Genomic DNA, 72,089 nt, shown 5'->3' on the forward strand with positions numbered 1-72,089 from the left:
TGTAGTTCCTATTGGGTTTTTGAATGCGGTATGGTAGGCCCATGGAATCATTAAGCCTCATAGACCAATCATTCCTTTTGATACCAACTATCTTCTGAAGTATTGATTTGATCTCTCTATATGAGAGTTCGAATTGCCACTAGTCTGTGGGTGATAAGGGGAGGTGACTCGATGAGTCACTCCATAATTATGAAGGATTTTCCCGAAATTTCCTTCCATAAAATGAGTTCTGCCGTCAGTAATTAAAATTCTAGGAACCCCAAACCTAGGAAAAATTATATCTTTTATCATTTTAATAGATGTTGCCGCATCTACATGAGCAGTTGGGATCTCTTCAACCCATTTAGTAACATAATCAATCGCGACTAAAATATGAGTGTATCCGTTTGAAGGAGGAAATCGTCCCATAAATCCATACCCCAAACATCAAAAGTTTCAAGTATAATATTGTAATTCATAGCCATTTCATGCCTTCTCCCTATGTTACTCATGCGTTGACAAGCATCACAATTCTTCACAAGTTCATTAGCATCTTTAAATAAAGTTACTCATGTTGTAATTTTCTTATTCCGCTTTGTAATGGATGGTGTAATTTGTTATCAGTTCGGTTATGTGTTCACGACGCACTTATCATGGGATCGTGAACTGTATACATAACAGGGAATTTCGGACAGCTAGTCCGGGGTCCCCACAGAGCTAGTATCAGAGCTATCCTGACTGTAGGAGACCTTAGTTAGCATGGACGTTAGTTAGGAAAAACAAGTACTTGGGAAAAACTATTTATGAAACAAATTGTTTCTTTAATCGGAAGTATAGCTTCTACTCCTCTTATTTATTCAAAGCTTCTAAATTCTTATCTCTCCGCTTTATAAAAAGGTTTGAAAATTCTTGTTCTATTGTCTCATCCACTTCAAACCTACATATTGGACGATGTCCCTGATACATCCCAAACGTATCTATAATTTCTTATGTTCCATGCTACTTTTATGATGATACTCACATGTTGTATACACATTATATGTCATATTTATGCATTTTCCGGCACTAACCTATTGACGAGATGCCAAAGAGCCAGTTGCTGTTTTCTGCTGTTTTTGGTTTCAGAAATCCTAGTAAGGAAATATTCTCGGAATTGGACGAAATCAACGCCCAGGGGCTGATGCGTGTAGTTGACACGTCCGTTGGGAACCCCAAGAGGAAGGTGTGATGCGCACAGTAGCAAGTTTCCCTCAGTAAGAAACCAAGGTTTAATCGAACCAGTAGGAGTCAAGAAGCACATTGAAGGTTGATGGCGGCGGAGTGTAGTGCGGCGCAACACCAGGGATTCCGGCGCCAACGTGGAACCCGCACAACACAATCACGGAACTTTGCCCCAACGTAACAGCGAGGTTGTCAATCTCACCGGCTTGCTCGTAAACAAAGGATTAGATGTATAGTGTGGATGATGATGGTTGTTTGCAAAGAACAAGTAAAGAACAATTGCAGTAGATTGTATTTCAGATGTAAAGAATAGGACCGGGGTCCACAGATCACTAGCGGTGTCTCTCCCATAAGATAGCAGATGTTGGGTGAACAAATTACAGTTGGGCAATTGACAAATAAAGAAGGCATAACAATGCACCTACATATATCATGATGAGTACTATGAGGAGAAGACAACCATCTAGCTACTGCTATGGACCCATAGTCCAGGGGTGGACTACTCACACATCGATCCGGAGGCGATCATGGCGATGAAGAGACCTCCGGGAGATGATTCCCCTCTCCGGCAGGGTGCCGGAGGCGATCTCCTGAATCCCCCGAGTTGGGATTGGCGGCGGCGGCGTCTCTGGAAGGTTTTCCGTATCGTGGCTCTCGGTACTGGGGGTTTCGCGACGAAGGCTTTAAGTAGGCGGAAGGGCGGAGTCGGAGGCCTGACAGGGGGGCACACAGTAGGGCGGCGCGGGCCCCCCCTTGGCCGCGCCGCCTTATTGTGTCGGCCCCCCGTGGCCCCACTTCGTCTCTCCCTCGGACTTCTGGAAGCTTCGTGGAAAAATAGGCCTCTGGGCGTTGATTTCGTCCAATTCCGAGAATATTTCCTTACTAGGATTTCTGAAACCAAAAACAGCAGAAAACAGCAATCGGCTCTTCGGCATCTCGTCAATAGGTTAGTGCCTGGAAAATGCGTAATAATGACATATAATGTGTATAAAACATGTGAGTATCATCATAAAAGTAGCATGGAACATAAGAAATTATAGATACGTTTGGGATGTATCAAGCATCCCCAAGCTTAGTTCCTACTCGCCCTCGAGTAGGTAAACGATAACAAAGATAATTTCGAAGTGACATGCTATCATAATCTTGATCATACTATTGTAAGCATATGAGATGAATGCAGCGATTCGAAGCAATGATGAAGATAATGAGTAAACAAATGAATCATATAGCAAAGACTTTTCATGAATAATACTTTCAAGACAAGCATCAATAATACTTGCATAAGAGTTACTCATAGAGCAATAAATTCAAAGTAAAGGTATTGAAGCAACACAAAGGAAGATTAAGTTTCAGCGGTTGCTTTCAACTTCAACATATTTATCTCATGGATAATTGTCAACACAAAGCAATATAACAAGTGCAATAAGTAAACATGTAAGAATCAATGCACACAGTTGACACAAGTGTTTGCTTCTAAGATAGAAAGAATAGGCAAATGACTCAACAATAAAGTAGAAGATAGGCCCTTCGCAGAGGGAAGCATTGATTACTATATTTGTGCTAGAGCTTTTCATTTTGAAAACAAGAAACAATTTTGTCAACGGTAGTAATAAAGCATATGTGTTATGTATAAGATATCTTATAAGTTGCAACCCTCATGCATAGTATACTAATAGTGCTCGCACCTTGTCCTAATTAGCTTGGATTATATTAACACTGATTATCATTGCATAGCATATGTTTCAACCAAGTGTCACAAAGGGGTACCTCTATGCCGCCTGTACAAAGGTCTAAGGAGAAAGCTCGCATTGGATTTCTCGCTTTTGATTATTCTCAACTTAGACATCCATACCGGGACAACATAGACAACAGATAATGGACTCCTCTTTAATGCATAAGCATTCAACACCATTTAATATTCTCATAAGAGATTGAGGATTGATTGTCCAAACTGAAACTTCCACCATGAATCATGGCTTTAGTTAGCGGCCCAATGTTCTTCTCTAATAGTATGCATACTCAAACCATTTGATTGTGAAAACCGCCCTTACTTCAGACAAGACGAACATGCATAGCAACTCACATGATATTCAACAAAGGTAAAAGTTGATGGCGTCCCCAGAAATATGGTTACCGCTCAACAAGAAACTTATTAAGAAATAAGACACATAAGTACATATTCTTCACCACAATAGTTTTTAAGGCTACTTTTCCCATGAGCTATATATTGCAAAGATAAAGGATAGAAATTTTAAAGGTAGCACTCAAGTAATTTACTTTGGAATGGCGGAGAAATACCATGTAGTAGGTAGGTATGGTGGACACAAATGGCATGGTTATTGGCTCAAGGATTTGGATGCACGAGAAGAATTCCTCTCAATACAAGGCTAGGCTAGCAAGGTTGTTTGAAGCAAACTCAAGTATAAAGGTGCAGCAAGACTTACATATGAACATATTGTAAGCATTATAAGACTTTATATTGTCTCCTTGTTGTTCAAACACCTCAACCAGAAAATATCTAGACTCTAGAGACCAATCATGCAGACCAAATTTTAACAAGCTCTATGTAGTTCTTCATTAATGGGTACAAGGTACATGATGCAAGAGCTTAAACATGATTTATATGAGCACAACAATTGCCAAGTATCACATTATTCAAGACATTAAACCATTTACCACATGCGGCATTTTCCGTTTCCAACCATATAACAATGAATGAAGTAATTCAAATTTCGCAATGAACATTAAAGATAAAGCTAAGAACATATGTGTTCATACGAAACAGCGGAGCGTGTCTCTCTCCCACACAAGCATGATGGATCATATTTTATTCAAACAAAAACAAAAACAAACAGACGCTCCAAGTAAAGTACATAAGATGTGACCGATAAAAATATAGTTTCAAGAGAAGAAACCTGATAAGTTGTCGATGAAGAAGGGGATGCCTTGGGCATCCCCAAGCTTAGACGCTTGAGTCTTTTTAAAATATGCAGGGATGAACCACGGGGGCATCCCCAAGCTTTGACTTTTCACTCTTCTTGATCATATTGTATCATCCTCCTCTCTTGACCCTTGAAAACTTCCTCCACACCAAACTCAAAACAAACTCATTAGAGGGTTAGTGCATAATCAAAAATTCACATGTTTAGAGGTGACACAATCATTCTTAACACTTCTGGACATTTCTCAAAGCTACTGGAAGGTAATGGAACAAAGAAATCCATCCAACACGACGAAAGAGGCAATGCGAAATAAAAGGCAGAATCTGTCAAAACAGAACAGTCCGTAAAGACGAATTTTAAAGAGGCACCAGACTTGCTCAGATGAAAATTCCCAAATTGACTGAAAGTTGCGTACATATCTGGGGATCACTCACGTAAATTGGCAGATTTTTCTGAGTTACCTACAGAGAACACTGCCCAAATTCGTGACAGACAGAAATCTGTTTCTGTGCAGTAATCCAAATCTAGTATCAACCTTACTATCAAAGACTTTACTTGGCACAACAATGCAATAAAATAAAGATAAGGAGAGTTTGCTACAGTAGTAACAACTTCCAAGACACAAATATAAAACAAAAGTACTGTAGTAAAATAAACACATGGGTTATCTCCCAAGAAGTTCTTTCTTTATAGCCATTAAGATGGGCTCAGGAGTTTTAATGATGCACTCGCAAGAAATAAGAGTTGAAGCAAAAGAGAGCATCAAGAAGCAAATTCAAAACAAATTTAAGCCTAACATGCTTCCTATGCATAGGAATCTTGTAAATAAACAAATTCATGAAGCATGATGCAACAAGCATAGAAAGATAAAACAAGTGTAACTTCAAAAATTTCAGTATATAGAGAGGTATTTTAGTAACATGAAAACTTCTACAACCATATTTTCCTCTCTCATAATAACTTTCAGTAGCATCATGAATAAATTCAACAATATAACTATCACATAAAGCATTCTTATCATGAGTCTCATGCATAATATTATTACTACTCCCAACATAAGCATAGTCATTCTTATTAATTGTAGTAGGAGCAAATTCAACAAAGTGGCTATCATCAAATATAGGAGGAATATTGTAATCATAATCAAATTTATCCTCCATAGTAGGCGGCACAAAAAGACCACTATCATTATAATCATCATATATGGAGGCATATCATAATCAACATAAACTTTCTCCTTAATACCCGGAGGGCTAAAGAGATCATTTTCATCAAAACCGACCTCCCCAAGCTTAGAATTTTCTATATCATTATCAAATGGTGTTCAAAGCGTTCATACTAATATTACTACTAGCATGCCAATAAGATTCCATAGGTTTTTTTAATTTTCGCATTAAACCATTCATGTCTTGCCTCAGGAAATAGTACAAAAAGCTCACAGATGTTTTCCATTATGCCTTACTAGTGTTTAACAAGAAACAAAAAGATGCAATTGCAGGATCTAAAGGAAATAGCTTCGAGCACACACACAACGGCAACGAGAAAAGTACTTAGTTACCCGGGACCGGAGTATGAGTGCATTTTACCTTTCCTCCCCGGCAACGGCGCCTGGAAAAGTGCTTGATGTCTACGGGTGCTTCTATTCTTGTAGACAGTGTTGGGCCTCCAAGAGCGAGAGGTTTGTAGAACAGCGAGCAAGTTTCCCTTAAGTGGATCACCCAAGGTTTATCGAACTCGGGGAGGAAGAGGTCAAAGATATCCCTCTCAAGCAACCCCGCAATCACGATACAAGAAGTCTCTTGTGTCCCCAACACACCTAATACACTTGTCGGATGTATAGGTGCACTAGTTCGGCGAAGAGATAGTGAAATACAAGTGGTATGAGTGAATATGAGCAGTAGTAACGGCGCCGTGAAAAGTGCTTGCCGGCGTGCGATTGATGGTAGTAATATTGCAGGAAGTAAAGATGCAGTAAAACAGTAAACAAGCGATGATTGCAGTATTTGGAAACAAGGCCTAGGGATCATACTTTCACTAGTGGACGCTCTCAACATTGATCACATAAATAAATAATTTCTCTTCCTTTGTGCTACATATACTCTTGTTTGATAATGAACACCATTCGTTGTGTAGGGCTACAAGAGCACCTCAATGCCGGAGTTAACAAGCTCCACAACATTCGACATTCATATTTAAGTAACCTTTAGAGCATAATAGATCTTTGCAATTTAAACCGAGTACTAACATAGCATACACACTGTCACCTTTACACTATGAAGGGGGAATAAATCACATCAATACTATCATAGTAATAATTAACTCCATAACCTACAAGAGATTATGATCATAGCCTATGCCAAGTACTACACGATGCACACACTGTCACCATTACACCGTGAAGGAGGAATAGACTACTTTAATAACATCACAAGAGTAGCACATAGAGTAATAGTGATACAAAGCTCATATGAATCTCAATCATGTAAGGCAGCTCATGAGATCATTGTATTGAAGTACATAGGAGAGAGATCAACCACATAGCTACCGGTACAGCCCTTAGCCTCGATGGAGAACTACTCCCTCCTCATGGGAGACAGCAGCATTGATGAAGATGGCGGTGGTGTCGATGGAGATGCCTTCCGGGGGCACTTCCCCGTCCCGGCGGCGTGCCGGAATAGAGACTTCTGTCCCCCAGGTCTTGGCTTCGCGATGGCGGCGGCTCTGGAAGGTTTCTCGTACCGTGGCTTTTCTGTCTCGAAGATTTAGGTCAGGGACCTTTATATAGGCGAAGAGGCGGAGTCGGAGGGGGTACGGAGCCGCCACACAATAGGGCGGCGCGGCCCACACCCTGGCCGCGCCAGCCTGGTGTGTGGGGCCCCCAGGGCTCCCCTCTGGTGGCTCTCGGGTGTTCTGGAAGCTTCGTCCAATTCTAAGACTCTGGGCGTTGATTTCGTCCAATTCCGAGAATATTTCCTTACTAGGATTTCTGAAACCAAAAACAGCAGAAAACAGGAACTGGCACTTCGGCATCTCGTCAATAGGTTAGTTCCGTAAAACACATAAAATCATCATAAAGTGTGAACAAAACATGTAGGTATCATCATAAAAGTAGCATGAAACATAAGAAATTATAGATACGTTTGAGACGTATCACAAGTTTTTCGAGAAGTTAGCCTGGTTAACAGTTGTTTTCAACCGTAGGAAAAACTAACCCAGACCTCTATCTTCGATAACTACTTTCAAGATCAACTGAAGCCTCTTTACTACGCCAAGAAAGCAGAAGCCCCTACCTTCAAGATTTTTTAGCCTTAATCCTATAATGCATCAAATGTTTCTTAAACTCCATGAAGTTGAGGATGATGAAAAGAAAGACTTTATCCTAGGAACTTTGCCTAGAATAATTTAAATATGTTGTTATAGAAGCTAGTAAAGTTTCTGATCGGTTTTAAATACTAGGATCGTGCGTAGATATTATTGGTACATTTGAAAAACTAGACAAAACCAAAAATAGGAGAGAAAGTAAAATACCAATACCTTTCACACTCGTAGCAATGCATGAAGCTTGGGAAAAGAATTTTTATTGGATTGTTCCTGAAAATCCATTCGATGAAAGTAGTGAACCTAAAAGTGCTCGATAAAGGGTCTTCTCAAACTTATATTGATAAAATACAAATCCTTGTTGAAAAGACTTCTCGCATTGATCTTGATGCTTCTTGATGCTCGCTCTTTTTCTGCGCCTAGCTGAAAGGCGTCAAAGAAAAGCACTCTTGGGAGATAAACCATGTTTAATTTCTGTAATTTTTCTTTTTGTTGAGTCTTGGAAGTTATTACCTCTCTAATAACCTCTCCTTATCATTTTTATTTCGTTTTTGTTCCAATAATAGCCTCTAATAGGACGAAAGTAAGATTTGGGGAAGTTGCTGTCCTGAAAACAGCTGTATTGTCACCATAAAAATTCATATAAATAGCCAGAGCGTAATTTTGAGCTGCAATTTTTTATGCATATGCCACATGTTATTATTTTAACTTTCATTAGTTGACCACTTTTCGAGATGAGCAACAGAATATTTTCGGAAAAATTAATCTTTACCCGTTGTTCTGTTTTGACATATTTCTGCACTATTTGCATTTGCCTCTTAAATCTCTTTCTTTTTTAGTTCTTTTGATCAAAGAGCTTTTTGAAAGGTTTCTACAGTAGCTAATGCTTTAATAGGTGTTTGATATATGTTAGAACTGGACCCAAGTGGATTTGTTTATGTTGATTGTACTAATGCTGCTAGTAAAGAATTGTGTGAAGTTTTGTATGAAGGAAGTTTTCAAGTGTAGGGAGAGAAGAATGATGTGATGAGATGAAGAATGGACAAAAGCTCAAGCTTGGGGATGCCCCTACACCGCAAGAAATATTCATGACGTACAAGCGTCAAATCTTGGGATGCCCAAGGCATCCCCTCTTCATCAACAAAACAACAGGTCATCTTTCTATGCGCTATATTTTTATTGCTTCATACGCTATGTGTTGTTCTTGGAGCGTCTTTATTTTTATTTCTATAACACATGGAAAGGATTGGAGTTCATAATACCTACCATGTTCTTCGATGCAGGGATTTCCAGATTGTTCTTCATTTTAACCTCCATAGACTTGTCCATCATATTTCTTGACCTATCAATCATTGAGCTACGTCTTGTTGGCCGCACTGAGCCCCACTTCATATTCTACTTCTTAACTGCCTCTGTTAGAACACCATCCACTTCTGCCACCCCATCTCTCTTGAGCATGCTATCAAAAGATGGGAGAATGTCCTCAGGTAGGTTGACATCAAGATGTTCCATCTCATCCTCTTGCAAAAAGGCACCAGCTTCCAACGTTGTTTTTGCATTCCCCTCACCATCCCACTTAAATTGTCCATTAGATCCAATAGCACATTTTTTTAGTAGGAGATTGTACACCTTCTCTCCTGAAAGCGCAACTTCTTCATCATGAGGCCCCTTTTGGACTATTCTATGCTAGGCTCCAGGCAAACCACTTCCGCTTCCAAGAGAACTGGTAGAACTATTGTTAATATATGTGAATCTCCCCTCCGAATCATATCTTTCACTATCACCTGAACTGAGACACCCATCACCAGTACCATTATTTCCATTTTGCTATTCCTCAACAGCTCGTACCACTATATTTCTAGAGACTACAACAACACTATCCATTTCCATAGTGAACTGCAGCTGGAAGAGGTTGCCATGGAAATTGAACAACCTACCTTTAAGAATTTTGGATGGATCCCTGCACAAAATTCTAGATCTCGCAGGCTCATCACAGGCTCATCACAGTTTCTGAAAATACTAGACCAATCTATCTCCCTTAGTTGCCCACACACGGAAACAACTTGGTAAATTACATTCCATTCACAACAAGGAGAGAGCAAGCCTCTGATTTGCAACCACGCTTCCTTGAAAGTTCCTGCTGGTTCAGGGTCGTCATTCCACTGACTGAACTTGACAGTCACACCCTGATGGCTGCAACTACACATATCAATTGTAGCTAGTTTTGAAATAAGAGTATCAAACCACGAGGAGCTACTAGTAAAGGTCTTAATGTCCCTTGTTCCTACTAATCTAAGTTTACTTAAAAGATGTCTTAAATCCCAAATGAGGTGTTAGTTTTGAATGAGTTTTGTGGTTTGGTTTACGAAACAAATAACTGAAATAGAAAAGCATGGTTACGATGGATTAACTTTGAACTTCAATACGGATAAAATGTTCTCGGGGTTTGTTGGTTCCACCACTAGCATTAATTAAGAACACAAACTAGATTATCTATATCTTTGTTCTCGTTGTATGTGGGAATGGCTCGATGATGAGATGCGCATTTAATAACGCATCCTTGAATAACCACCGCAATGACCTTCGACAAACCACCAATTGATCCATCACAACTAAGGGACCCCATGGTTATTTGTGAAATCCTAGTGAGTCCTTTCTTATCCCCTCCTTCCATACAATAGTGCACCGCTCACGGTATGTAACTTCACGCCGTATACACTATCATACTTCCGAAGGTTGACCTAAGGAAAATATTACATGGTCGACTTCATGTAATATCACGAGATAAAACTAACACACAATCATAGTACAAAGCTATAAATCATCTCCATTCATATTGAAATATTGCTAGGGTTTCTCCATCTTCCCCAAGAATGAGGTAAACTACTCACACATGGATACAATCAAGACCATCATCATAATCTTGTGAATGGAATAAGGATAGCGATGTGAATTGAAGTAAAAAAATCCACAATAACAATGGAGATTACAACCGAATGAGATAAAAGGGATGGAGATGGTGATGGTGCGGCGGTTGATGATGAAGGGGTTGATGCCTTGTCCTCCTATTATCCTGGTAGCAACTCTGATGATGCCTCCTCTTGTTCCTCCTTGAGATCTCTTCTGGGATGGTGTTCTGGTGTTTTTGTTCGCTCGGGTATTGGATCTCAGATCCGTCTGAGGGAGGCGAGAGTATTTGATGAAGCGATCCTCCTAACACGTTGTACGTGCAGTCCCCCGTACTGATGTCCGCCAAACTCCCTGGAATTTCTCCTCGCGTTCTCCTTTGACCCAGGTGTGTGGTTCAGTGCTAAAATGATTTTTATCATGCCAAAATACCATAAAATGATAGTTTTTATTGATATTACATCATTGCTTTCTTATTCTGAGATCCTGCTGACAAACAGAAAAGGTGCACGGGAGCGCAGTAAAATTCCAAAATCATATTGCTATGCAGGGTGATTTTTATGAAATGAAGGATTAAAAACTGTAACGCCCCACTTTTGCAACCTTGTTTATTTGTTCATGTTGCAAAAATTAGGGGGAACAAAAACTTTTTTTTAGACTAATTAAGATGAATTGCCTTGATCTGTTTGTTATGATGAATTGCCTTGATCTGTTTGTTATGATGAATTGCCTTGATCTGTTGGTAGATGAATTGTCTTGATTTGCTTGTTGAGTTTTGTCTTGAGCTACCTCATAGAACAACACCCCTAGTGGTTAAACAAGCAACTCACCAAATAAAACACATGTGTGACTTAGAAAAAATTGTTTTCCTTGTTACTACATCAAACTCTTCTTCTGATGGCAACATGAGTGTGCCATCTTGATTTTCTCTTTGTAGTACAAGATAGCTCAATCACCCTTAATTCAAAACTCGGGATCGTCTACCCCTTGTTACATCCTTCTCTTATACCCACTCATCCTTGTTGGTTTTGAGGACATGTCGACCATCTGTGTTGACAGGCTTTGAATGTCCAGATTTTGGCAGTTGATCTCTAAGCACCCACAACTGTTTTTGATGACCTCACTGCATGGATCTCATATATGCAACACCCTCTTCAACCTCCACGTCATGCATGTTTCAGCCAATCCTTGCAACTCATATATTCAACTTGATCTGGTATCCTATCCCATGTTCCAGCACCAGATCACTTCTTCCTCTTTTACCTCTTGTTTTTGTTTTCATCCAAGTTTATCTTCACAAAACCAAGAGTGGGAATGATGGGTACATTTTGTAGCCATCATCTACCCTTGAGAACACTCCTCCCTAAAATAGTTTTCCTCCTCAAAAACCCTATTGTTTTCCTTCTCTGGTTTTGATCACAAAACTACTTCTAGTTTTATTAAAGCTTCTCAAAATATTTCTTCAAAGAAAACAAGGAACTGAAATGGGTTTTGTTTTTCATCCCATCCCTACCAAGTACTGATTTCTAAAACATTACTTTCTATTTTGTTTTCTTCTTAACAAAAGGCTTGTTTATGGTACTTATACCATTTCTTGTTTTCCCTCTTGCTTATTTTTACATTTTAGAAAAACTCAACTTTACCTGAGAAAGCAAGTAGAATATTTTGAACTCCTATGTTCCAACTAGTTTTCTCTCAACCTTTTCAAATTCCATTTCCACTTGGGTTCTTCCCCAATTGTCTCAAGACAATTGAGGTGTGCCCTATACCTTTCAATTGAACTCTATTTCAAATGACAACTCTTGCACATCTTATGCACATCTCTGATCTACCACATTGTATCCCCTCCATCCTTCAATTCTTGATCAAATGGATGATCGTTTTATACTCCCAAATCATTCCCAACACTCAACTTGGCCGACATGCATGAAATGGCATTGCACTTTGCTTGTCCTCTTGGAATATCAAGAAGTAGCCGGCCATGCCAAGCTCTTGGCATGCATGAGCTGAAATTTCTTCATCCTCACTTTCTTCCTCCACAAGCCTTGCCTCCCAACTACCCAATCACTAAATGGGCAGCCACCCATCTTAGCCAATCAACAAAAGGAGGCAGCCACCATCCTCCCTCTATTTAAGGAGCTTGGCCGGCCACCACCTCCACCTTTGGCTTCATTTTTCACTCCCCACTCACTCCTCCACCTTATCTACACCCTCATAACTCTCTCCTACCTCTCCCCCACGAAAATGCTCCTCCTCCTAGCTCCATGGCCGGCCATGGCCATGAAAACCAGCCAAGATGCAGCTCCCCTCCTCCCTCAAGCTTATCCTCACCATGAGAGCATCCCTCTCACTCTCTTCTTCCCTAACCTTTGATGAATCCAGCTCTCTTTCTCTTCTCCCCTCTCACAAGATTGGATCTTGATGCAGGTGCATGTTGAGCTAAGCATGGAGAAGCTTGAGCTATCCTCAGATCTGAAGTTCTTGAGCAAAGTTCGTCCAAATCCCTGCAGTAATTTCTGCTATCTTGTTGTTTCAGATTCTGGTACGAACTTGTAAAATCCACCAAATCTCGTGTGCAGACCCAAATCGAGTGATTCAAAGTTTCGCAGATAGATATTGAAAAGATCTACAACTTAGCATTTGTCTCATCCTCAAATTCGTTACAGATTTTCCTTGGTAAATAAAGTTCTGTAAACATGCAGATTCACTGTTTGTTAGATTTGTTCCGTTTTACAAAACCTTTTTGAGCAAACTCAACTGTGGGTGAAAGCCCTCTTCAATACCTTTATTTTGGCGGTGGTTTCACTTCGATTGACCTCCTGAAACTGAAATGGTTCACAGATCAAGATCTGATCAGATCTGGATTTGTCGAATTAAACCAGGAGCTTGGAAACGAATGTTTGAGTGAAACAAGTTGGGTAAGAACCAGCTTTTCAATACCATTCAGACACAACTGACCTCATATTTTTATGATTGATGTACGATTTGTGGTGAATTAAACTTGTTCTGTGTGTTCTGCGGACATGGTCGTTAGCTTTTAAATCACCAAATATCCATCTGTGATCCAAATTGAGTGATTCCAATTCGGTAGGACTACTGGATGTTTTCTTAATCATCTCAAACAAGTTTCAAGCATTTATCTGTTTTGTAAATCCAGAGGTAAAGCAAATGGTATAGACATGCAGTAATCTTGTCAATCCATTTGTGGGAGTTTCAGAAACAATTTGAACCCAAATCCAGTTGTGTGTGCATCTCTGTTTTAGTATCTTTCAAATACCAGTGATCTCATATTTTTAGGATTTTTCTACGATTTATGGCTTACAGATCTTGTTTTCTGTACAGTCAGATTCAAAGAAATTCCTAAAATTTTAGGTTTAATATTTTTGGGTGATTCCAATTGGGTTAGTCTTGTATTAGTACTGGCCATCTAGGAAAAATATTATTAGTCTCTGTTCATACATATTTGTTGCTGTTAGTAATGTATTTGTGTGACATGCATTGTTGAAGCAAAACTTGTTGGTTTATTTAAAACCCTTGACCAACTCTTTTTATTAGAAATGGGCAACCTTTGTTTTATGCTTGCAAAACAAAACCTCTGCAACTTAACATTAGCTCTTTTGTTTTGCTTAAGTCTCCAAATGATGTGGTATTTGGGTTACTTCCTATTTTGGATGTTGTGTTATGTGAGCAAACTAAGTTAGGAAAATTGTTTTCTACTTTTGCAAAAATGTTTGAAAATGTTTTGTGAATGTATTTGATGTCAAACTAATGCTCTTGTCCTCTTTATGATTTTTTCTACCAGGGGATGTCTGGTTTATACCATGGTGATAATCGAGAGAGGCAATTGCTAAGTTGTGATACTCTCATACCTTTACTAGGTAAATAACATGGGTTCTCTTTAAGTTGTTTGTGGTATCTATAAGTCCTTTGTATGGTAGCTCTTTACTGAATGGTTAAATTATGATTGTTGTATGTTTGTTTTTTTGGTGCAATGTGATTGATTGTGTTCTTTTTTTTTATTTTCCGGCGATAGATGCGAACAATTCCGGAGAAGAAGAAGAAGTGGAATCGGACGAGGATTTTATTTATGTTGTTGGGATTCTTATATTGATGGAGTTGAAGAAGTCCGGGGACAAATAAGCCAAGGCAAGCCATCTTTTGATCTCTCGATTCGGTGTCTAGTTGGATGTCATTTGTTGATGTCCAAAGCACCTTGGTTCTATGTGTGTTGTTCTCCTTATTATTGTCATCTATGTATGGTTGCTAGTGGAGTACTCCCTAGTGGTGATACTCCACTATTGTCTGGTGATATTGGGATGCATGGCATCATGGTCATGCTATTCCACTTGGTTACTGTGTATGCTCAACTTGAGCATGTCTCACCTCGAGATAATGACTTACACCACACCCACCCCCTTTGTAGTATAGAGGTATCAATGTCATGATCTTGGTGTATTCTCAACTTGAGAGGAGTATGCCGTGTATCATCTTGGAGAATATGTTGGATAGTGATACTCCACTATCTAAGTTGTGTAGTTAGCACCACAAATCTGAGAGTATATTCCTCCTTGTGTTGTCATAAATACATGCTTACCTTAAGAAAGTATGATCCACTCCACTACCCCTTTATACCTCATCTATGGCGTGATGACTCTCATCTCGGCCGAAGTGCAATACTAGTTCAACTCATGAAACTATAGGTTGGGAACCCCTCAAGGTTTACCTTGTTGTAAAAGTTTTGAGAAAACCTTGGGTGAGTCGACCTTACCCGAGTGTATGGTTTATGAAAGGAAAGGATCTTGGAAAATATGGTTGGAAAGAGGAATGTGTATGTGTAAAGTGGGTTTTTCAGAAAAACGACACACGTTTCTTTGTATTCGCCCGGAACAACTAAACCGCGCAACCACGCTACCCCAACATGGGCACGGGGCTTAGCCCTAGTTTGTTAAAGCTGGCATGGGACACCTTCACAACTCTCTAGGAGGGTCACGATGACCTCTGACGCCGGGTTGCGCTCTGGAGGAGGCAATACACTGTCTAGACCGATAGCCGGATGATTACTGAGGGTCTTCCGTCGTGGCGCCGGAGATACGCTCAAAAAGGAGGTATGCTGCCGGGGTGCCGGGAAGGGGTAAGCCCGTAGGGAAGGACTCATGTCAGTGGAGACAAGCGAAAGGTTATGTCCGGGTATCCGTCGTGGCATATATTATTATGCGGGGATGATGCCCACACGATAGGTATCCGGATAGTTGTGGGGAAAGTGTGCAAACTCTGCAGAGTCAAATCTATTCGAATAGCCGCGTTCGCGGTCATGGACGGTTGGGATGGCCGTTACCGAGCTGTGTCGAGTTTTGTTTTAGAAATGCTTTACCAAGAAAGTGAGAAGGTGTTTGATGTACCGGAAGGGTACATGAAAGTGTTGACCATGTGAAGATGGTCGGAAAGGAAATAAAAAGGGCTACTCCCATCCTAGTGTTTTATGTTGAAGAACTCTTTTGAAGTATCTTCTTTAACAAAGATATAGAGATGTCATAGGACTTCCCTAGTATCCCCATCACCTGAGATGGCGGTATGCTAACTCTTCTTCAATAAAGATATAGAGGTGTCATAGTACCACTTTAGTGTCTCCATCAATTGCGATGTCGACATGCTATATCCACAAGAGAAACTGATTCTCTTTCACATGCTATATCCACAAGAGAAACTGATTCTCTTTCACATGCTATATCCACAAGAGAAACTATTCTTCCTCTCTTGTCTCTTTTAGTTAGCTCTGTTAGCATCTTTCTTGATGGTTTGTGAGTACAATTCCAAATGTACTCACGGCTTTGTCCCTGGCTATTTACTTGGCCAGACTTGAAGGAACTCGACAAACGAAGAAGGAGTTGGCGACGTCTATGCGAGCTAGGAACGTCTTCCCAGTCAGTTGCATGTAGGGTTATGGCAGATGACTTGGGTACTGCGCTTCTGAAGTGATGATGCTACTCTGATGTTAGTTAGGCCCTTCGAGTCTATTATGTAAGCATTGATCATGTGACCATGTTGTAATTTTCTTATTCCGCTTTGTAATGGATGGTGTAATTTGTTATCAGTTCGGTTATGTGTTCACGACGCACTGATCATGGGATCGTGAACTGTATACATAACAGGGAATTTCGGACAGCTAGTCCGGGGTCCCCACAAAAACACTCTAAAAATGCACTCATCAACTTCCCCAAGATAGACTCTTGCTCGTCCCTGACCAAGATAGGAGCTTAATGGACAGAGTCATCATTGTTCTTGAAGCGTGATTCGTTAAAAAATTGAGGCATTTTAAGAACAATGATTATAACATCATATGTAAAACTAATAAATGAAATCCATCATACTATTTTCATATTCGAATGACTTACAGGTATCCACACCTTCTATGTCCAATAGATTACATGAAGATTGTTTTCTTCACATATCATAAGATCATAAAGCTTAGCTTTTTCTTTGAGAGTTAGGAGTAATTCTTTTTTCCTTTTGTTTGTTTTCCCCTTTAAGATAGCTGGGTAGCACATAATTTTTCACATTCATTTTCTCTTTCTCAAAATTTCCATTCTCATAGAGTTAAACCAATGATTATGATATGCTTTTATAGATGATTCTCTCCGTGTATTCTATCAAAACTTATTGGTGTGGAGGACCTTAAGCATTACCATGATTCAAGTACGATAATACTCATCCTAATCTATACATCTAACATAATAATCATAATTCAACAATTCTTAAAATATAATAACATCTCATAGTTCATTGGATAACAATCCTTCGCTCTCCAAAGGAGTTACATAATATTGATGCAAAATTATATTTTGAAAGTAAGCTAAAATGCATGATAGAAAATAAATATGCATGACTTTCATAATAAATTTACAAGGCTTTGGATGATTGATGGCGTGTATTTCACACGTTCGTTGGGGAACCCCAAGAGGAAGGTATGATGCGCACAGCAGCAAGTTTTCCCTCAGAAAGAAACCAAGGTTTATCGAACCAGGAGGAGCCAAGAAGCACGTTGAAGGTTGATGGCGGCGGGATGTAGTGCGGCGCAACACCGGGGATTCCGGCGCCAACGTGGAACCTGCACAACACAACCAAAGTACTTTGCCCCAACGAAACAGTGAGGTTGTCAATCTCACCGGCTTGCTGTAACAAAGGATTAACCGAATTGTGTGGAAGATGATTGTTTGCAGAGAAAACAGTAAAAAACAAGTATTGCAGCAAATTTGTATTTCAGTATTGAAGAATGGACCGGGGTCCACAGTTCACTAGAGGTGTCTCTCCCATAAGATAAAATCATGTTGGGTGAACAAATTACAGTCGGGCAATTGACAAATAGAGAGGGCATAACAATGCACATACATGGCATGATAAGTATAGTGAGATTTAATTGGGCATTACGACAAAGTACATAGACCGCCATCCAACTGCATCTATGCCTAAAAAGTCCACCTTCGAGGTTATCATCCGAACCCCATCCAGTATTAAGTTGCAAAGCAACGGACAATTGCATTAAGTATGGTGCGTAATGTAATCAACAACTACATCCTCGGACATAGCGCCAATGTTTTATCCCTAGTGGCAACAAGACACAGCACAACCTTAGAACTTTTTGTCACCGTCCCGGTGTCAATGCAGGCATGAACCCACTATCGAGCATAAATACTCCCTCTTGGAGTTAAAAGCAAAAACTTGGCCAGAGCTTCTACTAGTAACGGAGAGCATGCAAGATCATAAACAACACATATGTAATAACTTGATAATTAACATAACATGGTATTCTCTATCCATCGGATCCCGACAAACACAACATAGAGTATTACAGATAGATGATCTTGATCAGGTTAGGCAGCTCACAAGATCCAACAATGAAGCACAATGAGGAGAAGACAACCATCTAGCTACTGCTATGGACCCATAGTCCAGGGGTGAACTACTCACTCATCACTCCGGAGGCGACCATGGCGGTGTAGAGTCCTCCGGGAGATGAATCCCATCTCCGGCAGGGTGCCGGAGGAGATCTCCGGAATCCCCCGAGATGGGATCGGCGGCAGCGGCGTCTCGGTAAGGTTTTCCGTATCGTGGTTTTTCGCCTCGGGGGTTTCGCGACGGAGGCTCTAAGTAGGCGGAAGGGCGAGTCGGGGGCCGACGAGGGGCCCACACCACGGGCGGCGCGGGCCCCCTTGGCCGCGCCGCCATGTGGTTTGGCCACCTCGTGGCCCCACTTCGTATGCTCTTCGGTCTTCCGGAAGGTTCGTGGCGAAATAGGCCCCTGGGTCTTCGTTTCGTCCAATTCCGAGAATATTTTGTTACTAGGATTTCTGAAACCAAAAACAGCAGAAAACAGAATCGGCACTTCGTCATCTTGTTAATAGGTTAGTTCCAGAAAATTCACGAATATGACATAAAGTGTGCATAAAACATGTAGGTATCATCAATAATATGGCATAGAACATAAGAAATTATCGATACGTCGGAGACGTATCAAGCATCCCAAGCTTAGTTCTGCTCGTCCCGAGCAGGTAAAACGATAACAAAGATAATTTCTGAAGTGATATGCCATCATAACCTTGATCATACTATTTGTAAACATATGTAGTGGATGCAGCGATCAAAACAATGGTAATGACATGAGTAAACAACTGAATCATAAAGCAAAGACTTTTCATGAATAGTACTTCAAGACAAGCATCAATAAGTCTTGCATAAGAGTTAACTCATAAAGCAATAAATCAAAGTAAAGGTATTGAAGCAACACAAAGGAAGATTAAGTTTCAGCGGTTGCTTTCAACTTGTAACATGTATATCTCATGGATAATTGTCAACATAGAGTAATATAACAAGTACAATATGCAAGTATGTAGGAATCAATGCACGGTTCACACAAGTGTTTGCTTCTTGAGGTGGAGAGAGATAGGTGAACTGACTCAACATAAAAGTAAAAGAATGGTCCTTCAAAGAGGAAAGCATCGATTGCTATATTTGTGCTAGAGCTTTTATTTTGAAAACATGAAACAATTTTGTCAACGGTAGTAATAAAGCATATGAGTTATGTAAATTATATCTTACAAGTTGCAAGTCTCATGCATAGTATACTAATAGTGCCCGCACCTTGTCCTAATTAGCTTGGACTACCGGATCTTTGCAATGCACATGTTTTAACCAAGTGTCACAATGGGGTACCTCCATGCCGCCTGTACAAAGGTCTAAGGAGAAAGCTCGCATTTTGGATTTCTCGCTTTTGATTATTCTCAACTTAGACATCCATACCGGGACAACATGGACAACGGATAATGGACTCCTCTTTAATGCATAAGCATGTGGCAACAATTATTATTCTCATATGAGATTGAGGATATGTGTCCAAGACTGAAACTTCCACCATGAATCATGGCTTTAGTTAGCGGCCCAAAGTTCTTCTCTAACAATATGCATGCTCCAACCATAAAGGTGGTAGATCTCTCTTACTTCGGACAAGACGGACATGCATAGCAACTCACATGATATTCAACAAAGAATAGTTGATGGCGTCCCCGAAGCATGGTTATCGCACAACAAGCAACTTAATAAGAGATAAAATGCATAAGTACATATTCAATACCACAATAGTTTTTAAGCTATTTGTCCCATGAGTTATATATTGCAAAGGTGAATGATGGAATTTTAAAGGTAGCACTCAAGCAATTTACTTTGGAATGGCGGAGAAATACCATGTAGTAGGTAGGTATGGTGGACACAAATGGCATAGTGGTTGGCTCAAGTATTTTGGATGCATGAGAAGTATTCCCTCTCGATACAAGGTTTAGGATAGCAAGGTTATTTGAAACAAACACAAGGATGAACGGTACAGCAAAACTCACATAAAAGACATAAATATTATAAGACTCCATACCGTCTTCCTTGTTGTTCAAAACTCAATACTAGATGTTATCTAGACTCTAGAGAAACCAAATATGCAAACCAAATTAGCAAGCTCTAAGTGTTTCTTCATTAATGGGTGCAAAGTATATGATGCAAGAGCTTAAACATGAGCACAACAATTGCCAAGCATCAAATTATCCAAGACATTTTAGAGTTACTACATGTAGTATTTTCCAATTCCAACCATATAACAATTTAACGAAGATGAAACTTCGCCATGAATACTATGAGTAGAGCCTAAGGACATATTTGTCCATATGCTACAGCGGAGCGTGTCTCTCTCCCACAAAGTGAATGCTAGGATCCATTTTATTCAAACAAAACAAAAAAACAAAAACAAACCGACGCTCCAAGCAAAGTGCATAAGATGTGACGGAATAAAAATATAGTTTCGGGGGAGGAACTCGATAATGTTGTCGATGAAGAAGGGGATGCCTTGGGCATCCCCAAGCTTAGACGCTTGAGTCTTCTTAGAATATGCAGGGTGAACCACCGGGGCATCCCCAAGCTTAGAGCTTTCACTCTCCTTGATCATATTGCATCATACTCCTCTCTTGATCCTTGAAAACTTCCTCCACACCAAACTCGAAACAACTCATTAGAGGGTTAGTGCATAATAAAAATTCACATGTTCAGAGGTGACACAATCATTCTTAACACTTCTGGACATTGCATAAAGCTACTGTACATTAATGGATCAAAGAAATTCATCCAACATAGCGAAAGAGGCAATGCGAAATAAAAGACAGAATCTGTCAAAACAGAACAGTCCGTAAAGATGGATTTTATTAGGCCACCAGACTTGCTCAAATGAAAATGCTCAAATTTAATGAAAGTTGCGTACATATCTGAGGATCATGCACGTAAATTGGCTTAATTTTCTGAGCTTCCTACAGGGAGGTAGACCCAGATTCGTGACAGCAAAGAAATCTGGAACTGCGCGATAATCCAAATTTAGTACTTACTTTACTATCAAAGACTTTACTTGGCACAACAAAACTCAAAACTAAGATAAGGAGAGGTTGCTACAGTAGTAAACAACTTCCAAGACACAAATATAAAACAAAAATACTGGAGTAAAAACATGGGTTGTCTCCCATAAGCGCTTTTCTTTAACGCCTTTCAGCTAGGCGCAGAAAGTGTATCTCAAGTGACATCGAGAGATGAAGCATTGACATTACAATTTTTTCTAATAATAGAATAATAAGGTACCTTCATTCTATTTCTAGGGAAGTGTTCCATACCTTTCTTGAGAGGAAATTGATATTTAATATTACCTTCCTTCATATCAATAGTAGCACCAACGGTTCGAAGAAAAGGTCTTCCCAATATAATGGGGCAAGATGCATTGCATTCAATATCCAAGACAACAAAATCAACGGGGACAAGGTTATTGTTAACCATAATATGAACATTATCAACTTTCCCCAGAGGTTTCTTTTTAGCATTATCGGCGAGATTAACATCCGGATAACAGTTTTTCAATGGTGGCAAGTCAAGCATATCATAGACTTTCTTAGGCATAACGAAATACTTGCACCAAGATCACATAAAGCATTACAATCAAAATCTTTGACTCTCATTTTAATGATGGGCTCCCAACCATCCTCTAGCTTTCTAGGAATAGAAGTTTCAAGTTTTAGTTTCTCTTCTCTAGCTTTTATGAGAGCATTTGTAATATGTTTTGTGAAAGCCAAGTTTATAGCACTAGCATTAGGACTTTTAGCAAGTTTTTGTAAGAACTTTATAACTTCAGAGATGTGGCAATCATCAAAATCTAAATCATTACAATCTAAAGCAATGGGATTATCATCCCCAAGGTTGGAAAAAATTTCAGCGGTTTTATCACGAGCGGTTTCGGTAGTTTTAGCAGTTTCGGGTAATTTTGCGCGCTTTGCACTAGGAGTAGAAGCATTGCCAACACCAATTATTTTACCATTGATAGTAGGAGGTGCAGCAACATGTGAATCATTAGCATTGCTAGTGGTGGTAATAGTCCAAACTTTAGCTACATTTTCCTTTTTAGCTAGTTTTTCATTTTCTTCTCTATCCCACCTAGCACGCAGTTCAGCCATTAATCTTATATTCTCATTAATTCTAACTTGGATGGCATTTGCTGTAGTAACAATTTTATTTTCAATATCCCTATTAGGCATAACTTTTGATTTCAAAAGATCAACATCGAGGCAAGACTATCAACTCTAGAAACAAGAATATCAATTTTATTGAGCTTTTCCTCAACAGATTTGTTAAAGGCAGTTTGTGTACTAATAAATTCTTTAAGCATGGCTTCAAGTCCAGGGGGTGTATTCCTATTATTGTTGTAAGAATTCCCATAAGAATTAGCATGACCGTTACCATTATTATAAGGATATGGCCTATAGTTATTACTAGAATTGTTCCGATAAGCATTGTTGTTGAAATTATTATTTTTAATGAAGTTTACATCAACATGTTCTTCTTGGGAAACCAATGAAGCTAATGGAACATTATTAGGATCAACATTAGTCCTATCATTCGCAAGCATAGACATAATAGCATCAACCTTATCATTCAAGGAAGAGGATTCTTCAACAGAATTTACCTTCTTACCTTGTGGAGCTCTTTCCGTATGCCATTCAGAGTAATTAATCATCATATTATCAAGAAGCTTTGTTGCTTCACCAAGAGTGATGGACATAAAGGTACCTCCAGCAGCTGAATCCAATAAATTCCGCGAAGAAAAATTTAGTCCTGCATAGAAGGTTTGGATGATCATCCAAGTAGTCGAGTCCATGGGTTGGGAAATTTTTAACCGGAGATTTCATTCTTTCCCAAGCTTGAGCAACATGTTCATTATCCAATTGTTTAAAATTCATTATGCTACTCCTCAAAGATATAATTTTAGCAGGGGGATAATATCTACCAATAAAAGCATCCTTGCATTTAGTCCAGGAATCAATACTATTCTTAGGCGAGAGATAGCAACCAATCTTTAGCTCTTCCTCTTAATGAGAAAGGAAACAATTTTAATTTTATAATGTCACCATCTACATCTTTATACTTTTGCATTTCACATAGTTCAACAAAATTATCGAGATGGGCAGCAGCATCATCGGAACTAACACCGAGAAAATTGCTCTCGCATAACAAGATTTAGTAAAGCAGGTTTAATTTCAAAGAATTCCGCTTGTAGTAGCAGGTGGAGCAATAGGTGTGCATAGGAAATCATTATTATTTGTGCTAGTGAAGTCACACAACTTAGTATTTTCAGGGTTGGCCATTTTAGCAGTAGTAAATAAAGCAAACTAGATAAAGTAAATGCAAGTAAACTAATTTTTTTGTGTTTTTGATATTGCAAACAAGACAGTAAATAAAGTAAAGCTAGCAACTAATTTTTTTGTGTTTTGATATAATGCAACAAACAAAGTAGTAAATAAAATAAAGCAAGACAAAAACAAAGTAAAGAGATTGGGAAGTGGAGACTCCCCTTGCAGCGTGTCTTGATCTCCCCGGCAACGGCGCCAGAAAATATGCTTGATGGCGTGTATTTCACACGTTCGTTGGGGAACCCCAAGAGGAAGGTATGATGCGCACAGCAGCAAGTTTTCCCTCGGAAAGAAACCAAGGTTTATCGAACCAGGAGGAGCCAAGAAGCACGTTGAAGGTTGATGGCGGCGGGATGTAGTGCGGCGCAACACCAGGGATTCCGGCGCCAACGTGGAACCTGCACAACACAACCAAAGTACTTTTGCCCCAACGAAATAGTGAGGTTGTCAATCTCACCGGCTTGCTGTAACAAAGGATTAACCGAATTGTGTGGAAGATGATTGTTTGCAGAGAAAACAGTAAAACAAGTATTGCAGCAGATTTGTATTTCAGTATTAAAGAATGGACCGGGGTCCACAGTTCACTAGAGGTGTCTCTCCCATAAGATAAAAGCATGTTGGGTGAACAAATTACGGTCGGGCAATTGACAAATAGAGAGGGCATAACAATGCACATACATGGCATGATAAGTATAGTGAGATTTAATTGGGCATTACGACAAAGTACATAGACCGCCATCCAACTGCATCTATGCCTAAAAAGTCCACCTTCGAGGTTATCATCCGAACCCCTTCCGGTATTAAGTTGCAAAGCAACGGACAATTGCATTAAGTATGGTGCGTAATGTAATCAACAACTACATCCTCGGACATAGCGCCAATGTTTTATCCCTAGTGGCAACAGACACAGCACAACCTTAGAACTTTCTGTCACTCGTCCCGGTGTCAATGCGGGCATGAACCCACTATCGAGCATAAATACTCCCTCTTGGAGTTAAAAGCAAAAACTTGGCCAGAGCCTCTACTAGTAACGGAGAGCATGCAAGATCATAAACAACACATATGTAATAACTTGATAATTAACATAACATGGTATTCTCTATCCATCGGATCCCGACAAACACAACATAGAGTATTACGGATAGATGATCTTGATCATGTTAGGCAGCTCACAAGATCCAACAATGAAGCACAATGAGGAGAAGACAACCATCTAGCTACTTCTATGGACCCATAGTCCAGGGGTGAACTACTCACTCATCACTCCGGAGGCGACCATGGCGGTGTAGAGTCCTCCGGGAGATGAATCCCCTCTCCGGCGAGGTGCCGGAGGAGATCTCCGAATCCCCCGAGATGGGATCGGCGGCGGCGGCGTCTCAGTAAGGTTTTCCGTATCGTGGTTTTTCGCCTCAGGGGTTTCGCGACGGAGGCTTTAAGTAGGCGGAAGGGCAGAGTCGGGGGGCTGACGAGGGGCCCACACCACAGGGCGGCGCGGGCCCCCCCTTGTCCGCGCCGCCATGTGGTTTTGCCACCTCGTGGCCCCACTTCGTATACTCTTCGGTCTTCTGGAAGGTTCGTGGCGAAATAGGCCCCTGGGTCTTCGTTTCGTCCAATTCCGAGAATATTTTGTTACTAGGATTTCGAAACCAAAAACGAGTAGAAAACAGACAAGCGGCACTTCGGCATCTTGTTAATAGGTCAGTTCCAGAAAATGCACGAATATGACATAAAGTGTGCATAAAACATGTAGCTATCATCAATAATATGGCATAGAACATAAGAAATTATCGATACGTTGGAGACGTATCAATGATCTCCCAAAGCTTGGTGTCAAGCCAGGTGGGATCACACAACTCTTTGGGTGTACCTATTCTTCCTCGGGATTGGGCGCGGCACCATCTACATCACCCCCCCCGCTTCAGGTTACAGGCATGCGCGATGCATGCAAAATTTATAGCATGTAAAATGCATACATGAACCTTTTTTTCCTTTACCATATTTAATTCCCACATATTTGCAACATATATGATGATAATACCATGTTTTACATTGATTTATGGGGATTTACCACTGATCCCCTTTATTTGGTTTATAACTCTGCAGAATAGGAAAACCCTGTTTTCCATAATTTTCACTTTCAGAGACCTATACAGATTCAAATTGATCTGAGATTTTTGGAGCGTCATTTTTCATCGGGAGAAGCACCCTGGAGCTTTGGAGGGGGCCTGGATGGGCCTGACGCCCAAAAGAGCACAGGTGGTGTACCCAAACATGTAGGGAGCGCCAGCCATGGTCTTTCGGCTGTTGATCGTCCAATAGACCTGATTCTTTCACCCACCGACGTATTTTGACCTAAAAGCCACTATATATATGGGCCCGAAGATTTCTCGGGAGGAGAGCGCCGCACAAACACAGAAACACGAAAACGGAGGCTGCAGCAGAGAAGATTGGTGGCGGAAACTCCACCGAGATCACCGCCGAAGGGATCTCCACCTTCTCCAACGCCTTCATCATCAGCACCATGATCAAGGGAGAGTATTCCACCTTTGGACTACGGGTTTGTGGCAGTAGCTTGATATATTTCTCTCATGTTCTTCATAGTTCTTAGTGCCATATGAGCTGCCTCACATGATTATGGCCATATTTGTAATACCTATGTGGTGGATCCTTATTCTATGATATTGTGCTGTGAGATCTGATCATATTATGTGTAAGATTTATTGATAGATGCTAGCTCTGTGATGTCATCATGCTGATTCTTAATTATCTTCATGAGCAACTTCCCGTCATCAGCCATCTCAAGAACAACTTTAGCCAGGGTTTCTACTCTATTGTTGATGTCATCTACCTTTTTCTCAAGGTATTTGCTCATTAGCCAATAAGAATCAACTCCCTCATTCATGGTTTCCGCTCAAGCCTTAGAGACCTTCTCAAGAGACGCGATCTTTTCCTCAATTCGTTCATGATGCACCTTCTTATAGAGAGAAGGCATGCTCAAAGGAATCTGGAGAGAAGATCCATGGAGATTATACCTGTAGGGATTTGAAGGGAAGATTTCCTTATTTTTGGTTTGATTCTCAAGTTCCTCTTCCTTCTTCACCTAGATCTCCTTGACATGAAAGGGCTGCATATCTTTCGGAGTGTTAAAGTGAAATCAAAATTATCAAGAATCTGAGTAGGAGGAAGACAATCTCAGCAGAATCCTAATTTCCATAGGAAAATAATAGATTGAAAAGGATTATGAGAAAAAGAACGAATAATAAAGAGGCAATCAAAAGGGCATGTACCGACGCCGACATATGGTACAGGCGTTTGCACGTACCACCTGATCGTACTGCTAAAAGTGAAAATGACCGAAAGGAAGTAAAACACCATAGAGTTTAGCGACCACCCGTACGGTCGGACGGGACCGTACTGGCGACCCGTATCGATACTGAAAAGATCACAAAGTTGAGAAGCAACGGAGAGAAGTATGAAAAACTCAAATAGAACTTCAACCTGGGCTCTCAAGTCGCAAAAATATCGGCAAAAAACTTATCATCGACAAATAACTTCTTTAATGAATTATTCAGCTGTAACTAGTTGAACTTATGTAATATCACTTACCTTTTTGGCTCTGTAATGCTTGAGGCGCTGACATTAACGATCCATGATCTGGAGGTAGATTTCCCTTTTAGCTTCACCGCACCCGAGGGGTAAGTTTCCTCCACATCATATGGCCTTTGCCATTTCGATCTCAACTTTCATGCAAAAAGATTAAGACGAGAGTTGTATAACAAAACTTTATCCCATTGTTTAAACTCTCTTTTCTCAATCTTTCTATCGTGCCATCTCTTGACTTTTTCTTCAAAAAGCTTAGCACTTTGATAATCCTCACTTCTTAATTCATCTAAAGCGTGTATGTATAGTAATATTTTTTTCTCCAGCTGTCTTAAAATCATAATTTAGTCTTTTAGCTGCTCAGAAAGCCTTATGTTCTAGTTCTAAAGGCAAATGACAAGCTTTACCATAAACCATTTTATAAGGTGTAGTTCCCATTGGGTTTTTGAATGCGGTATGGTAGGCCCATGGAATCATTAAGCCTCATAGACCAATCATTCCTTTTGATACCAACTATCTTCTGAGGTGTTGATTTGATCTCTCTATATGAGAGTTCGAATTGCCACTAGTCTGTGGGTGATAAGGGGAGGTGACTCGATGAGTCACTCCATAATTATGAAGGATTTTCCCGAAATGTCCTTCCATAAAATGAGTTCTGCCGTCAGTAATTAAAATTCTAGGAACCCCAAACCTAGGAAAAATTATATCTTTTATCATTTTAATAGATGTTGCCGCATCTACATGAGCAGTTGGGATCTCTTCAAACCATTTAGTAACATAATCAATCGCGACTAAAATATGAGTTTATCCGTTTGAAGGAGGAAATCGTCCCATAAATCCATACCCCAAACATCAAAAGTTTCAAGTATAATATTGTAATTCATAGCCATTTCATGCCTTCTCCCTATGTTACTCATGCGTTGACAAGCATCACAATTCTTCACAAGTTCATTAGCATCTTTAAATAAAGTTGGCCAATAAAAATATGATTGTAGAACCTTTGCGGTCGTTCGAAATCCGGCGTGATGTCCACGGTAAGGACTTGCATGATAGGCTCTTAGAATAGGGAGCATTTCATCCTCGGGTACGCATCTTCTAATCATACCATACACTCCATTTCTATATAAATACGGTTCATCCGAAAAGTAGTGTTTCAAATCATTGAAGAATTTTCTTCTTTGATGGAGACTCATTTTGTTTGGTAGGAACCTACCTACAAGAAAATTAGCATAATCTGCAAACCAGGGATCATTAGAATTTACAACTGCAAGGCATTCACCTGGTATGGACTCATTAATAGGAACTGGATCATAGACTATGCCTTCCATGTGAGATAAATGGTCAAAAACATGGTTATATTTGCCACGCCTATCCACTATTTCCAAATCATACTATTGGAGTAGCAATACCCACCTAATCAATCGTGGCTTTGTGTCCTTCTTTGCAAGGAGGTCTCGCAAGGCCTGATGATCAGTATGTATCACTACCTTGGAGTTAATAATATAGGATCTAAATCTATCACAAGCGAAAACAATTGCAAGGAATTCTTTCTCAGTTGTGGCATAGTTCTTCTGATCATCATTAAAAAGGCGACTGGCATATTGAATAACATTCAACTTCTTACCTTCTCATTGCCCCAAGACGGCACCATTGCATAGTCGCTGGCATCACACATTATTTCAAAAGATTCTTCCCAATTAGGTGGTTGATAATAGGTGATGTTATTAAAGCTTTCTTTAGTTGCTCAAAGTACATTCATTATCAAAAGTAAATGGGACATCCTTATGAAGAAAATTGGTCAAGGGGGCAGCTATGGTAGAGAAATCTTTAAAACGCCTATAGAACCTAGCATGTACAATAAAGTTTTGTAGTCCTTTAACATCTTGCGGCTTAGGTAATTGTTCTAATGGTTCAAGTCCCGAGGTATTTATTTCAGTTCCTTTCTCAAAAACTTTATGACCAAAGACTTTACATTCTCTTACCATGAAACGGCAACCTTCCCAGTTAAGGACTAGCTTTGTTTTCCTACACTCCTACAAAACTGGGTCAAGATTGTAGAGGCACTTATCAAAATTATTGTTTACAGAACAAAATCACCCATAAGTTTTTAACAAATTTCTCAAAGATTTTTAAAACACATTCCTAAAAAGTTGTAGCAGCGCTACACAAACCAAGAGGAAGTAATCTATAAGTATAAGCACCATATGGGCATGTAAAAGTCCTTTTCTCTCGGTATTCGGGTTGAATGGGGATTTCGGTATAGCCTGAATAACCATAAAAAAAATAGAAATACAAATTACTTGAAAAGCCTTTCCAAGATTTTCTCCATTAATGGTTTTGGTTTGTGTTTCTTTTTAGTATCCTTGTTTAGCTTTCTAAAATATATGCACATACTATAACTAGTTATAGTTCGTGTGGGAATGAGACTATTTTCATCATTACCAATAATAGTTATTGCTCCATACTCCAGTATGCAATGAGCAGGACTTACCCATTCGCTATCCGAGATTTGGTAAATTATAACAGCATCAAGTAAGCGGATGACTTCATTTCTTATAACTTCTTTCATTTTCGGGTTTAATCTTTTTTTTTTTGTGTACACACAAGGTTTAGCATCGTCCTCAATGATTATCCTACGGTTGCTATTGAAGGATATATACCCTTAATATCAATAAGAGAATACCCAAAAGTTTTACGATGTTTACTGAGCACATCGAGCAAAGATTTAATTTCCATAGAAGAAATTTTACTATTAATTATAACTAGAAATTTCTTTTCCTCATCAAGAAACTCATACATCACGTCTTCAAAAAGAGGTTTTAACAATAGAGGTGGCGGTTATCCATCTCCCTTTCTTATCGGCTCTTCATATTCAGAATCCCGAAGGTCTTTTGCTTCTGGTGTATTCTTCAAAATATCATTTAATTCTTTCTTTCCTTCATCATTTGGAATTGACTTGTTGTTTGTTGAGCTTCTCTCCAATTCATTTTGAGGAATACTAAAATAGATAGCAGTCAATTCTTCAATAGTTTTTTCTTCTTTATTTCAGCCTTCTTTTCATAGGAAGCTTTTTTAGTTTTTTGAATTCAACTTTTACTTCCTCTCCTGCGATATGCAAATACATAATCTCTTTCTTGCTATCAATATTTATTCTAGTTGAAACACACAGGGGTGTTTTTAAAATAATTAGGCAAAAAGGATCCAACGGTATATCAATAATATGAAAATCAATAGGATAAACAAAAGGTTCAACTGTAACATAAGGATTACGAAGAACTCCAAGACATTTTTGATATGTTATGTCTGAAAGTACTAAAACCGTGTCAATGGGTTCAAGTCATGATCATCAAGATAATAACGACAAGATTCATAAGAATGATAAGGGAGAATATTTATGTTTGAACTCAAATCTCTTATGTCTCCGAAATCGGTTTCTCCCAATCTAAATTTAATACTTTTACACCTTTCATTTAACCTTGGGGTCTTCCTCTTATAAGTTTAGAATATTTACGGTTGATCCTCACCTCCTCATCTTCAATACATTCTGGTTCTAGAAGTGCCTTTACTATATCTATGTTGGTTTTGATCTCCCCCAAAATTTTCCATAACTTTCTAGGCTTCCTTGTCCACATTTCATCATCTTGCTTTCTTTTAGGTGGACATCATAGACTGTCATATTTATATACTTCCTCTTCAATTTTCTTCCCTTTTGGAGTTCCCTTCTTTTAAACACCTATTGTCAAAGGAGGATTCATAGTGTTTCCAATCATTAGGAAGTTGTAAATGTTTAGCATAACCCTTAATAATATGAATGATATCTTTAGGCTGAAGTTTGTTATTACCAAGCAAATCGGTAACCTTTCTAGACTACATGAACTTATTAATGGATTCTAGCTCTATTAGGGATTTTTCATTGGATTCCTTACTATCATTTGGGAGCTCATCCTTATTTATGATTTCTAATAAGTTCCAAGCCGTATCAACTCCATACCCAGTAAAAGATCCATCAGTAAGTAAATCTAACAAATATATATTTTTAAAATTAACTCAGAAAGTATGTATAATTAACCAAGGTGGGAAATCATGGTGGGGGAAATTGCTGAGAATCTCCCTGAATCTTGAGTAGCTCTCATATACACTCTCTTGCGGTAGACTTTTAAAGTTTGTGATCATCCGCCTAGCTCCCAGTGACCTGGTTTTCGGAAAAAATATCTGAAGAAATTAAATCATTTCCCTCCAATCACAAGAATTTAATATGGGGTAATCATTATACCAAGCTCGGGATTTATCGGTAAGGGTCTGACCAAAGAGTTTAAACTTAACCTCATCTTCATTAAAGATATTTAAATGGAAAGTTGCACAGACATCTTCAAAATACTCCACATGCATGTATTGATCTTCAATATCATCTCCTGCAAACATTTTGGATTGCAGTAAATATAATAGCATTGGGTTTATATCATACCCTTTTGGACTGATGAGTATATTTTTTTTTAATAAAAGAGTCAATAAGAAGGCCAAAACTCTTCACAGCTTGAAGTTGTATTTCATATTGCTAATCCCCCATGGTGTTTCACCTGAAACTCGTAAACAACTTGAGTATAACAATAAATAAATTAACAACTAAAAACAATGACCAAAAGCGCTGAGCTCCCCGACAACGACGCCAGAAAATAGCTCGATGGCTGCAACTACACAGATCAATTGTAGCTTGTTTCGAAATAAGAGTATCAAACCACGAGGAGCTACTAGTAAAGGTCTTAATGTCCCTTGTTGCTACTTATCTAAGTTTACTTAAAAGTTGTCTTAAATCCCAAATGAGGTGTTGGTTTTGAATGAGTTTTGTGGTTTGGTTTATGAAACAAATAACTGAAATAGAAAAGCACGGTTACAATGGATTAAGTTTGAACTTTAATAAGGCTAAAATATTCTCAGGGTTGTTGGTTCCACCACTAGCATTAATTAAGAACACAAACTAGATAATCTATATCTTTATTCTCGATGTATGTGGGAAAGGCTCAATGATATGATGCGTAACGCATCCCTCCTATGTGCACCGCTCACGGTATGTCACTTCCCGCCGTATAAACTATCATACTTTCGAATGTAGTTTCCTCTCATGACATAAGGCAAATATTACATGGTCGACTTCATGTAATATCACGAGAGAAAACTAACACATAGTCATAATACATATCTATAAAGCATCTCCATTCATATTGAAATATTGCTAGGGTTTATCCATCTTCCCCAAGAATGAGGTGAACTACTCACACATGGAAACAATCAAGAACATCATCATAATACTACGAATGGAATAAGGGTAGCGATGTGAATTCAAGTACACATCCACTATAACAGTGGAGATTACAACCGAATCGGGTGAAAGGGATGGAGATGGTGATGGTGCAACGGTTGATGATGAAGGGGATGATGTTTTGTTCTCCTATGATCCTGGTAGCAACTTGGATGCTGCCTCTTCTTGTTAGAACGGTGTTCTGGTGATTTTGGTTCCTCGAGGTTTTGGATCTCAGATCCGTCTGCGGGAAGTGAGAGTATTTGATGAGGCGGTCCTCCTGACAAGACATACGGGCGAATGGTACGGGCGGGCTCCCTCCCGTACCGATGTCCGCTATACTCACTGGAACTTCTCCTCGCATTCTCCTTTGGCCCAGGTACGTGTTAAGTGCTTAAATGATTTTTATCACGTCAAAATACCATAAAATTATAGTTTTTGTTGATATTCTATCATTGTTTTATTATTCCGAGATCCTGGTGAGACAAACAGAAAAGGTGCGAGGGAGCGCATTAAAATGCGAAAATCCTATCCCTACACAGGGTTATTTGTATAAAATGAAGGAGTAAAAACACTCTAAAAATGCACTCATCACACCCACTTTTGTGAGACCAAATATGGGATAGCCAATGACATGTTCCCACCTGGATATGAGGAGGAAACTTTACCAAGAAGGACCATTCACCCAATTTCTTGATCTGCCATGGCCAATTGGTCTTGTAGATGTTTGCAAAGTCCTTAGCTAAATCCTCCTTACTTAGGGCATCTCCAGCGGCGCGACGCAAACGGTCATTGAGCGACCGTTTTCGTCCGCCGTGACCGGAAATGTGTCTGGGGCCTGTTCCAGCGGGGCGACGCAAAGTGACCGGGCCGTCCGCGGAGACGCAAACCTGGCCCAAATATGCGCCTCGGATGCATCTCTGCGGACGTCCGGAAACGTCCGCTCGCGTCTGGCGGACGTTTGGGCGGGCCCGCCTGGCAGCGACCCTGCGTCGATGCGTCTTCTCAAACGCGCCAGCGACTGCAAAGCTGCGTTGCTTCGGCACTCTGCCCCACGTTAATGGCGACGATGCCTCGGCTGCCGAGCGGCCACCCACCTCCGCCAACCACGTTAATGGCGACGCCACGCGTCCCGCGGCCACCGCATGCCGCCGGCCTATATAAAGGGGGCGCGCGTTCTTCTTCCTCATCCACTCCTCCAAAGAAACCCTAGCCGCCACAAAGCTCGAGCGTAGCGCCGTCTAGGTGTTCCTGCGACGCAGCCAAGCCCGCGAGGAAGTCCATGGCCGGTCCTGGTGGCCGGCGAGGCGGTCGAGGCCGCGGCCCTGGGCGCCCCCGTGGCCGGGGCAGGGCCGCCGTGGTGGAGCAGCTACGGCCCCACGCTCGCCGTCGCCTGCGCCCTCCTCGTCCTCGTAGGAGGAGCGCTGCTTCGAGTTCCTCCTCCGCATCGACGACGACCCACTCGCCATCAAGCGGCTACCAGACAAGTTCGCCGAGTTCGTCGACGGCATCGAGCCGGCGCACTTGCAGCTACGGGAGGCCAGCTGCAACTTCTGCCGCTGGACCGTGGAGGTCATGTTCGACGGGCAGGGCAAGATGTACCTGCACACGGGGTGGGACAAGTTCGCCCGTGACCTCGACCTCGAGCCCGGCTGCCAGCTCGCCTTCCTCTACGAGGGGGACGGCGAGATGATCGTCAAGGTGTTCGACGACACAGCCTGCCGCAGGCACTACCACACCGACGACTCCGGCTTCGACACCGATAGTTAGAACGTTGAGTGTTCTTTCTTTGCAGCGAATCTGGCTACGGGCCAAACGAAGCCAGTAGTCGAGGTCTCTGGAAGTTCGCTTCATCGGTAGAACCAACAAGGGCACCATCTTCTCCCGCTGGATTTTCCAGTTTGGGTGACTGGGTGCCGTTGAATGTTCTTTCTTGGCAGCGAACATACGGAAATCAACACAACTGGCTTCTTTTTTTAAATTTTATATTTGTGTCAACCATGGTTCAAACTATGTGTTAGTTTGTATAAACCATGTTCCAAAATATGTGTTAGTTTGTGTAAAATCATGTTTTAAAATGTTATATTTGAAACTATGTTTAAATGGAGAAGAGGAAAAAAAGGAAAAAAAAATTAAATGCGTCGCCCCGCTGGAGCAGACCCCAGACGCAAACGGACGCGCGGACAAAAACGATTATTTTTGCGTCCGCAGCGCGACGCAAATGGACGCTCGCGGACATTAAAATGCGTCGCGCCCCCGCTGGAGATGCCCTTATGCTCCCTTCATCTACGGCCACAACCCCACAGCTAGTGGAAGCCACATGATTTACCTGTATGATAGGAGCCTCAATGTGATAGAACCCTAGACCCGTAGGAGCACTGACAATATATCTAGCCACTTGATGGGGCCTCTTGAGAACATGGCAATCCCCCACCGAGTGATTGGTAGCTTTACAAATGAAAAGAGCTGTTGCTTGGTACAAGAAATTTTTTTCACATGCCTAGGCTCCCCACAGCAAGAGCATATAGCATCAACATAGTTGATTTTTTTTATTTTTTTTGCGAGAAACATAGTTGATTTTTTTAATGCTGTATAATTTTCAGAAACTACAGTTTTCTTGGAATACTTCAAAAATACGGAGCTACCAAATGGGGTGAACTCTTTTGTGACCATATCATGTGAACACATTTCGAGAAATCAACGAAAAATCCATTGGAAAAAAAAACAGTTACGTCCGTGCATTTTCCGTGCACGTGGAATAACCGTGACTAGAGAAACAGAAATGAGTAGCAACATATAGCTAGCCTTGACGCGTGAAATCTGAAGTCCGAATGGAACGACGAAGACGTAAATCGTCCTATATGTATCGACATACATCTGATCGGGGTCCATGTGGTATGTACTTATGTGGCTCTCGGTCGCATATATGCATGTGCACCGCAGCACCGACCGTGTGAAATCATTGCTAGCTTGGTTTGCCAGTTCCCATGAGGCCATGAGAGCAGGTTCTGCCTCACGCGGAACAGTCCAATTTATAGTTGCAGTCACTGAAACGGCACGCTTGATTTGCCAGTTGCCACCGCATGTTCCAATTCTTGCTTTCCCACTGGCTCGTCGTCTTGCACAGCCCAACGCTTGATCACTACTTTTTTAGTAGAAATGTAGAAATTGTCTGCAACAATATACTCGTTTCGTTAATCGACTATTGCTTTTGGCAGTAGATTTTACTTGTACCAGGAATCAGCCGCCTCTCGACATTTCTATTACCATGAACCTCCTTTGTGTTCATCTTAACGAAACATTGTTCATCTTAATGAAACTTTGTTCATCTTAATTTTAGAACCTAGCCAAGTATTTTGTCAATATCTTAACCAACACTTTTGCAAAAAAAAAAAAAATCATAACCAACACTTTGCATGCGAGCGGACTTTTTTGAACTAAGGTACAAGCAATCCACTTACAAAACTTGGCCAAAAAAAATCAGAATAAATAGCGCTACAAAAAAATCAGAATAAAAAAACGTATCCAAGGGTTATGCTTTTCATTTGTACGTGACATTAAATTTTTATTAGCTGAGCCCACAATTATTAAAACTGTGGAACCAAGAGACACCGCAGATTTCTGAATGGAGCATACATCATTTCGTAAGTCTGAGCTTGAATTAGAAAAACCATTACCTGCACTAATCTAGGAACATGCAGATTATAACAAGAAATTGGAGTTTGGATAATAAGACACCTAGTCATATACAATCAAACAAATTAGCCCATCACATGAGTAACTTTGGATTAATTCAATGACTTACCAGTTGTGGGATGGTAGTATAATATGGGAGAGAAATAGCCGATTATTGGTAAATAATGGGATATAACAAAACTAAAAGAATAATCAGTCTTACATTTTTATTTAAATTAGCATTGGTGCATAAACAATCCAATAGATTCCAAGATTTTTTTTATATTATCAATGATACCATTTTGCAGCGCCTTTTTTATAAAGAGTTGACTAATTTATTTCGGAGTGGCATGCTAAAAATTTATATCCAAATTTCATCACATCCTGTTGAACTGTTTTTCTTCTTTTCATTAAGAGATAATACATTAGCTATGCTACTACTAACACCGGTACTTATATTAATAATAATATTAGTTACCAAAAAATATGGTTAAAGTAATTCTTTTAGAAATGTATCGATGGAAATGTTGCATATTTGACATTTATGGTGTAAGTGTAGCAGATGTGCATATCTAAGAAAACCGTAGGTACTTATACTTTCAAATCACTAAAGATGACGCCCTAGCGAGGGCCACTGTGCTAGTTACCTTACAATATTATATGGGTAAATTTCAACTTTATTGATGTACCGAACACAGATATATTATGGAGGGCTGATTCTGATCATTCACCAATTCTCATTGACTCGGGGGTGAAGGTACACCTGGGTAATAAATCAAAATTCTCTTTTGAATTACATTGGTTGATATAAGAGGGTTTTTTTGAGATGATAAAAAGAGAGTGGCATCGGTGGTGATGGGGATAAATCCCATGGATATATGGTTAAATAAATTAAGGCATGTTAGAAAGTTCCTTAAGGGTTGGGCAAAAAATCAAAGTGGGAAATATAAGCAAGAGAAAGAGAGACTTCTATCCATCATTGATCATTTTGATTTAAAGGCGGAAATAACTCCTTTGAGTGTGGGTGAAAGAGAAGAGTTCAAAAAAGCGAACGAGAGTTTTAACAAGTTGAGAAGGGAGGAAGAGTCTAACTGGGCTCAAAGAGCGAAAGTTAAACATATTCAAGAAGGGGGGGAATAATACGAGATACTTCCATTTGATTGCAAATGGTAAGCATCGGAAAAAGAAAATCTTTCAGTTAGAACAGCAAGAAGGAACAATCGTTGGGGAGGATAATCTTAAGGTCTATATCACTGAATTCTATAAAAAAATATTTGGGGCACCGGCTCTAAGTAATTTCTCTTTAGTGGAAGAGATGGTTCATGGCATTCCGCAGATTTCATCGATTGAAAATGAGATTTTAATAGCTCCTTTTACCGAAGAGGAGGTCTTTGAGGCAATCTCATAGATGAAACACAATAAAGCTCCTGGACCAGATGGGTTTCCGGCAGAGTTTTACCAACAATTTTGGGAAGTAATAAAGTTTGACTTAATGGCGCTATTTAATCAGTTGAGTGGAGGGGATTTGCCCCTTTACAAACTAAATTTTGGCGTAATTACATTACTACCCAAGAAAGAGGATGCGATACATATACAACAATATAGACCTATTTGCCTCCTCAACGTTTGTTTCAAGATATTTACCAAGGTAGGAACCAATCGAATAACGAGGATTGCCCCAAAGGTCATTAAACCAACACAAACAACTTTTATGCCGGGTCGCAATATTTTGGAAGGGGTGGTCATTCTTCATGAAATGATTCATGAGCTACAATGCAAGAAATTAGATGGGGTGTTGTTTAAGATTGATTTTGAAAAAGCATATGATAAAGTAAAGTAGTCCATTCTACAACAAACTTTGAGGATGGAGGGTTTCGCCGCAGAATGGTGTAATTTAGTGCAGCAATTCGTGCAGGGGAGAATGTGGGGGTCAAGGTAAATGATGATATTGGTCATTATTTTCAAACAAAGAAAGGGTTGCGGCAAGGGGATCCTTTGTCCCCGATGCTTTTTAACATTGTAGTTGATATGCTTGCCATCTTAATTGGACGAGCCAAGGATGATGGTCAAATTGGGGGGCTAATTCCTCATCTTGTTGAGGGTGACATCTCTATATTACAATATGCCGATGATACGATCCTTTTTTGGAACATAACCTCCTTAAAGCAGTTAATATGAAATTGATTTTATGCATCTTTGAAGAACTTTCGGGACTTAAAATTAATTTTCACAAAAGTGAGCTTTCCTGTTTTGGTAAGGCAAAAGAGGAGGTGGAACAGTATATGCAGATCTTTGGATGTGATGTTGGAACCCTTCCCTTTAGGTACTTAGGTATTCCTATACATTACAGGAAGCTCAGAAACTTGGATTGGTATCTGGTTGAGACACGGTTTGAAAAGAAATTGGGTTGCTGGAAAGGAAAATTACTATCTTATGGAGATAGACTTGTACTTATTAATTCAATTTTAACCAGCTTACATATGTTCATGTTATCCTTTCTAGAGATACCTGTTGCGATAAGGAAAAGATTGGATTTCTATAGATCTAGGTTTTTCTGGCAGTCTGATGAGAATAAGAGAAAATATAGGCTCACAAAATGGAATATTTTTGTCGACCTAAAGATCAAGGAGGCTTAGGTATCGAGGTACTCGAACTCAAAAACAAATGTTTACTGAGCAAATGGCTCTTTAAGATGCTTAATGAGGACGGGGTGTGGCAGGAGCTTCTACATAATAAATACTTGAGACAGAAAACCTTATCATCCCCTTTTGGAAGGGATTGATGGGGGTGAAGGATGAGTTTTTTTCGAGAGGTTCATTCAAGATCGGCGATGGAATGAATACCCGATTCTGGGAAGATACTTGGTTCGGGGATACCCCTTTGGCGCAGCAATATCCGTCATTATATAATATTGTGCATCACAAAAATGTAACGGTATCTTATGTGTTAACTCAAACCCCGCTGAATTAGTTTTAGATGGGCTTTGTTGGGGAACAAATCGACGTTATGGTTACAGTTATGCCAAAAATTAATGAGGGTACAACTAAATGATGAAAAAGATCTTTTTGTGTGGAGCCTCACATCAAATGGTTTGTTTACAGTAAAGTCTATGTATGAGGATCTTATGAGTGACCACACCTATTTTTGCGAAAATATCTATGGAAAGTCAAAGTTCCCTTAAAGATTAAAATCTTCATGTGGTTTCTAAGTAACAAGGTTTTGTTAACTAAAGATAATTTAGCTAAACGAAATTGGAATGGATGTACGAAATGTGTATTTTGTGGTGAGCAGGAAACCATTGAACATCTGTTTATTGATTGTCCTTTATCTAAACTTCTTTGGCGCACTGTTAATTTCACTTTTAATATTCCACCTCCAGCCAATATAACAAATATGTTTGGAAATTGGTTAAATGGAGTAGATAGAAAATCTAAGGCTTTCATCCGTATTGGGGTGTCTGATTATGTTGGTCTATTTGGAGGGTAAGAAATGATATTATGTTTAACAAAAAATATTCTTTTCATTTCCTGCAGGTTATCTGTATGATGTCACACTGGGTCCAGCATCGAGCAATGGGCACTCCTTTCGCAGGAGGGATTGCGGGATGCTATGGCTACAGGATTCACATGGCTCCAGACGGCCGCTCAGGGTATCTTGTGCCAGGCTGGCTGGTGGCATACTAGGAGGTTGCAGTCATGAGTAGTGATGCCATGTTCTTTTTATTTTGCTGGTTGATTCTTGTATCGACTGTAGGCGATGACTAAGTTGTAAGAACTGATTTTATGAGACTTCTTAATAAAAGGCCGTGTGCATCATCATGATGCAGAAGCCGGGGTTTTATCCCCATTTCGAAAAAAATGTATAATTGTTTGTTAATTCTTTTTTACATTTCAAAATATGTTTTTTGTCCTAGAGAGAGCCTATGCACCTAGGAGCCGAATTGAATTTCCGTCACCTACTCTTTTCTCTTTATTTTTTTTATGTCCATAGTTTATACAAAACCATCTAACATCAAGTTACCTATTTTTCTTATGTTTTTTCATCCTAGATATTACATATAAACGTGGCTAATCGCCTTGACATCCCTAATAAAAGTTTGGTTGAAGTACGTGTTGGAGCAGGTGGCATGGTCGGCACCTTCGCGCACAAGACATAGACGGATGGCCGGGGAGGGGTGGAAGAACTACATCTACAACGCAGATGTACATCTTGAGCAAGATGTGGTCATTTGTATTATTATTATCATTATTATTAAAAGCTTTGTATTGTAGATTACATAAAAATGATAAAATTGTGACAAATTTATAGTGAATATGGCATATTTCAACACTATATAATTTGTCACAGTTTATCATTTTCATGTAGGCTATAATATAATAAGTTCATATTGATATTATACATGTTTGTAGTATACATCATTGGCTACCTCTATGATTTTGTTTTCAGATTTTTTTGTAACTTTAAAATATTGTTTTTAATGTTTGAGAATAAAGACATGTATGTAGCCCGGTCTCCATTTGTCCACTCGTGTAGCTTGTCGTGATTTACTATTAGGAGACTGACTCCAAAATTAGATTTCATGGCTAGGAAATATCTGAACAAAATCTAGCTACAATATTGTATGCCACAAGGACGATACCATCTCCAAGGCAATGGAAATATCTCAACCAAATGTGACACTGAGGTGAGGCATATTCGGGCCTCCACTTGCGACATTTGGAATGCTTTCCTAAGGTGGTTGGCGATGGTCCAATTGTCGCAAGGAAACTACAAATTTCACTAGAATCTACATGAGAATGCAAATTATTAGTGTATTCTATGTTCAAAGCTTAGAAATGATATTTAGCACGCAGGTGCATAATACTTATTTTTTATCCAAGGAATTTTTACGTTGTTTCATTGAGAAATTATGTTTGGAATACAAATTATTACGTTCATATAGACCTACAATAAAAAAAAAGTCTACATAAGAACACAATATATGAGTCAGAATGGTGTAAAAAATATAAATTTACGTATTTTAGATCATATTTATTAAGTCACGAAAAAAATTATATCATATTTAATTTTTCTTCTGTTTGTCTCGAATTATGAAGTAAGAAAAAAATTTACATGACGTAAAAATCATACACGGTTGCGAAAAAACAGAGTGGGCGTAGAATGACTATTTTACTCCATGTGAGTCAAATAGCACGCCCCATGCAGAGCATTAGTATGCATAATCTAATTGGTCAGTTGGTAATTAAGGAAAAAACTGAAAACGAAGGTGCTTCTCAAATACTCTCTATTTGGAAATGTAAGATGTTTCGGCCCTTTCTTTGGTTCACTCACTTTTTTTATATCTAGTCTATTTTTAATATGTAGGTTCACTCACGTTAGTTTGTATCTAGGCTACTTTATAAACACCTAAAACATTTTACATTTCCAAACAGAAAGAGTACAAAATTATCCATGTAGTACTTTTAAAATGGTGTCAATTTTGTTAAGGATAACCTTGCAAAACAAAACTAGCAAGAAAGCATACAGTGTTGTTTTCCCTATCTGAATTTGACAGGGCTTATGAGATAATGTGCTAATATTTACAGCGTCAAATTTATATAGTGAAAATAAATACGAAAAGTGTCATTGGCTCATGGGCACCAGTGTTCCTGCTATTTAAAAAAAATCGAAAATCATACATATTTGTTTTAAAAAAATCTGAAAATAAATATAGACATAATAAATGATGTAACCTACAAGCGTGTAAAATTTTAATATGAAATTCTTTATATTGTAGACTACATAAAAAAGACAAAATCTGTTGAAATTTGGAGATTTGAAATATGCATACCCAGATCCGCACATTTGTTATTTTTGTGTAGCCCAGAATTTTTTGTATTTGAAATTGAAATTTTGCACGTTTATGGGACAATTCATTGGCTACACCATGGTTTTTTTCTAATTTTTTTGAAACTCACAAATGTGATTTTTATTTTTTCTAAAATAGCAGGAGCACTGGTGCCCAGGAGCACCAAATCTCTGTCCAAATAAATATGTTAATATGAATCTAGCAAAACGAAATTGGTGCTATACTTGTTCCTATATTTTTCCATACGCTTCATCAAATTTCAAATCATTTTCCTTAGAACGAACTTTAAACTTCCATTAATTGGAGCTCTCCATTAATTTGGAACCGAAAGAGTACGCCTATTGTTCGTGACACTTCCACAATAAAAACCGAGAGCCCTCCTCAATCATTTGCTGCCTCCAGCTATAGACTGCACTACGAATGGTGACTTGATAAAACCAGATCGGTCGTGGACTACTCGTCTCTCACCGTGTCTCAAACGCGGTAGCTGTTGCTTTCTGCAATATCTCTGTAGAGGTACAGCAGGCACGTTCCATTGAGAGAGTGAGTGAGAGAGAGAAACTTTGCTAGCTTCTCTGCATGTTCCATCTCACACACACACACTCGAGCTGCTAAGCATCTTGGAAGCAAGATCCCATGCCTTGACTCTCGCTGGTCTACAGGCTTATTTATACGCCCTGCCTCTTCTCCTCTGTTTCCTGCACTGCCGCAGCAGCATACACAGTTCTTACCTAGCGGCACCGGTCTATTGCATTATTGTTGAGATGGAGGCCGCCAAGCCTCAGCAACAGCGGGAGGACGAGCAGGAGCAGGAGCGCAAGGTCGGCATGGAGAAGACGGTGAAGGTCTTGTCCTCCGAGGAAGAAGCCGACTCGCCATGGTCGGACGCCGATGAGCCCGTCCAGAACCACCGTGGATGGAAGGCCATGCCATACGTCATAGGTGCCAGCTCCATCTACCTGCCTTTCTTTGTTTAATTTTCACCTGCGAGTACCATGCACACATACTACTCTGGTCACTGCATCGAGTGAGAATACACACGCCGCATACGAGATACAACCCAAATAATTATGCATATATATAGGTGAACCACAGTAGCACTGTAGCAGCAGTAATCTTCCTAGCAATATTCATCCATGCATGTTAATTTAATCCTGCTGAGAGTTGCTATTGTTTTTGTTTGTACCGAGTCTCAAAAAAGCAAACCGTAAAGGAGAAGTAGGAACGGATGGTGACAATATTTCCAGTTGGTTGCCTGCATGTGACATGCCGTGCCATGCCATAACATGTGAACCTCTTGCTCCACTATTACGACGAGTGTCCACAAATCAATCCAAATCAGCAGGACATGTGTGTGACCATTCAAAAAAAATGAAAATGAAAAATGAAAAAGAAGGCAGCCCATGTGTGTGTGGGTTGCATCCAAGTCCAGGAAAGCTGGTACGTGCCCATGCCATGTATAACCCCTTCTCATTCTTGACAACTTTTTTTAAAAAGGAAGCAAGAGGACTTCTGTGATTTTTCTTGATTTTTCATAAGAAATTACAAAAGAAAGAAGAGGAAACGAAAAAAAACATTAAGAAACAGCTAGTTGTAGTTCTGCATCCAATCCTTGAATGTGCTCAATGTCTTGCTTCTCGCCCTATGCATAGCACAGGCCAGTTCTTCTTTAATTTTCTGCTTGCATCTAAAGAGATTAGCCCTCCTACCTTTGAAAATATGGTCATTTCTAGTAATCCAAAATGCCCAAATAGGACGAGCTGTGCAATTATCCTTCTTGCTCTCTTTTAGAAAAGGAGGGAGCACCCTCGGTGGTAGCTTCTTTCCCACATAGTTGCACGGATGATGCATAAAGTATTTTTTGCATTTAAAAAATAAAGAGTGCTTTTATTATCTCGAAACATCGCAATAAGGTGATACACATGTTCTTTGCAAAAATTATTCATTACAAAACATATGCTCCAAACTACAAGATATTGCGGCTTTACGGGAAAAAAATATCACATTTTCTAAAATCGAGATGGTAAAAAAAGATCTACCATAAAAACAGCCTAGGATAACTAGCTGTCACCAACAATTTCGGATTCATTCTTGGTTTTCCTTTGTGCAACAACTTTTTTTTGACAACACAACTTTGTTTCCTTTTTATCTTTACATGGTGCTCTAAGCTCCTTTAGAAAAAAAATACCTTTATGTGGTGGCAACTAACACCTTTTTATCTTCTTTGGCACGTCTTTTTTTCTTGGTTACTCACTTGGCTCCAATATTGATGGCATTTAAGATTCTGCACGATTCTAACCAGCAACTTTCACAAAAATGTAAGTACCAAAAATATATAAGATATTTTTTCTGGAAAATCTAATGGTATAAATTTATCTAACATACTTAAATAGTTAGTCCTTAATTAGTGTCCAAAGGTTTTGTTGTACCATTTCTAGAGAGCAATGCATTTTGAAACATAGAAAGATAATAATGTATACGCAAATACGAATTGTACGTGCTGAATATTTCTCCTCAGAACCAAGTGTCTAGGGGAAATATCTAGTGATACCAACCCCTAAATGATACCATGATACCATTTATCAACATGTTAGTGTTCACAACATGTGTTTTTATAATCCCTATATTTTTTAGAACAAAAATAAAAAAACACATTGAGAAACAAAAAGAGAAATTGGCGTGTGATAGTGTTATTTGTGGTTTTGTCTTATTGACATTATTCATGTTGGATTTTTGTTTTTTCTTCTCTGTTTGTGTTTCGAACTTGGTTCTGAAAATTTAGGAGTTATATAAACACACATATTATGAATACTCTCACAATTATTTTTGGACTTTTTAGAAATTTGGAATTTTAACTTTGAGAACCGGTACCATGATATCATTTAGTGGCTGGTATCACTAGATATGTGCTCATCTGAATATTCATATATCTTTTGGCGTGTCGATTAAGGAGAAATCCATAGCGAAAAGTTTTTCCAATCTTGCCCCTCATTAATCGCCCCCACCGCTCTAAAATCTGAACCCATCCGCTTCCACGCCTCAGCCTTGCCACCGAGCCTCCAGGTCGCAGTGCCCAGTCACATCGTCGCCTCGCCCATCCCATCGCGTTGCATCGCGTTGTCCCCAGGCCCCATCGTCGTCCCAGATTCGCCACCTCGAGCCCTCCACGTAGCACCAGCGCTCGTCGGCCTCGAGCACGGTTGTTATATCGATACATGTAAATTTATTGAATATTCTAATTATCTGAGATGGTTTATCATTTTCTTTTTCCTGAATCGTCAGTGGGGAGTTTCGGGCTTTCGGCTATATATATATCATCATAAGAGCAATACTTGTACCAATTCGGCAAATTGATAATGGGACTTTTCTATGTCAGATATAATGTCGGGGTTGTAATTTAAGTATATCGTGTGGCGAGTTGTCTAAACGAAATGAATGAATTTGTTGGTGTAGGGAACGAGACGTTCGAAAAGCTGGGGACGATCGGCACACTGTCGAACATGTTGGTATACCTGACGACGGTGTACCACGTACCGAGCGTGAGCGCCGCCACCCTCCTCAACATCTTCTCCGGCACCAGCAACCTCGCCACTGTCGCCGGCGCCTTCGTCAGCGACACCTACCTCGGCCGCTACAACACCCTCGCAGCCGCCACCATTTCCTCCTTCGTCGGCTTGGTCATCCTCACCCTCACCGCTGCCTTCCACTCCCTACACCCTCCAAGCTGCAACCCCAAAGCAGGGGAGCAATGCCAGGGGCCCTCGGGCGGCCAGCTGGCGGTGCTGCTCGCATCCTTCTTCTTTCTCGTCGTTGGAGCCGGCGGCATCCGGCCGTGCAACCTGGCGTTCGGGGCTGACCAGTTCAACCCGCGCACCGCAGATGGCCGCCGCGGCATCGCCAGCTTCTTCAACTGGTACTATTTCACCTTCACCGTCGCCATGATGTTGTCCGCCACCGTCATCATCTACCTCCAGAGCAACGTCAACTGGGCGCTCGGCCTCGCCGTGCCCGCCACGCTCATGGGCCTATCCTGCGCCGTCTTCTTCATGGGAACCCGCTTCTATGTCCGCGTCCGCCCCGAGGGCAGCCCGTTCACCAGCTTCGCACATGTCCTCGTCGCCTCCGTTCGCAAGCGCCGCCTCCCGTTACCCGATGAAACGTCCTCGCACCTGTTCGACCCGCCGCACCGGAGCAAGCTCGTCTCGAAGCTGGCCTACACCGACCAGTTCACGTGCCTCGACAGGGCGGCCGTGCAGGGCCCTGAGGACGAGCTCCATGCCGACGGGAAGACGGCGGTGGACCCGTGGCGGCTGTGCACGCTGCAGCAGGTGGAGGAGGTGAAGTGCCTAGCGCGCATCATCCCAGTGTGGTCGTCAGGTATTGTCTACTTCGTGGTGCTCACCCAGCTCGGCACCTACACCGTGCTCCAGGCGGCGCAGACCGACCGCCGCCTCGGGCGCTCGGGCTTCGAGATCCCGCAGGGCTCCTTCGTCGTGTTCAACATGCTCACCCTCACGCTCTGGATCCCGGTGTACGACCGGCTGCTGGTGCCGGCACTGCGGCGTATCACCGGGCGCGAGGGTGGGATCACCCTTCTCCAGCGCATCGGCGTCGGGCTCGCGCTCTCCGTCGCCACAATGGCGGTGGCTGCGGCGGTGGAGCACGAGCGGCGCCGGAGATCGGCGCCGATGTCGTGCTTCTGGCTGGTGCCACAGCAGGTGGTTGCGGGCTTCTCGGAGGCGTTCAGCGGCATCGGGCAGACCGAGTTCTACTACAGGCAGTTCCCTGAGAACATGCGGAGCGTCGCCGGGGCGCTCTATTTCCTGGGGTTTGCGCTGGCGAGCTACGCCAGTGGGCTCATGGTGATGGTGGTGCACCGGACTACGAGCTGGCTGGCCGAGGACCTGGACGAAGGCAGGGTTGACCTGTTCTACTTCATCACGGGCGCCATCGCGGCAGTAAACCTCGTCTACTTTGTTGCGTGTGCACGGTGGTACAGGTTCAAGAAATCGGACCAAGACGCCGACGGCGTCGAGCTCGACGATGACAGCCTCAGGAAGAAGGATTCTGCGAGTGCAGTATCGGTATAAATTGGTTGGATTTTGGCCGTGCCATCGTGGGGATGCATGCATTCTGAGATCAATAATGCTACTTCTAGGGATGGATCTGGAAGATTTGGCTGAAACTGTCGTGCTCGTTTTCTCCAATCGCACGATTCCACGATCTGTCCGTAAGATTACTCCGTAAACTAATTCCATAAGTGTACCATTGTTGTTCTGAGATTAGTAGAGCAATAGTTGGGATACTAGAAGGACCCTGAGCACGTTGTTGTGCACGCTATTGCATGCGGCATAATGATTTCTAAAAGTTGTTAAACAAAAATCATAAAACACTGGTAGAGGAAAATAACTCCGCCGAACATTGGCATCAACAAATCATCAAGGAGCAGGTCGACGCACATGAGACACATCTAAGACCATAGGCGAACCATCTGCCAACAACTCTGCTAGTTTGCTATCACATAGAGAACAGAACGAAGCCCCATCAGAGATCGATGGATGATAAACCTCAACATGGGGATGCTAGCATAGGCCAGTAAGTGCAAAATGATAATAATTTTTTTTGGAAAAGAATGAAGTCATAACATGTCCAATTTCGTCGATGGTAATTGGAAGTGTACAGTGAGGTTGCTAGGTTTTATCCTCATATTGTCATAAATAAATGGTTTGTCGTAGAACAACATTCTAATTGGTAGATAGGTTTATTTCTAAAGAATATTGAATTCCTTCTTTCTAATCTCCTTGTCTGTAGATTCTCCATCCGAAGCTCTGGCTATTCATCTTCGGCCTCTATCATGGCTGCAAATCTGCATGATCACATATGAATCCACCCAATCATCTCACATCAAAGGTAGTTCAAGAAGTGGTCAGGAGAAAATGCTATCAAGTCTGAAGTCCATAGCATGACAGCGATGTTGTGATCTCATACCTAGCCAGCTCAGGGGTTGTAAACTAAAAACACAGTTGTCAAATGAAATATTAACTCATGAGGTGACTTTTTTATCTATTTTATCTGAGACATGGCATGAACACATTGTCAATTCTAGAAAAAGCCTACATTAGTTACGTGCCATTAGAACAACTGCGCTCGGAAGAAAAAAGGGCCACTCTAGATTCAATACCTAGGCATATTTTTTCATGTAAAAAAGTTTATATACATATTTATTGAAATGAATAAATGAAATTGAGTAGGATACTCTAAACTTGTCGTCCATAAAAGAAAATATAAAGCCTTATACCTTAAATATTCATTTATATTTGAGACCACTTTTCAAGTTCACAAACAATTCTTTATTGCAATTAAGTTATGAGACCAGCAATCTACTACGAATACAAAGTTAAAATTATGTACATTTGAATATTTTATACATTAATCCCCTAACAGTGGTCACCTTAAGGCTAGTTTCTCAAATAATAATAGAAGATACATTTGCGTTTAGAGCTAACTGGCCATGCTAAAAATAGATATGAACTTTTTCTGGTTTCAGGAGATTCACTAAATTCAGAATCTAGTGCAGACCTAGTATTGAATCCAATTTTAGCGCAGACCTGACTATGGTCATAAATTCAGATGTAATCATAAAACTTGTATGGTCAATCACTTATTAGTCACCAAGAAGTAGTATTAGCAGCTCTGCAGACTACAGTAATCGGTTGCCAAATGATGCAGAATAAACTCTACACCACGGTAAGTCACCTGCTAGGTTATAATATCAATACCTTCATCGCAGAAATATTACAGAACCTTAAACGTGGCCACGATCAACAAGATACCTAGTGGCTATGAAATCACACTATCCAGCTCATCCGAGGAGCGACACATGAATAGAAAGACAGAATAGTACTGATTTCATCAAAGATAGACCACTGTATTGTATTCTGTCAATATGCAAATCCTTGAGGCTTAGTGATGTTGGGAGCACACAAAAAAAGATTTTAATGCCAGATTATTTTCATTAACGATAGATCCATATATTAAAAATCAATGTAGTAGCTTTCACATATATATAAAGCTGAAATACTTTTCTTTTTCACTTAATCTTGCAATTTAGTATCAACTAATTAAGAATTTCTTTTTTCCAACTAAAATGTGATGGTGAAACCATACTAAGGAGTAAAATGCGCCAGTAGATGCCTCAGGTGGCCTGCACGTGCATGCGCTCAATCCTGGGTTGAAATCGACAATAACCAGTCGAGAGTGCAGCAGTACGCTCCAGCAGCACCATCACGGAAGAAACTGACCAGGTGCGCGGGATGTTGATGTTGACGGGGACGGCCACGAACTCGAATCTCAGCGCCGCGTCGACGCAACGCATCCTCCGCGGGTGATGGAACACGGCGAGGGACCTGGCTCTGGCTGCCTCCTGCAGCTCCCTTGCGGCCAGATCCGTCGGTCTCTCGTGCGATGCCGCCGGCCATCTCCTCATTGTGGATAGCGAGGTGGAGAGTTTGGCGGGACCGTCCAGGGTGCGGCGCGGTGGCGCGCGGTGGTGGGGTGCTACTGCCGTCTCGTGGTCGTGTTTTCGTGCAAATTTCCCCTTTCTACTACATCAAACCGACATAACCATCCACGCGTCTCCCTCCTGCCGACCTTGAGATTAGCCGCCGCAAAAAGGTTGACGCAACCGAGCCCAACGAGAGCAACGGGCGCAGCGAACCAGAAGACGCAATCTTCCCAGCAGGTGGGGCCCACGAAAGAGACTGGGCGAACGCTCACGAGCTCTCCCAACAATGGGAGCTTAGTGCTCTTTAGATATATTATGATATAGATAGAGTTGTTGGTGATGTGTCAGTGGGGTTCAAAACATGACGCCCACCACAGCAGTCAGTTTGATTAACCACGATGCTGCCTGCTTCTTCAGACGCACGAAGAATATCTTAGTTTTTCATTTGAGGGAGAAGAAGACCACATGATACGGGCATGGAGGCCTATGTGGAGCCCAGATTCAGGACTCCACCAGCTTATTTATCCTAGTTTATGTAATGGTCATATGTGGGCCAATTAGGGTTTTGAATAAATTGAGTCAGTTTGGTTTGGGCCTGTCCAAACCAAGGTAGAGAGGCCCACTAGGGGCTGGCCGACCACCCCACCCCTCATATAAGGTGGAGGGACGGCTGGGGTTAGAGGAAGAACAAGTTTAGTCTAAAGATTAGGGTTTTCCCCATTGCGTGTGTTCACGTGTATCATCCCTCCGGGGGTACGGCGCTGCCGTTTATCTATATTATCCGCTGCGAAGGTTCTTGTGTTCATCAAGGATTGTCTAGCTCAGGTTTGAGGCGTATCGTTCATCGATCCGTTGCTTGCTGGATTCGTTCCCTCTTCTCCAGGTTGCGTTCATCGCGTTGTTGGGAGGATTTACTACCCCGTGTTCTCGCTGTGAAAGATCAGGCATCAACTAAGGAGGATCCACTGGGTTCCCCCCTGATCTTGTGGTATCAGTTTTCTGGGTTGCTCACAGCGAGGTTTTGTTGATCGATCGCATCTAGATCGGTTTGCATCGGAGAAGGTTGGCTCTAGATTGGATGAGATTGGCTCTCGGTCAAAGGAGGTTGAGTTGGAGGAAGTTTGGAGTTGTTTGGGCGAGGTTTTGCCATTGTTTCGGGCAGTTTCTGTGGCCAGAATCGCGAATTTTCGAGGTTGAAATTGCGAGGAAGAAGAAGATTTCTGTCGTTGCCTAATCGACGGTACCCCGGAGGAGGGATCCTCACGAGGGGGAGAAGAAGTAGGGGCCATAGGGCGGAGTGCACACGGGACGGTGGTACGCGAGTTACCCAGCTTCGGAACACCTGCACGATGACAGGGCCTACCGCCGCTTGTCCGGAATTATCCGGGCGCTTTCGCGTTGTTACAATGAGTTGTGGTTGTGCCTCTAGGGCTCCCGGGATCCGGCTTATAAAGGCGCACGGATCTAGGGTTTACATGGAGAGTCCTAGCCGGATTACAGATAACCTAACTACGGTACAATATCTTGCCGTGCACGTCACGGATCCGCCTTCCATATACGTCGTACTGGATCCGGGTCCCTCATGGGCCTCCATGGATCCGGGTTACTCCTATGTCGGTACGGATCCGGCTTACTGATCCTGGGCTGGACTTCTTCCTTCATGATCAACAAGCAACCGGGCCGCCCGATGGGCCACATGCCTCATCACCGTCCGTGGGCCACCCGGGCTTGCCGGATCTAGGCACCGTCGATGGTACACCCATGAAGTATACCCACAACAGTAGCCCCCAGAGTTCTCCGAGTTTCACCTGCCGTTTCCGCCATGCTTGTTCCTTAGGTTTCCGGCATCATCGGCAACGCGGAGAAACTTGAAGAACTCCAACTTTGCATTTTCTTCCTTTTCCAACTTACAGCCGGAAAATGCTCTCATCCTGCGGGACTTCATCCATCGACATTCCAAAGAATATTTCCGGGTTACTCCCTGCTCGCAAACGAGAGCCAACTTATCACGCAATTACCCGGAATCTTAAAAGACTCAAACGGTTCCGCCAATTCTGGCGCCATTTTTGCGCGATTCGCGCGGTAACTTATCTCTAGCCATTTTTACTGCTAGGGTTTGGGACACGTGTCACGCATCCAACGGCGCGACGCTTGCGTTCCGACCACGGGATGCGGAACACGAATCTTATCCCCTCAGCCTATAAATATCAGCCGTCGACCCCTTTACCCCTCATTCACCCCCTTCTCACCTCTCTGCCGAGCGCCGCCCGAGAGCTCCTCCTCCGCCGTGCCGGATTCCCGCCGGAAAGTCACCGGAGCATCACCGGAGCGAACCCGCCACCGTGGTGTTCTTCGTGTTCATAACTCCGGCGAGCCACCGCAACTCCGACCACCGCACGCCATTACGGTAAACCTTCGAGCTCCACTTTCGCGCCGTAGTTGATAGGGATGAACTTGGGGAAGATGATGTGGGATCCGACTAAAGAAAAGCTTCCGCCAACCTTTTTCTTCAGATGTCTTCAACGACTCCGCCTCCAAGCTCGGAACCGATAATGGCGACGCCAATCTCCTCCGCCCCCTCCCTTCGCCCCGGTCGAGCTGGATCCTTCAAAGGATTCCGGCAAGGAAGCTGAGGGGACCTCCGCTCACCCGGAGAAAACCTCCGAGGCGGGCCAGACGGAGCAGCAAGCGGAAGAGGCTGCCAAGAAATCAAAAGCTCGGAAGCGTGACTCTGAAGCTAAGGGAAAATGGTGGCCGTGTACCACCACCGAAATGGAACTGAAGAACCTCGAGGCGGAGGGTTTCCTGCAACCCGGAAGCTGGAGGTCAGTTCCACTTGAACCAGCTCCGGCTCCAAAGGATGACGAGATGGTGCTGACGAAGGCACTGGTGGAGCGCGGATTCTCATTTCCGCCTTCAGACTTTTTCCGAGAGATTCTGAAGACATATGGGCTCCAACCTCACAATATATCTCCGAACAGTGTGCTCGCCATTAGCAACCACGTCGCTCTCGCGAAGGCCACCTCCGGGTAACTCCAGAACTTCCTCTGTTCCAATATTTCTTTACTGTCAAGAAAGAGAAGATCCGCCAAACTTCCGAGTTGCCAACTTGCGGATCCATCACTTTCCTCCTTCGCCCGGGTCGCGTCTACCCCCACACCGATCGCCATGAATCCGCGAGGTATTGGTCCGGAGGCTTCTTCTACCTGAAGGACGTCTCCGACCCGGCGAGCGACAAGATACTTCCAACATTCAAGAACAGCCCCGCCAATGAAACTCCGGCATGGACACAGTGCCCCCACCTCTCCGACTCACCTCAGCTAAACCGCGCAGTTAGGCGGATCTGCAAGCTCACGGAGGAGGGGCTCACGGGGAAGGACTTAACCCTCTCCTGGTTTACCAAGCGGATCCAGCCGCTCCAGCACAGGGACCACCCGATGTTTGAATACACGGGCGCGATGATCCGATGCGCGCCACAAAAGATAACCTGTCCGCCGACGCTATTGATAAGAGGATCCGGCTCCTCCTCAAAATCCCACGTGAACTCCATGTTCACGTATGCAACAAAGACATCCACACGGGGGGATCCGGAACCGCGGTACGCCATCTGGACTTGGTTTATTGTTTTTCTTCAAACTTTGCCTAAGTATTTATCTTTGCATTAGCTCGAGACGCTTGAGGAGAATGAACTCGGAAATCTCCTCCGAGTCCCATCCACTGGTAACCCGGATCCAGAAGCCGCCTCGGAGGCGGAAGCTCCTGAAGCCAGCCGCCCTGCGAAGAGGAAGAGGCCAGCCCCTTCCAGCCCCCAAGCGAAACGCCCCCGCGAAGCGCTCAGTATTGCGGCTACTCGGAAAGCGGAGGCGGAAAAGAAGCGCCTCTCGCTGATTAACACCAGCAATAAGGGGCAACCCGCCATCCAGCATTTCTTCAAGCCTTCCGGGTAAGCGTTTACTTCCGAGATCCAAGTTCTGGTTTTTTCGCTCAAACTCGTACTTATGCTTTTATGTTTTTCCTGAAGTTCCGGAAGCCAGCCTCCCAAGGCCCCAAGGGTCATCAAGAAGAAGGCCAAACCATCTCCGGCTTCTTTCCCCATTACTCCCGAGGTGGAAGTTCCGCCCAAGGCTTCATCTCGCCAGCAAGCCGGATCCGAAGGACATCCTTGACCTTGATGATCTTCCTGAAGACCCTGCCCACCATGGCGACTCCGCCCAGGGGACCTCCACACCCATTCCTCCACCAGATCAACCAAGTTCCGCTTTTGCGGGACCTACTAATGAAGAACAAGAGCAAAAGGTCAAGCTCCTCCAAGTTACCAATGCGACCCGAGTCAGCCTCGAGCCAACTCCGTCCATCCAAAAACTTACCCTTGCACAGCGTCACGCGGAGGTTTCCGAGATGCTGAACAAGGTATGGGGAAGCCGGACGAGGAGACGCGAGATCTCGCGGAACTGGAGAATGACTTGAAGGATTTTTTCGCCAAGCACAGGGAAGTGCGGCAGGTAATACTAGCCCCCAAGCATTGGGTGATATAGTTCCGTGTAACGTGTATTATCCGATGCTTTCCCAGAATGTACTTTAGACGGAAATTTAAAGATTTTTATATCTCACTGAATTCCTCGCTAGCCCCCAAGATTTTAAATATCCGGCTAACTCCCTGTTGCTGACAGACCACACGGAAATTGCACGAAGATTTGCGCATCCATGTGCTTGAGCAGATCGCGGAGATCGAGGGGCTGCGCCGTAACGCGGAAAATAGCCAAAAGGCTATCCAGCTGCTGGAGACCCGCCTGAAAGGTACGAGATCCGGGTCTTTCTCTTTTTGTGCTGTCATAGTTCATGATACATAATATGTGCAACTTGTCTGCCTTCAGAAGAAACTGCTAAGCGCTCCTCGCTTGATGAGCTTTCCGCCAAGGTCAAGGTGCTTGAGGCGGAGAACGAGTCCCTCCAAAACTTTATGAAAGAATCCTCAAGCAAAGAGACCGAAGCGAGGAGGGAGCTCTCCGAGAAGCATACCCGCGAGAAGGCGGAGCTGATTGACAAGCCGGAGAAGAGCCAAGGCCGCGTGATCTCCACAATTGCTAAGAATAAAGCTGCGGAAGCGGAGGCGGAAACCATTGACAAACTTATCTTCCGTAAGCATTTTTCCGCGTCGTTGCTCCAACCACCTCGTATGTTTTCACGTGACGGAACCGAACCTCTTTCTTCCACCAGCAAGCCTTGGCTTTGAGTGGACAAAAGATTCAAACCTGACGAGGACGGAAGCATACGAGGAAGTGCGGAACTCAGTTGATGCGCTGTTTGGAGCCTGTCGCGGAATCGCCACGGCTCTGTCGCTAAAGAAGGCCAAAACCACAGTCATCGATACGATGACCAACCTTATGCGACAGGTGCCGGAATTCATCAAGGACTGGCAGAAGTCTTCAGCGCGCGGAGCCGCCTCCTTGGTCCTGGCCACCTGCAAGGCTTTCTTCCCCTCACTCAACCTCGGCGCAAGTTGCACGCGGAGCCCCGAGAGTTCCGACATGAGCGCCCTCCTCGCGAAACCGAAGGCTATGAAGAGCTGTTTGTCGGGCGAGTGGATCACTCGTTCGGTACAACAAGCACAACCTCGCCCGAAGGTTTTTCCGATGCGGAGGAAGGAGCAAGCGAGCCGAGTTTTATGGGGAAGGATCCGGGTCCGACGAGCGAGCATTCCGGAGGAAACTCGGAAACGACTCGAAGCCGGATCTGGTGACAGCGACGACGGCTCCAGCTACCAGCAATCTGAAGAGGAGGACTCCGAGTAGAGTTCCTGTTTGAAACAATGAAACAAGTTGCATCATTTTGGCCCCAGCGAGGGTTTGTAATAAGACCTAAATTCTTAAGTAGCTAGGAACGAAACGATTATGCATGGGGCGGAAACACTTATCCTGCTATCCGTTAAATATTATGTGCATGTTTCGTTTTATGTCGGAAAAGCAAGTGCTGACTTCGTTATTTTCCGGCTTGCCCGCTTGACCTTCCACGATCCGGAAAACCTTAGCCGGAACGCGCTCGCCGGCGACGAAGCCCAATGGCAGTCCGTCAATAACCGCGGAAACAAGCTCCCGAGGCGTCGGTGCCGGAAATCGCTACTAGGAATCCACGAGTTCGCAACAGACAACAACTTAATCAGAAAACTTAAGCTTACGTCCTGAAGGACGATTTTTGAAAAATCACAACTTTTATACACGCCTAGGCGGAAAACATCCAGCTCTGCGGTTTTAGTCGGAAAAACATACATGATCCAAAATGAACAAGTAAAGGAGGTAAAAGACTCAAAGAGTGAACCATAAGCTTTATTTCATTGATCATGTATAACTAGTACAGAGTTTGTAACTCGGAAAAATATGCTAAGTGTAGAAAGGACGTAGCTGTGCGATATTCCAAGGGCGATCCGTTTCATCGTAGATGTCATCCGGATCCTCACGCTTGCGTTTCCGGCGCCGATTAGCAGGTCTATCCCTCAGCTCGCGGAAATCAACAAGGTAGTACGATCCGTTATGAAGCACTTTGCTAACGACAAAGGGTCCTTCCCATGGAGATTGCAGCTTATGGTCTTTCACCTGTCGAAGGCGGAGGACCAGGTCTCCGGCCATGAAGGAGCGTTTCCGAACTCGACGACTGTGATAGCGTCGGAGCTTCTGCTGGTAGATGGCGGAGCGCTGATCATCTAAATTCCGAGCTTCTTCGATCAGGTCCACAGATAGCTGTCTGGCCTCGTCAGCTGTTTCTTCAGTATAGGTGGAAACTCGCGGTGAATCGTGGATGATGTCGGAGGGAATCACAGCTTCGGATCCGTATACCAGGAAGAAAGGGGTAAACCCCGTTGACCTGTTAGGGGTAGTTCGCAAACTCCACAAGACAGCGTCTAGTTCGTCGGCCCAAGCTCCAGCTGCTCGTCGCAGCGGTTCTTCAAGGCGTGGCTTGATTCCTGATAATATTAGACCGTTAGCTCTTTCGACTTGACCATTGGATTGTGGGTGAGCCACAGATGCAAGGTCCAATCGAATCCCCATTGTCTCACAATAATCCTTCAATTCTCCCTGAGCGAAGTTTGTGCCATTATCTGTGATTATGCTGTGTGGGATGCCGAATCTCATTACGAGGCTGATGACAAATTTTAGTGCCGTAGCACCGTCGGCTTTTCTCACTGGCTTGGCCTCGATCCACTTGCTGAACTTGTCAACAGCGACCAAGAGGTATTCACAACCACCAGGAGATGATCGTTTTAACTTACCAACCATATCGAGCCCCCAGACCGCAAATGGCCAGGTGATAGGTATGGTCTTCAGCTCTTGGGCTGGAGCGTTTGGTTGAGTAGCGTAGTACTGACAACCTCGGCGGGTCTTGACTATCTTATCGGCATCTTCTTTAGCCGTGAGCCAATAAAAGCCTAGCCGAAAAGCTTTTGCAACGAGGGACCCGGGAGCGGCATGGTGCCCGCAGTCCCTGCGTGGATCTCTCCGAGGATTTCAATGCCATCTTGATTGGAGACGCATTTGAGAAATACCCCTGTTGCGCTTCGTTTGTAGAGCTGTCCATCGACAATTGTGTAGGATCGTGCTCGTCGATGATCCGGCGCGCGAGGACCTCGTCCTCCGGCAACTTCGATCGATGAGGTAGTCCAGGAAAGGTCTGTGTCCAAGCCGGAATGGTAGCCAATACCTCTTTAGCCGGAGACACCGCCACTTCGGGTTTTCCGGGTTAGCGCCCTTCACCGAAGGTATCCGGAGATGCTCTAGGTAAATTCCGGGCGGAATTGGCTTTCTGCCGGATCCGAGCTTGGATAGCATGTCCGCCGTCGTATTGTCGTCTCTTCGACGTACTTGACTTCGTATCCGAGGAAGCTCTTGGCGATCTCGTCAACTTCGTCTCCGTAGGCCGCCATGACGGAATTTCCGGCGTTCCGGGTTCCGGCTACTTGCTGTGCTACCGTGGTCGGAATCTCCGCAGCAAATGATGTGCTTGATCCCTATTTCCTTAGCGATGCGCAGTCCGTGTAGTAGAGCCTCGTATTCCGCCATGTTATTTGTAGCTTCAAAGTGGATCTGCAGTAACATACTCGCAGTTCTTCTCCGATAGGGGACTTCGGGGTGACTCCGGCTCCCGAGCCTTGATGCTGCTTGGATCCGTCGAAGTGCATGACCCATGTTTCCGGTTCCGGCTCCGGACTTGCATCCGGAGCTTCGTCCAATCCGCAACGAAATCTGCCAGGACTTGGGATTTTACCGCAGTCCTTGGCTTGTAGGCGATGTCGAAGGCGGATAATTCAATGCCCCATTTAGCTGTCCGTCCTGTTGCGTCAGCGTTGTTGAGAATTGTTGACAGCGGAGCTTTGCTCACAACTGTTATCGGGTGCTCTTGGAAGTAGTGTCTCGCCTTCCGGCTGCCTAGGAAAACTCCATAAGCTAGCTTCTGAAAGTGAGGGTATCTTTGTTTTGACTCCGTCAGCACCTCGCTTATGTAGTAGACAGGTCTTTGGACGTCATATTCATGACCTTCTTCCTTTCGCTCCACCACGATGACGAGGCTGATGACTTTGTTGGTAGCCGCCAGATAAAGGAGCATTGGCTCTACTCGCTGGGGCTGCCGGGATAGGTGGGGAGGTAAGTATTTCCTTCAACCCTCGAAGAGCTGCGTCGACTGCGTCGTCCCGGACAAATTTGTCTGTTTTCTTCAAGCAACTTGTACGGAGGTAGCGCCTTCTCGCCAAGACGGCTAACAAACCTATCGATTGCTGCGACACAACCAGCTAGTCGTTGCACATCTTTGAGACAAGTTGGCCGTTTGATACACAGGATTGCCTTGATCTTTTCCGGGTTAACCTCAATGCCTCCGTGAGAGACTATGAAGCCAAGGAGTTTTCCGGCTGGCACGCCAAAGACGCACTTCAGCGGATTCAACATCATCTTGTACCGACGGAGATTCTCAAAGGTTTCTGTGAGGTCGCTGATCAAGTCGGATCCTTTCCGGGTCATGACCGCGATGTCGTCGACGTAGGCGTGCACATTCCGGCCAATTTGGTCCTTTAGGCATCGCTGCATCGTACGTTGGTAGGTGGCACCTGCGTTTTTCAAACCAAAAGGCATAGTAACATAACAGTAAGTGCCAAACGGGGTGATGAATGAAGTCGCCTTTTGGTCGGATTCCTTCATCCGGATCTGATGGTACCCGGAATACGCATCAAGAAAACACGAGAGTTCCGCCCCGCCGTCGAATCAATGACTTGGTCAATGCGCGGCGGGGGAACGGATCCTTCGGGCAATGTTTGTTCAAGCCGGAGTAATCGATGCACATTCTTAGTATTTCGGTGTTCTTTTTGGGTACAAGGACGGGATTTGCGACTCAATCGGTGTGGATAACTTCTATTACAAAACCTCGCTTCTAGTAACTTTGCTAGTTCCATTCCTATGGCGCGGCGCTTCTTATCTCCAAAGCGTCGCATAGCTTGCTTCACCGGTTTAGCCCCGGATTTATGTTGAGGTAGTGCTCGGCAAGTTCCCTAGGTACTCCGGACATGTCAGAAGGTTGCCATGCAAAGATATCCATGTTAGCGCGGAGGAACTCGACGAGCGCGCTTTCCTATTTGGGGTCCATGTTGGCTCCGATCGAGACTTGCTTGCTAGGGTCATCTTCCTTGAAGCTGACTTTCTTGGTCTCTATCGCGGCCCTGAAGGAGTTTTTCTCGTTCGGAGATCCGCTTCTTGGTGGTTTGCATCTCGGTCGGATCCACCGCGGCCCCGTAGCCTTTCGGCTCTTCTCCGGATATGACGGACTCGCGAAGGCGGCTTCGCCCAACTCGCACTCGTGAGCCTTTTTGTAGTCTCCGGTTATGGTGATCATACCATTGGGACCCGGCATCTTGAGCTTGTTGTAGATATAGCATGCTCTTGCGTGGAACTTGTGGTAGGTGGGCTCGCCGAAGATGACGTGGTAGGAGCTCTTGAAGGGCACAACTTCAAACGTGATCTTTTCTTCGCGGAAATTATGAACGTCGCCGAAAGCCACGGGAAGTGTGATGCTGCCGAGGGAGTTCGCCTTCTTACCGGAACCACGCCGTGAAACTCGGTGGTGCTGTGTTTGAGCTGTTCCTTGGTGAGGTTCATCCGCTCCGGAGTCTCCGGGTACATGATGTTCAAGCTGGCTCCGCCATCCATGAGGCACTTGGAGAAGTCATACCCGTCTATGCGGGGACTCACAACCAAGGCGTAGTATTCTTTTGGCACAATGGCGGGATGATCCTCCCTGTCAAATGTGCACGGAACTTCCGACCACTCGACATACTGCGGCACGGCCGGAACCGTGACGTTCGGGATCCGGGTAGCTGATTTTGTAGCGCGGATCGTGGGGGTTCCGAGGAAGGTGTGGTAAGCCCCCACGCTCTTTTTCTCGAAGGGGTTGGATTTACTCGCGGATCCGACTTTGGGATCCGGCGAGTTATCATCCTCGTCCATCGCCTCGGAACTCGTCCTCCTCCTTGTCCTTGTTCTTGCCCTTGCCTCCTTTGCCGCGTGGGCGGTGCTTCCGGGCTCGCTTGTATCCTCGCCTCCGGGTCGTTCTTTAGGTCGTTGACCCACTTGCAGTTGCGGTTGGTGTGAGTGGACTTCCCGTAGCCGGATCCAAGTGGGCCGAGCAGGGCATGTCTCCGTACTCCTCGTAGGTTTGCGGGGCGCGGGATCCGCCGGCGGTGACCTCGGTGCCATGCTGCTCGACCCTCGCCGGCTCCGCCTCCGCGGCCGCGTCCTCTTCCGCCTCCTGAACCTCCGCGTTGGAACGCCATGGCGACCATGTCGGATCCGCCACTCTTCTGGTCATCAGGATTTTTGCGTTTATGGCCGCTGTTGTTACCGTTATCACGGTTCTTCTTTTGTTGGTGCAGGGGAATTGCTGTGGCTGCGAGATCACCACCTGCGTCGTCATCGGCGGCGGTGTGATCACTGGCAATGGAGATCATCTCATCCAAAGTCAGGTTGTTGGCGTTAGCTAAACATGTGAGCTTATGCCTCAGCAATCCTCCTCTCTGCAGTCCACCAATGAAGGCGTACATGGCAGTGGTGTGATCAATGTTTTCGCACTCGTTCCTGCATGCCAACCATCGTGTGAGGAAGTTTCTTGAGGTTTCTCCCTTCTTCTGGATACAAGCTTGTAAGTCGCTTGTCGTGGCAGGTCTTTTGTAGGTGCCCCTGAAGTGTTTCTCAAAAGCGGTCTTCAGGTCGAACCAGCAAAAAATGGAGTTTTTCTCGAGGTCGCTGAGCCAGATCCGGGCTGGTCCTACAAGGTACAGCTGGAGCATGCGGCAGGCGATGTTAGGGGTTCCTCCGGCGAAGGTTACTGCATTGTAGTAATCCTCAATCCAGGTATCCGGCCTTTCGGTGCCATCATAATGCTTCAGGTTTCCGGGTAGCTTGAGGGAGCTCCTTGGCTTTGGTTCCTCTCGAATCATCCCGCCAAAGCACTTCGGTCCGATGTAGTCGGTTCTGTATTCGTTGAGGCGTTCCCGCGCGTCGCGCGAGCCGTGTCGGGGGACTGTGAGCGAGAGCGAGATCTCCGGCCACCGCCTCCGCCTCCACCTCCGCCGCCACCGCTAGGTGGTGGTGAGGGAGACCTGCGAGGGGGCCGATCCGACCTCTTGCTTCCGCCCGCAGACTCTCCCCGGCCCTCCCGGTGCTGGCTCCGGCTCCTGTGGCTGCCTTCGTCGTGGCGCTGGCTGCCCTGGTCGTTCCGGTTCCGGCGGGGCTCCGGGTCGCGCTCCTCATTCCGGCTCCTCCTAGGCTCGGGCTCACGATCATTGTTCGATTCCGGCGAGGCTCCGGCGTACGCTCCCCGTTCCGGTTTCCGGAGGGCATCACGTTGTCGCGGATAACAATTCCACCATGCCCTTGCGGCCTGGTGTTTCCGGCTGGACTACGGCGACGAGGGGGACGCGGGTAACCATTAGGCGGAGGAGAGGCGTTGCGGTACTTGTCTCGTCCAGAGTACATTGCGTCCTTTCCCTTTCTTGGATCTGACGGTGGCGTCTTTGATGGTACGGGGATTGGATTTGGGTGTTCCCCGGCTCTCCTTCCGCGTTCCGAGGATCCGGTTCGCGACTCGTCATCTCGATGGCGATCGTTGCGGCGTCCTTCGCGCGATGGAGACGCAATGCTCCGGGTTGGATTCCAACTTGTGCGAAGTATCCGCCTTGCTCGCTCGTTTAACCGCTGAAGCGACGAGCGTGCGCAAGTAGTTGATGTCAACCTCCTCGTCACTTTTCTTCGGAATTTCTGCAGCTCTTGCCAAATTGTCCTTTGGGGTGGCGAGCGGCTGCTGTTCGGCAGGGGTTGCGAAGTTGATCCTCGCGGGGAGGGATTGCTTCTCCGACGATTCTATCAGCCTCCGCCTCGTGCGTAGGTCATTTTCACCCCCACTCCGCTCTCATACTCTTGACTTGCTCGAGCGTTGCGGTGACTTCGCGATCCTGTCTCTCAAAGCGATCCATGATCGGTGCGGCTTCTTCCCTCTCATCCAATATAGCAGCTGCGGTGTTGGCAAACTTTTTGGTCGTGGCCGGCATCTCCTTTCTAGTGGCCTCTAAAGCCTCCGGATCTGCGGCATCGCCGGGAGTTATTGGTTTGTTGAGGACGTCCGACTTTGCGACCAAATCCATGCGAGCTTGTGCAACTATCTCTTCGAGCGACAGGAGGCTCTCCGAGGAAGGATCCCTACGGGGCCGTTCCCGCGACATCGGAGATCCATGGTGAGATGGCCGGGGGTCGGATTGAGTGTCCGCCGCTTCGGATCCGTCTTCTCCAAGCGCCGCTACGGTTGCGAGAACCCGCTTAGGGCCGGGCGGAGTCGACTTCAGGCTGGTCGCTGAAACCATACTCCCCTAGCTTGCGGACGAAGTCATCAGATTCCATGGACGGGGAGTCTCCGGAAATTGGGCTCGGATTACCCAAAATCGATTCTTCAGCCGGAGTCTCGCTTTCTCCGACAGCCTCCTGCTGATCCGGAGCAGCGTTGTTTTCCGGGGCCTCGACCTGCTCGGGACCAGCTCCGACTCCATGAGGGGCGGTTCCGGCGGTATGGGCCAAAAAGTGTACGAAGTGACACCTTTGCTTCTCTAACACCTGGGAGACCCAGGCGGATCTGCATTGGTCTTCCACCGTTATTTCCTGCTCAGGGGCGGATTGGGTGGGTTTTGATTTTTTCAGATCTAAGGCGGAATCCTCGCTAGGAAGTTCCTGCGTCTCAGATCGGATCTTCGCGACTGCGTCCTGCTCGGCGGCGGTCGCGTCGGCGCTACTTACCGGTGGGTTTCCGTCGGAATCGACGGTTTCCCCGATGAAGATGTGTATGCCGCCAACCGGGACGATGGAGAGCTTGACGGGGTCGGTTTTAGCCGGAATCCAACACTCATCCGGAGGGACGATCGGCAGATTTCCGGCGTAAAGGACACGCCCCACGGCGATGGTGTCGTCGTAGCTTCCCATGGCGGAACCCTCCCGGTTCCGGCCTCCGGACGCCGCGAGCCCCACGGTGGGCGCCAACCGTCGTTGCCTAATCGACGGTACCCCGGAGGAGGGATCCTCACGAGGGGAGAAGAAGTAGGGGCCATAGGGCGGAGTGCACACGGGACGGTGGTACGCGAGTTACCCAGCTTCGGAACACCCGCACGATGACAGGGCCTACCGCTGCTTGTCCGGAATTATCCGGGCGCTTTCGCGTTGTTACAATGAGTTGTGGTTGTGCCTCTAGGGCTCCCGGGATCCGGCTTATAAAGGCGCACGGATCTAGGGTTTACATGGAGAGTCCTAGCCGGATTACAGATAACCTAACTACGGTACAATATCTTGCCGTGCACGTCACGGATCCGCCTTCCATATACGTCGTACCTGGATCCGGGTCCCTCATGGGCCTCCATGGATCCGGGTTACTCCTATGTCGGTACGGATCCGGCTTACTGATCCTGGGCTGGACTTCTTCCTTCATGATCAACAGCAACTGGGCCGCCCGATGGGCCACATGCCTCATCACCGTCTGTGGGCCACCCGGGCTTGCCGGATCTAGGCACTGTCGATGGTACACCCATGAAGTATACCCACAACAATTTCCGTCACGAGACCGGCACTGCCGGCCTTGACACACCGGCACTGCCGGCCACACCGGCACTGCCGGCCTCGGAACACCGGCAGCCGGCCTCGCAGATTTTTTGACAGTTTTCTCTGCCGCGGCAGGATTTCTGCCAGTTTCTCTGCCGCGACAGGAATTCTCTGCCGTGAGACTGTTTTTGCTGTTTTCTGCTGATTGTTTGTTTCGCGCACAGCTATGGTTTCTTCATGTTTTGGTGGCATGGAAGATAGGAAGGAAGATGTTTATCATGATTACCTTCGTATTGTGACGGGTTCGCACTTCGATGCATCTACTATCAAGTGGAGGTTGGCTAGCTCTGCGACACCGGCGGAATTTCAGTTTTGGGAATCCCACATTGATGGTGGTTTTGAGCGATGCAAGGCGTTTGATAAGACATTTGGTGGCCAAACTGAATTTGCTATTGCATATCGGCGTGTTGATGATGTTCTGGCTGGTTGGTATCGTGATGCTCTGATAGTTGAGGGTATCATTGGTGTACGGTCTAGTTGGGCAGATTTCAAGCAATTTCTGCGTGCTAGATTTGTGGTCAAGTCCACGGAGATGGACAAGAAGGAGGTGTGCTCTAACACTACCGTGGAGAAGGAACCTGGCTCTGATACCAAGAGCACTACTGTGACTGTTGAGGAGGATGTACCATTGAGCGGGCTGAATATGCAACTCAAGAGGGTACAAGATGATGCTTGCAAGACAGTTGACAAGGGTCAGCGGTGGAGTTTGTTTCAGACTCAGTGCTTTATCAAGGGAAAGGCTTGCAATTTGATGGTTGATGGTGGTAGCTGTACTAATGGCATTAGCAAGGCGATGGTGGCGGCATTGGGGTTGTCTACATGGCGTCTTCCTGAACCTAAACATCTTGAGTGGTTGAATAGATGTGGTATGCTGAAGATTACTCACAAGGTGCGTGTGCCATTTACAGTTGATGATTATGTTGATGAGATAGAGTGCGATGTGTTGCCATTGGAGGTGTGTGGATAGCTCTTGGGCGTCCTTGGCAGTATGATCGCAATGTGACACATGCTGGGAGAGCAAATACATATTCTTTTATGCATGGTGGCAAACAGCGGACTTTGAGGCCTTTGGGTGATGATCATATCAAGTCTGATGTGGAGTTAGTGGTGCGTAAGGAGAAGTTGCACAAGCCTAATGTGCAGCATAAGGTGCATGATGTTCCGAGCATTGATGTTGGTGATGTTTCAGCCAAGCTTGTAGATGACAAGCAAGTTCTTGTTGGAGACAAGCCGGATGAAGCTACACTTGTTGTTGATGTGGATGTTGCAGCATGTGCTACAGTTCCAGTTTGTGTTGATGCCAGTATACAGACTGATGATGTTTGTGCTGTTGGTGTGTCAGTACATATGGCGCAGATGCGCGTGGGAGGAGTGGGAGGCGAGCGCGTCAGTGGAGACAGTGGGCAGCGGCACTACCGTGCTAGGAGTACTGCGGTCCAGTTTTCCGCGACACCGCGGATGCATCGAGGCAAGGATGGACGTGTGAGACATCTATGTGGCCCAGGAATTACACATCTTGTGCAGGGTCATGTGCAGCGACACAAGGGTCCATCAAAACCTCGCAAGAAGAAGGAATTGGCGCCGAAGTCCAAGCTCATGTGGAGAAAAAGGAGGCGCCAAGTGTTGTATCAAGTCGAGAAGGCCGCGAGGGAGGATGTGGTGTGGAAGGCAAGCAAGACTTGAAGACGGCGAGGACGTGTCATGTTCATATCACGTCACCTTTTCCAGAAGACCCTCACGCGTTGGGGACAACGCTTCTTGAAGGGGGGGAGGATGATACGGGCATGGAGGCCTATGTGGAGCCCAGATTCAGGACTCCACCAGCTTATTTATCCTAGTTTATGTAATGGTCATATGTGGGCCAATTAGGGTTTTGAATAAATTGAGTCAGTTTGGTTTGGGCCTGTCCAAACCAAGGTAGAGAGGCCCACTAGGGGATGGCCGGCCACCCCACCCCTCATATAAGGTGGAGGGACGGCTAGGGTTAGAGGAAGAACAAGTTTAGTCTAAAGATTAGGGTTTTCCCCATTGCGTGTGTTCACGTGTATCATCCCTCCGGGGGTACGGCGCTGCCGTTTATCTATATTATCTGCTGCGAAGGTTCTTGTGTTCTTCAAGGATTGTCTAGCTCAGGTTTGAGGCGTATCGTTCATCGATCCGTTGCTTGCTGGATTCGTTCCCTCTTCTCCAGGCTGCGTTCATCGCGTTGTTGGGAGGATTTACTACCCCGTGTTCTCGCTGTGAAAGATCGGGCATCAACCAAGGAGGATCCACTGGGTTCCCCCCTGATCACCACAATTTTTTTTTGAAATTTAAAACCACTCTATTAAGCAAGCAGCAAGCCGCCTCGTTAAAAACCTTCCAGCCCCCTTGGTATCCTGGAAGGAAAAGAGTGCGTCTAGAACCTGCTGCCGCGATCACACTATAGTTACATCATCAAGGAGAGGTTGGAGGAGGAAGCTTGGAGGTTCATCGACCCATTTACAATCAACTTTAGAATTAAAACACGACCTAGCTATAGTATGAGCTACATTATTCATCACACATGGATAAAACTTGAACTCCACCTTCCCAATGATAACAGCTTTTACTAGGCAATCCGCATAAATTGCAATAGCGTCATTCCACATATAATGGATTACCTCGGTGCAATCAAACTCGGCTTCAACAAAATTACAGTCTTTTTGAATTGCGAGCAAAAGACCCTCCTGCATTGCCATCGCTTCTGCCATAGATGCCAATGGAACTTGTGCAATAAACTTGCTAGAAGCAACAATACAATTCCCACTGTGATCTCTAAGGATAGAGGAAATTGCACATTCCACCACATTCCACCACATTCCACCACATTCCACCACATCATGTACACTGTGTTGCGCAAACCACCACATCCACGGAATTTTTTGGATATTCCACCAGATCTTGCTATAATGAGTTGCAGAAAGGCTAATTCTTGAGTTTAACTTCATTGGCAATAAGTTCAAAGTGGACACATTTAGACAAACTAACTATCATCAAGTCCAGCAAACTCCCAACTTTAGCCTTCAAACAAATTGTTATGTTTGTTTGAGAATTAATTTTTTTTAGCTCAGGCTATATGGAGGCTATTTATTTGAACCTTGCAAAATTTAAGTTAAAACATTTCACAAGAATCGAAGAATACCAAGGTATAGGCAATATGATAATTTACCCATGTGTAAATTTTCAGAATGAAATATACTATATTTTAGGCTCACAAAAATAACAAATCTAGATTTTGTCACTCGTGAACAATATTGAGCAATACACTGATATCCCGAGTTTGTTATTTTGTGAGAATTTTGTCATTTTTTCTGAGGGTCAAATACACTATATTTCGTTCTGAAAGTTTACGCAATGATAGAATTCAACATTTTCTAACGTCTGGATATTTTTTCTGGAAATTTTTAATACTTTGAAATCAAAACTTTTTTAAATGAAGGCTTCACCGATCGCCGCACAAGCCAGCAAATCTGGCCACCGTTGCACGCCACGACCACCTAGACCGCCCGCATGCCTGCACTTCCACCACCACCTAGACTGCCTGCATGCCTGCACTTCCACCACCACTCGACGCACACCACCGCATCCACCTCCATTAGCGAGAGCGGAGCACGGTTTTCACTGGCTGCCCCGTCACCCTAAACTCATCGTCGACTGGATCTTCACCGCCGGAGATCTGTGTGGGATCCCAAGATCCCCCACCCCACATCCCAAACGAGGCCGTCCACCTCCAGGGAGGAGGTCGCCGCCACCATGCCCGGGGCCGCCGCCCCGGCTTCCATGTGATGCGGGCGAAGCATCCCTTCACGCGGAGGAGGAGGCGCAGCAACCGTCCGCCTCTAGGACCCAAGGGCCAAGATCCAGCCACGCCCCACCGCCCCCACCTCGCCTTCCGATCGCCGACGCCGCGCACCACCACCACTAGAGTAGATCATGGGCGCTGCCCCCACCCCCCATGGTCGCGGCCATCTGAAGCCCCCGCTACCGCCATGTCGCGGCGAGGGGAGGGAGGGGCAGGAGGGGGCCGAAGGACGGTGAGGGGGGGCTCCCCGGAGTGGCGCGGCGCCGCCACCCAGGGGAGGGAGGGTTAGGTCGGGGCTACTGGCTAAGATCATGATGTTAATATATTGAAGTGTAATGTTTATTGTCTTCTTATATGGCTGCACCATGTAAAAACTATTTGCATGCACTTGGCTAAAACAACGTCGCGTTGTATTTTTGTTGTTAGGCTAGCTATTAATAGGGAATTAGACTTGCTTGCAACTCATTAGAGCAAGACCTGGTGGAATGCGCAAAATTTCCATGAACCTGGTGGTATGTGCAATACTATGAGCGGGACCTGGTGGAATGTGCAATTTCCTCCTAAGGATAGCACCAGTGGCACCAGTCGAATCATCAATATTGAAAGCTGCGTCTACATTAAGTTTAATATATCTTAATCTTGGTTTCTCCCATACCTTTTTCTCCGGCACATAGGATAATGAGACCGATTTTGCAGAGTTCGCAGATATAGCACGAATAGATGCGGCACATCGATACACAGGAGGAATAGGTTCACCGTGGGATTGTTTTCTCCTAAGCCACCACACATACCAGGCGCCAATATCAACTATCTCCAGGGTCATGATTGAAGAGAATCCAGGAGCAGCAACGGGATTAGCGATTAGCAATTCCTTCAGGACATCAGGTCCAAGGCCATCACCAGTACATGCATTATTGATCAAAGACTCTAATCTCAACGCCTTCCAGATATCTGCTGCCCCATCACATTTGAAAATCATATGGAGAATATCCTCATCATTAGAATTACATAAAGGGCAAATCCCAGAGGTTCCAATATGCCGATTGAACAGAATAGACTTCAGAGGCAGTATACCATGCATAGCCCTCCAACAAAAGATTTTTACCTTTGCAGATACATTTAATTTTCATAGGATTCTCCAAATGGGACTATTAAAATATGTACCTTGAATAAGAGATCGACATGTAGTGCCATTAAATTGGTGTCGCCATTCAATATGGTATGCGGATTTTACCGAAAAAACTCCAGATTTAGTAGCATGCCAAGCAATGAAGTCATCAAAAGAGTTGTAAGCCAAAGGAATCTGGAGAATACGCTCAACATCCACATGGTTAAAAATCGAGGTAAGGATATCATGCTCCCACTGTCCAGTGTAGGGATCAATTAGATCATTCACCATTGTAATATCAGTTCCTCCACGCTGAGAAGACACCCTACGATCAGGGCTAGTTGGGATCCAAGGATCACTCCAAATATTAACCGACCTACCATCATCAACCCTCCAAATATAACATCTTTTAAACATCTGAATGCCGACAACAATGCTTTGCCATGTGAATGAGGATCCCGATTTTGGCCCTGCTTTCAAGATGTTGCCATCTGAATAGTACTTCTCTCAACACTTGAGCACAAAGAGAATTTGGATCAGCGATCAACCTCCAAACTTGTTTTGCCAACATTGCCAAGTTGAAAGAGTGGAGGTCACGAAAACCCGTGCCACCCTCTCTTTTCGGAAAACAGAGTTTCCACCATGCATACCAGTGCATTTTCTTTCCTTGATCATCATCTCCCCACCAATAATGTGCAATAACATCGGTGATTTTCTTGAAATATTCTTTGGCAAAAGAAAGACCCCCATTGCATAAATAGGTATAGCTTGAGCAAGTGCCTTGAGAAGAATCTCCTTACCACCCATAGAGAGAAACTTTTCCTTCCAACCTTTTAGACGTTGCATAATTCTTTCAACAAGGTGCAGAAAACAGTCACTTCTGTCAGCTCCAACAAGTGCTGGCAGCTCCAAATATTTATCAGAAGAAGACCACAGTTGATCGATCGAGCGCACAGTCAGGCGGATGAGCTAGACACTTGGTCAATGTTTGGGATATTGGAATGTCCATCATATCATTCACTCAATGATTATTGCCAATGATATGTGTGTCTATGATCGGGAAACCTCGATCATCGATTGATCTTAGTGAACAAGTTTGTGAATACTCGCTAGGGAACCTTGGTTTATTTACAATACCACATGTGCATCAATGTTTCCGATTAATGCAGTTATAGCATGACACGGAACTATAATAAACTATTGATATATAGTAATAAATACTATTTATTATTTACCTCTAAGGCACTATATCCAACACTCGGGCCCTCGACGACGTGGTAAGTACACCCATTACCAAGCGTCGCACCGGCGACGAAGGACGCCGAGGGAGGAGAAGAGCTTCGTCCGCTGCCGAGCCGGTACACGCAGGGGTCCAATCTCGTCGCACGCGGGTAGGCCATCCGCGTGCTGCATCTCGCCGTTGACCGGTAGCCTCGGCCCAAGCCCGGGAGCTCATGCCGCCGCAGTTCTCGATGGGGCGTCGTGCGGCTGATCTGCCCCACGTCGCTGCACGTCCCGACCGCTCGCCCCCTCCACAGATGGTGCCAACGATGAGAAGAAAGAGATGGACAGGAGAAGAAGATGAATCTGATATGCGGGCATGTCTTGTCAGTGAGAGAATTTGTATTCCTGGCGGGGATTACCATTTTTTCAGTGACGCAAACAGATCCAGGGTTAGATTTAGATCGGAATTGTATAAACGGCAGGGATTTAAAGTTTGGTTTCATTTGACCGAGCCTCTACGAAAATTCCGGGTTGCTTGTACGTCAGCTCCGCCATTGCTTGTTTCGCTCGGATACCGGGTTTGAGTCGTGTCAGGTCACGACTCTAAATACGGCTCAATATTATCTTGCTCAGCGCTGTACTGTACTGTACTGCGGGCAATATCAAAACTCCTCGAAACTCGACGCAACAGAACAAACAAACGAACTCCGATATCCCCGACGAGAGTGACGGAGAGGCGGACGATGACGACTTCGGCGGCGGCGAGGGACCAGCACCTGGATGAGCTCCGCGCGCTCATGGCGGCGCACTCGCCGCCGATACACGCGCTCCTCGTCCCCTCCGAGGACGCGCATCAGGTCCTTACCCCCGCCGCCCGCGCCGATCAGATCCGTCCGGGCTAGATTGCGCCGGCTTGAGGGTTTTATGATCTCTTTCTCTTCTGTTCTACTGTGTCTGATGATTTACAAGGATTTTCCCATGCAGAGCGAGTATGTTTCGGAGCGGGACAAGCGGCGGCAGTTCATCTCTGGATTCACTGGGAGCGCTGGTGAGTGCGGGCTTAATTCATCTGTCCTCTTAATTTTGTAGTCGATCGCTCCTTCCCGGATTGCAACAGTTTAGAGTTTAGACATGGTTAACGCAGCACGAATGGCTATCTTAATGTCGTAGTAAGTGTGGGTGCTGCATGTCTGATGTTCATTTATATCCTTCGAATTAGTTATCCCTAGGAGTTGGTTAGTTCCTTAGTTGGTGTGTCACCATAATTCCTATACAGGGTTGGCTCTTATCACTGCAAAGGAGGCGTTATTGTGGACAGATGGACGGTACTTCTTGCAGGCCACACAACAACTCAGTGACCGCTGGAAACTTATGCGCATGGGAGAAGACCCACCAGTTGAAGTATGGATAGCTGATGTAAGTATTGACCTTCTTTCCTCAGAACATTTCCAATTCAACTTTGTAATCTACCGCACAAAACCCATAGCTGATGAGGAACCTACCATGTTGTCGGTTTTGAATTATGCCACACAATGATGTGAAACTGAGATGTAGTTTTCTTTCACAGTTGCAATTTGTCTCGTTAGAATTCTTTTATACAGATATAAATGTTGAGTTTCAGCATCTAAGTGAATACATGAAGCGGTCTGTAAACTTTTGCTTGTTATTTCGTCAAGAGTTGAAGGATATATCAAAATTGTGAATGCCTTGATGTCATTGCCATCTCACCATATTAAACTGAAATTAAAAAGCTACTGTACTTGATTTTTCTGTTCTTAACAACTTATATATCGGGATAGTTTTTTTTTGTTTCTGATGAGTATTACTATCTATAACTAACCCTGTGAAAAAATACTAAACCTGCTATCTGGCTGTCAGAATCTATTGGATGGAGCGGTTATTGGAATTGATTCATGGTGCATCTCGGTTGACTGTGCTCAGAGATATGAACAGGCATTTTCAAAGAAGAATCAAATGTTGCTTGAACTTTCTTCTGACTTGATTGATGAAGTATGGAAAGAGCGTCCTCCCAATGATGCTCTACCAGTAAATGTCCACCCCGTAGAATTTACTGGGCGTAGTGTAGCGGAAAAGATAAAGGAGTTAAGAGAAAAATTACAACATGAAAAGGCTACTGCCATTGTAATTACTGCTCTTGACGAGGTATATATCTGTTTTATTCATTTATTACAATCTATTAAATTTAGTATGTCTTAATTTCTC

The 72,089-nt window shown here is 43.9% G+C and overlaps 2 protein-coding genes across 2 annotated transcripts in view; both read left to right on the forward strand.

Moving 5' to 3' along the window:
* The first annotated feature begins 42,520 nt into the window (after nt 1–42,520).
* LOC124661224 (protein NRT1/ PTR FAMILY 2.11-like) lies at nt 42,521–47,469 on the forward strand. Its single transcript, XM_047199087.1, has 2 exons — nt 42,521–42,981; nt 45,493–47,469. The coding sequence occupies exons 1-2, from the start codon at nt 42,804–42,806 to the stop codon at nt 47,127–47,129; spliced, it is 1,815 nt and encodes a 604-aa protein (XP_047055043.1). The 5' UTR covers nt 42,521–42,803; the 3' UTR covers nt 47,130–47,469.
* Nucleotides 47,470–70,528: 23,059 nt separating this feature from the next.
* The window catches only part of LOC124668229 (aminopeptidase P1), an 8,633-nt gene continuing 7,072 nt past the window's right edge, over nt 70,529–72,089 (forward strand). The window contains exons 1-4 of the mRNA XM_047205404.1: nt 70,529–70,723; nt 70,851–70,914; nt 71,143–71,282; nt 71,745–72,029. Of these exons, the coding sequence (XP_047061360.1) occupies nt 70,610–70,723; nt 70,851–70,914; nt 71,143–71,282; nt 71,745–72,029 (603 nt within the window). The 5' untranslated portion in view covers nt 70,529–70,609. The remainder of the gene's footprint in view (nt 70,724–70,850; nt 70,915–71,142; nt 71,283–71,744; nt 72,030–72,089) is intronic.

This window comes from Lolium rigidum, chromosome 6 (assembly GCF_022539505.1).
Source record: "Lolium rigidum isolate FL_2022 chromosome 6, APGP_CSIRO_Lrig_0.1, whole genome shotgun sequence".
Taxonomy (NCBI): domain Eukaryota; kingdom Viridiplantae; phylum Streptophyta; class Magnoliopsida; order Poales; family Poaceae; genus Lolium; species Lolium rigidum.

Excerpts from the sequence above, each read along its gene's own strand:
- LOC124661224 (XM_047199087.1), top strand. The coding sequence starts at position 42,804 with ATGGAGGCCGCCAAGCCTCAGCAACAGCGGGAGGACGAGCAGGAGCAG. Across the intron at positions 42,982-45,492 it reads GGCCATGCCATACGTCATAG|GGAACGAGACGTTCGAAAAG; the intron begins GTGCCAGCTCCA and ends TTGTTGGTGTAG.